General features: G+C 42.2%; 1 protein-coding gene across 1 annotated transcript; it reads left to right on the top strand.

The window, feature by feature from the left end:
* Positions 1 to 43762: 43762 nt before the first annotated feature.
* On the top strand, positions 43763 to 56297 carry AGA (aspartylglucosaminidase). Its single transcript, XM_053402823.1, has 9 exons — positions 43763 to 43967; positions 46014 to 46167; positions 47291 to 47403; positions 48931 to 49043; positions 50960 to 51077; positions 53317 to 53392; positions 54638 to 54745; positions 55337 to 55470; positions 56122 to 56297. The coding sequence occupies exons 1-9, from the start codon at positions 43826 to 43828 to the stop codon at positions 56220 to 56222; spliced, it is 1059 nt and encodes a 352-aa protein (XP_053258798.1). The 5' UTR covers positions 43763 to 43825; the 3' UTR covers positions 56223 to 56297.
* The last annotated feature ends 4651 nt before the right edge of the window (positions 56298 to 60948 follow it).

Here is a 60948-nt window from a genome sequence, read left to right on the forward strand (position 1 = left end):
GGTGTGAGATGTCAAAGCCCAAATATTTGACCTTTTCTAAACATAACTGTGCCTTTTTCTGGGAAACTCGGTAGCCAGCTTCCCAGAGCAAGTGGAGCAGTTCCTCTGTCCCTTCTTTACAGGTATCAAAATCCTTTGCCGCTAGTATAAGGTCATCTACATATTGCAGAACCACCTTTTCTCCAGGTATCGAGGGGTAACTTGTTAAATCTTTCGCCAAGGCAGTACCAAATAAAGTTGGGGAATTTTTGAATCCCTGGGGCAATCTTGTCCAGGTTAGCTGGCCTTTTGTTCCTGTCAAAGGGTCTTCCCACTGGAAGGCAAATATAGGTTGGCTCTGTGGTGCCAGCCGGCAACAGAAGAATGCATCTTTCAAGTCCAATACAGTAAAAAATGTTGCTTCTGGTGGGATCAAACTCAGCAGGGTATATGGGTTTGGTACATTTGGGTGCAAGGTCTCGATAGCCTGGTTTACGAGCCTCAAGTCCTGTACTGGCCTGTATTCATCTGTCCCAGGTTTCCGAACAGGCAAAAGGGGTGTGTTCCATTCTGATTGGCAGGGCTTAAGCAGACCATATTTTAATAGGCGGTCCAAATGTTTCTGGATGCCCTCTGCTGCTCGCCGGGGTAAAGGATATTGTTTTACAGATACAGGGGTAGCCATAGGTTTTAGGGTTACTACAATTGGAGCTATATTCTTAGCCATTCCTGGTGGGCTATTTTCGGCCCATACTCCTGGTGGCACCTGTAGGGTTTGGAGGAGCTTGTTTAATTCTGTATCCAATGTGGGTTGGACTTGCAGGGCTGACATTAGGCACCATGATTGTTCCTTAGGTACTGAGAGGGTAATTATTCCTGCTGCCTTTGATGGCAGTTTCATTTCTGGACCTTGAGGAGTGAAGGTGATTTGGGCCTGCAATTTGGACAGCATATCTCTACCTAAGAGAGGTATTGGACACTCAGGTATATACAAAAACTGATGGGTTAAACGATGTCCCCCAATCTGGCATTCCAAAGGTTGAAGGAAAGACCTCTTAGCTGACTGACCAGTGGCACTTTTAATGACTACACTTTTGGATGCCTTTTTCTGCAATAGTTCTGGGAGTACTGAGTATTCAGCCCCAGTATCAATCATAAAGTCTATTAAATGGCTCCCTAATTGAATCGTGACCGTGGGCTCCTGGAAGCCTAACTTTATGGAGTCCGGTCGTTCCTAGTCTTGGGTAAAAGCCTCCTCTGCCAGTCCAATAAAATTGTCTCTACTCTGTCCTTGTCCAGGTCTCTGATATCTTCCATTTCGGATCATTCCCCGTCCCCGTCCCTGGTTTCTTGGGCCGGAGCCTGGGCCTGGGCCTGGGCGTACTTCTTCCAACCTCAGGGGTTCAGGACACTCCCGCTTCCAATGACCCTCCTTCTTGCAATTCGCACATTGATTCCTTCCCAGTGGTGGATTCCTTCCCCGCCCTCTCCCTCCATTTAAGGGGCGGTAGTCTTGCTTCACTGCTGTGGCTAGCATTACCATCTTTTCCTTCTGCCACTTCTTCTTCTCTTGTTTCTCAGCCTCATCCCTATTCCGATAAACTCGGCGTGCAATGGCCATAATTTGGCTCATCAGCATCCCTTCCCATCCTTCTGATTTCTGAATTTTCTTACGAATATCAGAAGCACACTGGGCCACAAATGTAGCAGTAATCATTCTGCTGTTTTCAGGGGCTTCAGGGTCAAAAGGAGTCCATATACGATAGGCTTCCTGCAGCCTCTCTAAAAAGTCTCCCGGACTCTCATTTGGTTTCTGTTCTACTTCTGAGACTTTAGACATATTAGTGGGCTTCTGGCATGCCCTGCGGATACCTTGCACAAGCGTCTGGCGGTAGGTGGTAAGCCTGGCCAGGTGAATTGCATTGTTTGGATCCCAATTAGGATCTTCCAAAGGAAAGTTATCCTGGAGATGACGGTCAATATTAAAAATATTTCCCACTCTGGCCTGCTCACGCAAATATATCTGTGCCTTTTCAATTATGTCTCTTCTTTCCTCAGTGGTGAACAGAGTATTCAGGAGTTGGCGGCAATCTGTCCAAGTAGGACTATGAGTATTTACTATTGAAGTCACCAAGTCCATCATAGCCTGAGGTTTTTCTGCGAAAGATGGGGTGTGTGTTTTCCAATTCATCAGATCCGTAGTTGTGAATGGAATGTACTGGAGGGTCGAAGTTCGAGGTGGCCGTGGTCCGGGTTGCCCGTTAACCAGCACAGGCTCCTCAAGTGCATCAAATACTCTTCTAAGAGGGGCTACTACGTGACCTTTCTCTTCGCTTTGCTCTAGGGGCCTCAAATCATAGGGGATGGTATCTGTCCCAAGGCGTTCTTTTAGCAGCTTTATACGCCTTGCTGTATTGCTTGCTGACCGATCAAGGTCTCCCTGTAACTCCTGTAATAGTTCTCTAGGATTTGGATGTACAGGGGTTTGGGGTGGGCAATTAGTTGGTCCACTAAAGGAGACTGTAGATGGAGTTCTACTGGGACTCACAGGTGGAATAACCACTTCTGCTTGGGCTTTATTATAGGACTCCAAGGCCTCCTGAAGATATTTATCATAATCTATCAAGGAATCAAGTTCTGTGACTCCACCCCCATTATTCGTTCCACTTTCTTGCCTTGGGGTTACAACTGGTGGAGTATTTGGATTAGGCTCCCTTCGATGTGGAGCATAGGGTGGAGGTGGAAGCACCTCTTCCTCTGGTCCCTCAAAAATGGGTTTGAGTTTATTTGGCAAGATTCCTTTCCTAGCTTCGGCTTTTACAGCCAATAATTTGCATCGTTGGACTTTGCATTCCCTTATCCATGGAGGATTTTTATTTAATGTGCTCAGCCAAGAATCTATATATGAAAATTGTTCTGGGCACCCTCCCGTTTCTTTGGCGATATTAGTCCAAAGTTTGCTTACTAAATTTATATCAAAGGTTCCCTGAGATGGCCATTCAGTATTTTGTTTCGGCCACTCTAATTCACATAACGTTCTCAAGCGCTCTGGCGTCATTTTGACTCCATATGCCCCTGAGAAGGCTTTCTTAAAATTATTTAACATACATTCAAGAGGTGTATTTTCCCCCTTTGAACCCCCAACTCCCATTGTATGGCCCTGTGAAGTATCCACTCAGTCACTCACACACTCGCTTCGTGGGGTTCCTTGCCCAGTGAAGTCGCCTTACTGGGAACCGAAGTACTACCCACTCCACACTCAGGTTGTACTTTCTCACACATACAATGCGCTGGATACTTCACCACACTCTACCTCCCAACCTTTCCCTTTTCCCTACACCAGATCACCATCTGATGTACCCAGCCATGTAGCGTACTCAGTTTCCCCCTTACTGAGACACAGAAGTTTGATCAAGACTTCTCTTCCTCCCAATTAATTTGAGGGCTAAAACCCCTTTGTGCACTTACCCTTAGCGGATCCCTCTTTATTTCTCTGGTTCCCCCCGGTCCGTCGCCGTCGGTGAGCAGGGTATCAGACAGACGAGACTTCTGCGTTCCCCTGGAAAAATGTTCCAGTGCGCGCTGGGTAAGCAGTTAGTGGTCCTCCCTCTTGTACCCTGCCCAGTAAGGCGAAGGGGCTGCGTTCCAGCAGACCACTTATCCGAGTCACAGAGGCACCATAAAATGTAGCACCCTGCTTGTGGTTAACGCTTAGCTGGAATGAAATATTCAACGCAGCAATAGAGAAATTAAAATAATAATTTATTTGTCAGACAAATAAATGAGAGGCACAGTGGTATATGGTTACCAAGCTCTGGCCTGCCTTCCTGCCATTATGGCCAGCACTTATATTCCCTCAGCTCAGCCCCCTTGCTCCTCCTTTGGCTGCCTCTGTCCAATCAGCCTGGTTAAAATTCCTATTGGCTGTTTGCTAGAACCAATCATAAAAGATACACCCATTTCCTATTACCTTTTATGGGAGACAAAGAGCTATATTTCCTTCTATTTATAATTGGCAAATAAATAGCCATTAACCTCTACAAGGCACCTTAATTACCAGATAACCTTTTGCCCTAGACTAGGCGCCTTAACTAACATTTCATCTTTTGCCCTATTGCCCTATTCACTCCAAAACAGATGGTGGCTAATTTTATCTTTGGAGGTCATTAAGCAGAGGCTTGACAACCATATGTCAGGAGTGCTCCGATGGCGTCTCTCTGTCTGGCAGGGGTCCGGACCCAATGGCCCTCGTGGTCTATTCCAACTCTTCTATGATTCTATAATTTCTTACTTTCTAAATCCTTTGCATAATTACATTTAAGCCAATATTTCATACATAACATATATAGATTTTTAGAAGCAAAGATCTTGTCTAAGTAAAAAAGGAACTTAGTAAAAGCTAAGTTCTATAAGTTCTCTAAATTCTCTGAAGCTTCAAAGCAGTTTCAGAGAGAGAGAGAGACCTCTCCCTAGCCAGCTGCTGTTTGTATTAGCTCTTGCCCTTTTAACCTTAGGAAGATGTGGCTCAAGTTTAATGGGAGGCACTATTTGTTTTTGCAACCTTGATTGTATTCTATCATTTGTATGGTCAGTGTGACCTTTTGTTCCCAGCCTGTTTTATGACCGCAATAAACCAAAGGGGCCTCTGACAAAGACCTTGCCTGCTGGTGTCCTGTCTCGAAAGAAACATTTGTGAATTTAAGCTCATTTTTAGAATACAGGAATCTGATCAAAATATAAGCCTTGATTAAAAATGCAGGCTATGATCAGATGCCTCACTCTCACCATTCTTCTTTTCTAGCTAGCAGTGTGCCTTCATTGTCACTTCCAGCATATGCACATATTTTCAGTCGCAGAATGTAGCTGCTAATCTTTAAAAGGGCACACAGAAAGCAGCTCGGAATGCCTTCTGAGAAGGGATTACAGGGCAGTAATGCTGTGGTCCTTATCTGGAGAATGAACCTATTCCAGTTGGTGGATGGGGAGTTGTTCTTTCAAAAGAGCCTGCCTTGTGAAAACCACATCCCATGTGGAAAACATCTTGTAACTGAAAGAGCTTCTAGTTTAGCCTTTCTGCTCCTATGGTATATCTGGTCAAGCATTCAAGGAAGAGGGCAACTGGGGTGCCTGCAGCAACCATGGAAGGTGAAAGGGTGCTTGCAGCAGCCCTGGGCCCACATTTCCCACCCCTGATGGTTCCATCCCCAATTCTCTCACATCAAAGCTGGAGAGAGATTCTTCATGTGTTTGGCTGACCACACTCAGAATCCCCCCCACTGCCAAGAACCCTGCATTAATTTGTAGAATAAAAGTTATGAAGCAAAATGTGCAGGCAGCACAGGCACATATGCAGCTTAAGGGTGCTCTTGGAACCATATTTGTCCATGGAGGCCAAGGTTGCCTCTGTGGTGGAGAGCACCTGGTGTAGCAACTCTGCCCTTGCCTGAACAGGGATAACTTGGCCACTGAGACACATGCATTGGTAAGTGCACAGGAGGCCCTATCCATATTGGCATTCCAATGGCTCTTGAAGACACACCTGTTTAGGAATGCATTCTCCAAACTTGAACATCTTGATCCCACTTTTTTTTACTGCTTTATTTTTGAACCTGTTTAATTCTATTTTCAATAGGTGTGTTTCACTGTATATTTTAAATATGATTGGTTTTAATGTTTTGGTGGAATTGTTTTATTGTGTATTTTATTTTATGATTGCCAACCACTTAGAAGTCATTATGGCATGTAAGTGGCTCAACAACAACAATAACAACTGCTTTCTGAGAGATGAGGCTGCTTGAACATTTCAGAGGTTTTCGCCAGTGAGTGATGTCACAGCTATGATTGATGAGTACCAGAGATCAGTTTAGAGACACATGCATAGCAGAGAAGACACAAAAAGGCCTGTGAAGGGACCAAGTAATTCTGAAGCTATGCACTTCCTGGTGCATATGAGATGCTGTATATTTCTCTAGACTATGACAATGGAGAAGGGACTTCCTGGCTCCATTTGAAGTTGTTTCTTCATCTTCCCTGGTAGAAAAGTAATGATTGCCGAAAGAAAATAACTGAGAAATTCCAGATTTCAGCTGTGACTTCGAGTGTCTACTCAAAGGCAAGATGGAGCAGCAAAGTTCATGCACTAACATAGCTTTTATTTCATGCAAAAATGGCCCACAGCTGCTTGTGTGCAGAAGAAAGTGTCTCTTTGAATCCACTTTACCATTGAAATCAATGGAATTATATTCTGATTGGCTTGCAAGCCATTGATTTAAAGTCCCAGCTACCACATAAGACTTTATTCCAGCTCCTCAACATCTTTACTTTCATGAGTGTTCAGTAATTTCCAAGAAAGACTGGTGCACAAATATCTTTACTGTGCAGCTGCCTTTATTCGAACATCCCAGAGAACCAAACCTATAAACACCTGATCAAATTTTGCCCAGGATTACACTGATACAGGTCTCCAGCGGGAATGCAAGGAATTGAGATAAGCAGAAATATTCAAACATGTGACATTTCAATAGCAAAGGAGGCTCTAACTGAGATTAGCATAATATTCTAATTTTTTCATCATGTCATATCTTTTTTAGTGCTCTGCATTTACAGGTGGATGACAAAGCACATGTCTTATGTGTTTTGAAAACTGGCTCTTAATCTTGAGGAAAGACCTTTTACTAAATCCTTGGCTATCAGCTCTGTAATCTTGCTCAGATAAAGTTTCTGTCCCTCAAGTACTGATGAAAAACCTTTCTTTCCTTTTATCCCCTCTCCCCGTAGTTTAGAAAATTAGATTAGTAAAGGTTCTTGTGTGATCCTGCCATAGGAGCCAATATAGCACCTTAAGAGTCCCAAAGAGACAGGCTTGTGATATTTCACACATCCTTGTGTGCCTTTGTTCTAGGAATGTCTATGATTCTATAAGTAATGCTATATTATTCACAGTGTCTGGATATATGCAGTAAAAAAAACCCACCTTAATAAATGTGGACAAATGCTTATTTTAACAAGTGCCAAGGCAGCCTAATGGGTGCAATAACTTAAAAGAATGATAAATTTGCCTTAGGTTTTCTGTGCTTCTTTATAACAATGAATTTCCCCACCCCCCCAGCTTAAAACTTATTTTTGTTTTGTTTTTTTCTGTATTCTTCCTTTTTTCCTCACAAGAAAAGTGACAGGATCTGTGGAAATGATCTGTAATTAGTGTCAAGAGCTTAGTTTTTCATACTAACATTTCTGCTAAAAGATAATGAAAATGTAATGCAGGATTTTTTTTTTATTTTTAAAAAAATGTTTGTGCCTTCCTCCCTTCCACTTCCAGGGGGGAAAAAACAAAAAACATGTTGGTTTCTTTAGCAAAAAAACTAAACAAAAAAGTCCTGGGAAGAAAATCCCAATTAGTTTGACAAAATATAGGCAATGTACTACTGGGGACTTGTAAGCAATAATGATGGTAAGCGGTGTGGAAGGCTGTTAGGCAGCCTTCCTGGGAATACTCTCCAGCCTGGAAGCCAGCATTTAGGGGCTTAGAGGCCACGATAACAAGGCTGAATGGGTAGTAGATCATGGAATGCAGCTTATTTAACTCAACATGGGATCTATAGCTTCAGCAAAGAAAATAGGAAGCAGAAAGAGTTTGACTCATCTCCGAGACCCAGAGAAGCAGGGCTGGGGGTGGGGGGGATGACAGCCAAAGAGATGAACCTGCTGCTCGTTGTTTACACAATAAAACAAAAGCAGGAAATCAATCAGTACTGTAACAGCTTTAAGATTCTGGGATTTATGTTATGCCTCATTCCAGGCCAATATTGTCCCAGGACCCTTTTGCCCAGTGGAACATGGTCTAGGGGAGCAACAACTGAAGGCAGAAATGTGCCCATACTCCCATGAGAACCCACAATACCAGATTGTGATTATAGGATTATAAACCTCACCTGCCCTGGGGAAGGTAAGAGTCATCAAAGATGTCAGGGTTCTAGTGTAGGTATTGCTTGCAGTTCAGAATCAGGGGCTTCTAACTTAGGAGTGGCAGGGTCATGTAGACAGAGGCTATTTCTAATTAGTGACTTGCTTTGGTCAGCAGATGTGGGGTGGGTCTCATGCAAAGGATCAGGCATGCCGGCTTCCCCCTGTGATGGAGGAGGTGGGTGCCATGCAATGTGCGCATGCCCTGCATGCACACCATGCAACATGCTGAAGTAATTCGCGCATGCCATGCAAAGTGCTCACATCACTCATGCATGCCATGTGATGTGCTGATGTGACGTGAGCAGGCCACAAGGCACGCACAAGAGATGTGCACACATAGCCACGGAATATTGAGGGTGCCCCGCCCCCTCCTGGAAAATTTTGGGGACCTTGGTCCCCCAGCCCCCGCTAGATTGTGCCCCTGCACAGGATGAGCAGGAAACAAAGGGGAAGTTATGGGTGGGTGGATTATATGGCTAAATGGACCCTTTAGAATAGGAACTAGAGATAGGGAAGGCAGGTGCTTAAACTCAACATTTATTTTGTATGACCTATTGCTCTATCCCGAAGTCACTTTCTCTTCCTGCATCAAGAACCTTTGGTTTATCTTTTAGTAATTTTTTAATCTTTGCTTCATTAAAAACTGTGTGATCTGTTTATTTACCACCGCATCTGAAGCCAAATTGCATGCTGCCTTGAGGGCCCTTGGGAAGCTGCAGGGTTTTAGGCTGAATGGTGTAACAGCATTGTAGAAAATAACTTTCACATTTGGTGGCAGTAAGTTCTTAAACAGAGAAGGGTGTGTGATCAGAAGGGGACATTCTGTTTAACTGGATCTCCTTTCTTCACACAGCACAGGCAGCTGAGATGCTGTCACACTATGGTTTGTGGGAAGACATCCCATGGGCTATAGGATATTCTGGGGTTCCCGCTCACAACCACACATGGAGAAAGAGACCTTCCTAGGGAGAGGTAGATTCACTGCTAGAAGTACTCCTCAAAAGCGGCAAAGCTTTCTGCCACCATGGCTGCCCTACTAATGGTACTCCACCAGCAGTGGAGCCCAGAACTGAATGATTGGCTGACAGGTCAGGACAGCTGAGGATTTGCAGAATCCTTAGTTCCCTTGTTCCCCCAACACTCTCCCAAATAGAGCTGGAAACTATGCAGGCCCACAAGCAATGGGATGGGAATGGTCCTACACACACACACCCCTTTAGCCCTGGCTGGTGCAAGCCAGCAGAACTTAAGAAATGCCAGTAAGTTCTGCTGCCGATCTCCCACTGCCACCACCAGCGTGATTCCTCTGCCCCTGTTGAGGATTCATTCATGGGCTGCTTAGTCAACAAGAGACTCCTGCTCCCTTCTTTCTTAGTTGATATCTTGAGCAAAAGGAGTGGACAAAGAAATGAAAGATGGTGAAGCTGAAGCCATAGAAATGTGAGGAGGACCTGAATCAGCAATCCCAGTAGCCATTCAGACCAGAAAGCTTGGGGCAGATTTAAGAGAAGAGATCTGGCTGGGGATGACCAGCAGACCTATTGCAGCTTAGGGAAACCACAGAATCAGAACAGGTTGGATGAAAAGATGATGAGCGCATGGAGGAAGAATAGCATCCTGTTCAGTTGGCCAAGGATGCAAAGGAGAGCGAACATTCTTTCATCTTTCCTCAGAGGGATGTTGATTTGCTATGGGAAAGTCTACAACCAGCCCTCTCATAAATGAAAGAATAAGTAGAAAAACCACCTGAATACAGCTGTCATGACCCTTCAGTGCATTTACTTGTAAATTGTCATATTAAAGGACGACTCCCAGTTCTCACTTGACTTGAAAAAGAGAGACTGTCAAGCTAATATTTTTAATTGGGTGATTAAAACATTTATTTGAAAGATGGTTAAAATAAGTTTTCTTTTTTTAAAAAAAACACCTCAGAACTTTTAGTAGATAGATATTTATATAAGAAGATATTCAGTAAAGAAGCTGAGTGATGGCATCTGTAAAGAAATTAATGAAATGAACTATTAATAAATGTCTTCCAATTATATGATATAATTATACTGTTAAAATAGGTATCTTCCCCCTTCCTTTCCATAACACTTCCCCTTGCAGTAATATTCTATTTTCCTCATATTTATAAGTAGGAATGGTGTTTTCAGTCTCTGGTGTGATTTTGAAGATGGCATCGATCCTTTAAATAAAGCCGTCCTCCAGCTAAATCATCCACTTGTCACAGAGATGGAAAAATTGCTGAAGACCCAACACATACGCTGCTGCTTTCATGTTTGTGAACTTTTCACCCACATTCCCAATGCTATATTTCGATGGGGTGAGGCATGAACATATTCACTAATTCACTGCAGTGCTGTTATTAAATGCAACAGGAATATATATATTTCCTGGGATTTTTTCTGACACGGCAGTTCTAAAGGTCACAGCCATCCCTCTGATACATGGTGATGGAGTTCATTCACTTTATTTGCTAGAGCAGATCGGCGACAAAATCTATGTCTGAAAATAAATATTAAAACGGGGGCAAAGTGGATAGCATGTAACTTAGATAGTGTTCCTGAGACATTATGGGTGCTAATAGTAATTACTCTGCTTTCAACAAACTAAATAGATGGAGATTTTAACATGCCCAAATGTCTTTTCAGAAATAATTTAAATAGCAATACTCTGTGTACGGTGTGGTGTGAAAGTGAGGTCATACAATATACTGAGGAGTAATTGGAAAGAAAAAGAAGCAAACTGAAACTGTAATATAAAAGTGACCCGGACTGGTCAAACTATACATTATGTAGACTCAAACTATATGTTTTATTAATCATCACCATTTGATTGCACAGATGCACTCTAGGTAGACTTCAGAAATGCCATTTCCATTTAGCTTCTCTATCACCAAATGATATCTATTCACACATTCCCACAGCACACAAAAAAGGAATGCAGTCATGTGTTATTATCCCATTTGTTGAGGAAGGTCTTTATGTACACGGCTTACAAATGCTAACCATTAAGCAGTATATAAATGTTTTTAATAAAAAATAAATGTTTATTTGCCTGACCTGCAGGTTCTAGCCATATCTTACTTACTTCTGAGCAAAGCTGTCCAGGGCTGAGGCATAAAGTGCAGGGTGCTCCATTGAGGACAGCGACACAAACCTTGTTCATGACTTCTTAATATGCTTAGATCCACTGGGTAGGAAAATGTTCGGATTGTGCCATTTGTTCATTATTTAAAAGGGACAATCAAGATTTTTAATAGACTTTATGATCAAACACCACTATATGTAATATGTGTGTGTGTGTGTGTGTGTGTGTGTGTGTTTCATTTGCTAGCATTTACAGATATTGAAATGCCCCATAATGAATGCTGCTTTGAACATAAACAGAGATGGCATGGGCTGATACAATTAGTTGAAATTGGTTTTACATGTTCAAGGCAGCCATACCATTTGACTATCGCTCATTCCATTTTCATGAGAATTTGCCAACCACCCGAAATGGCTGAATAAGCCAAAGCTCATCCAGCCATTATATATGGTTGATAAATGGCCATGAAAATGGAATTTATAAAGGTGCAATGTACACATTGTAATCCAACTTGGCATATAAATTAAATCCATTAAATCTTAATGCTTACCTGGACCTTTCTTTAAAAGAAAGAAAGAAGGAAAGAAAGAAAGAAAGAGTAAGTATCTAGCCTTCCTAGAAATAAAGTTATAAAGCAAAATGTGCAGGTGCCCTTCAAAGCGATCGCTGTAAAATGAGCCAGCCTAGCTGCTCCTGCCTTTTGCCAGTGAGTGAAAATCATAACTGTGACTAATCAGTGAGTTGTTTGACACCATGCAGCAGAGGCGCCAAGTTTGAGGAGGCCCAGGCTGTGCCAGTCCTCACAGCATCTCTGGATCCTGTGCAGACCAATGCGACCTTGTGCTAGTGCAGCCTTCCATGATGCATGCAAGACCCCCTCAACTTGGAGGGGACTGGGCCCCCTTCAAACAAATATTGAGGGGGGCCAAAGACACCTCAGTCCCATAGAGTGGGTGCACCTGCCATGCAATATGAATCCCACAAATCCCAAAGAGCTGCTGATTTCTCCTTCCCTTAAGTGCAGTTTTCCTGCTTCTGTCTCATTTTCAAGTCTGTGAAATCTCTGCAGTTTGCCCTTTCTTTTTTCCTAGCAATCAAGGTGCTTTCCCCCTCCCTGTGGTAGATTCTTCTGAGATAGCTACTTCCTCGATGTTATTTTCTTCAAAGACTATGGCTCAGTAAATGCCAGTGGATGTTAAAGAGTCAGTCAGCCTCTCCCAATGGCAAATGCAAAATGGCCAAACTTTGCAAGGAGAATTGGGCATGACTCCTGTTGCGCAAGAGCTAAAAACCAGACACTCTCTAAGAATTTACTGTATAGCTAACTTAAGTACAATGGTATACATGTCTCCTCGGAAGTGTGTCTCTTTGTGTTTAATGGGGCTTACTCCTAAGTAAGTGGGTGCAGGATTGCAGCCTGGGTTTGGCCCTGGGGGAAAGCAGGAGCACACAACTCATTCCTTGCAATTAAGACCCACTAATCTGGGACCTGAAAGTGTGCAAATGTTGTGGAATTAACACTTCAAACTGAAAACAAAATAAAACAAAGGGACCTGAGAATTAATCTGGGCACCTGGATGCTGTGTGCCTGGCCATCTTTAACTCAAAGTGACAAGACCTTTTTCTGTAATAGAGCTCAAGCCAGAAGAGCACTCTAATTTGAAACATTGATTGCAATCAGAGAAGTGGCTACTGTACATAATAGCTGCTCGGTTCCCCTTTGTGCTCCACTGATGTGACCCAATTTATAAAAGGCTCAGCACTGATGCACTGGAAAGTGGTGCATTTAAGGATCAGCTTCTGGGGATGTGGACAGCTACCTATCCTTGCTGCTGCTTTCTCTAGCTGCTTCACAAAACCTGTCTGAACATTTTCCAATTTCGCATGCAGCCTTTGTAATTTTATTTCATTTGCATGTAACTTTTGTGTAAATATAAGGAAAATAAGAATCCTGGGAGGAAAAGGTTATCTTTTAGGTTTCCTCTTCATAACCACAGTTGCAAATCCACATGACCAGGGCACCTACCCACTGAACACCCATTGGAAGAAAAGTACTCTGTTCTGTTGAACTGATTGTGATTTTTAAAAGAAGTCTTTTTTCTTCTTCAGTAAATCTCTTACAAAAATAATCTATGGGAACCTCTGTTTTCTCAGTACAAACTCCCACCCTCATGTTCTCACTTCTCCACAGAGACAACCAGTCTTTAATAAATCCATGGACACACATCCTTCCAGAGTGTCCTCTGTGTGGGAAATGGGGTTGCCACCCACACGTCTTTACTGTGTCTTAGATGAGAACTCTGGAAGTGAACTGTCATCCTGGAGAGCTTCTGCTAGTCAGTGTAACAAATACTAAGCCAAATGGACCAAAGACCTGACTTTGCAGAAAACAGCTTCCTATGTATTGAGATCGATAGATAGATGATAGATAGATAGATGATAGATAGATGATAGATAGATAGATAGATAGATAGATAGATAGATAGATAGATAGATGATAGATAGATAGATGATAGATAGATTGATAGATGATAGATAGATAGATAGATAGATAGATAGATAGATAGATGATAGATAGATAGATAGATAGATAGATAGATAGATAGATAGATAGATAGATGATAGATAGATGATAGATGATAGAAACGGCATCCAAGTGACTTCAAATTTGTCTTTAATTTTTGGACTTCTGATGGACCTGCGATGCTGCCTGGACTTTTCGTCATGCAACGCAAGTTGGCAAAACTGGGCATGCCTTCCCAGAGAAGCCCACTGTTTTCCAGTGGCATGCCAACTTTGCTCAGGCTGTCGCTATTTCACCTTTTTGTATCTCTGGAGATGACAATAAGACCCATGCCAGAATTGCTTATGATAAGCAATAATCATAACTTTCTATTTGGAGCACATTTAACATATATGCAGAGATCAGGATTGGGCAGTGTTATAGTCGGATCTTGTTCAAACATTTACTAGAAGATACAATAATTCAGGTATATTCAGATATAATGCAACTCTTCAGTGATCAAACGTCGGAGGGGGGGAATCTATGTGAATCTGACAAATGTGTTTGATACTGAGGCCAAAATACCATATCTAGTTCTAGTCTATTCATTTTACCCGTTTGCACATTCATAGCCTTCACATAATCTATTTCAGTTTCTTCTCTTTGCATGGTCTTCTGTTTCTAGAATGATTGGAGGTACCATAGCAGCTGAATTGCTTGATTCTGCTGCCTTCTAGTGGACCTCTGAAGCAATTCCTATGTTAAATCTTTGCTCCCACATTTCTTATTTGAAGGAATGCTAAAAATTATATACCTGTCGTTTAATGCTTGAAGTCTTGCTCTTCTTGCTTTACTTACCTGCTCAGGCAATCCTGATTTTGCAACCGCATTGCAATTCTTAGGTTTTTGCTTCTCTTGGGCAAATGTGACATTTGCAGGACAGATGAGTAATCCTTATTTCTCAGATTCTCAGTTTCTCTCTGCCAGTGTCATAAATGTGGCATTAAGGAGCAGCCAGCAATATACTGTATGGGGAGCAAAACAATTCCTCAGTGCACTCATCAGTGGATACAGGGATCTCATATGGAGATAGCAAATGACAAAATAATTCCAGGTGAATTTGGACGTTATCTATTCTGGCAAAGCATGTGAGAAATCATGATGGCAGTCAAAGGACACTCAACGGGCAAATGAAATGTCCCAGAAAGTTATGCAGATTGCTAGGTTTCTATGCTTTTTCTCCTCTGGGTGGAGGTGGGTGTTTTTCCCCAGGTGAAGCATCAAAGGGATTTCAAAGGAATATGAGAGTTTCCACCCTCCCCTGGTGTTCCCTTGCCTTCAGAAAACACCTGGTGAGTTCTTCATTCAGATGAGTTTGCTGCCCTCATCCTCAGAGCCCTTCTTGGATCTATTCATTCAAGCTGTCTTACTTCCCCATGAATCCCTCTCCCTTCCTTCAGTTAACCCTGGCCTTTTCCTCCTTGACTTGCCACCAGAGTGGCTAGCTCCAGCATGCTGCCTTTTCCTTCCTCACACTCTGTGTGCAAGGCTTGTCCAGAGCCTAGTTCTTTACTCTTTTCCTTTTATGCTCCTCCTTCTCCATTTTTGGTCCCTCCCTGCTTGAAACCCCCTCTAAATGTTTCACCCACTACACATTTATCCTCTCCTGGTGGAGCATCTCTCCTTCTCCAGCATGGCTGCCCTGCCCAGCCTCTTGTGGTCTCTGTTTGGCTTCCCTCAGCAGCCGGCCCTCAGGCTGACAACATGAGTTGGGAGGTGTTGCACCAACTACTCCTGACAGGCATCTAAAATAGCTTTGGATAAAAATACAACTTGCAACACAGATGTACTATGCAAGGGGGAAAGGGGAAGTCTATATATTCATAAGCTGATTTGAACTCCACACATCCACTGTTTATGGAGCAGGAAGCCTTGGTGTGCTGGTCTCATGGGCTAACTGAGATGCGAGGTCCGAGTCCAGTCCGAGGTTGAAGGTGCAGTATGGAGGCAGTCCGTAAAAGTTGAAGCTGGATGCAGGGCAGGTAGTCAGGTGAGGTCAAGAGCTCTGGCAGGATAGCAGGACAGGGTTCAGGCAGGAAATGACAACCAAGAAAGTTGCTCCCGCAACTTGGGACTGAGGCTGGCTGGCTTTTATCTGCCCCGAGGCACAGGGCGGCCCCAATCCTCAGGTGACTCGCCTCTCCTGGCCTGGAGGCGAGCACTCTTCCTGTGGGAACTTAGTTCCCTCCACCTCTCTGCCCTGAGCCTCTGCAGCTCAGGAGAAGCTGGAGGGTTACCGGACCCAGAGGCAATCTCAGCTTCCCCTGACAGGGCTGGGAGTGGAGCGCCTGCAGGCAATGGGTCCTCCACCCCCTCAGGAGCCAGAGCAGACTCAGCTGGTGCCTGCACCTGAGGATCCAGCACAGGTGAGGACCCTTCAGGCTCAAGCCCCAGCCCCGGCTCAGCGGGAACTGCTGTGCAGGCTGGGATTCCTCACGTTCAGCATCCAAATCCGAATCCCAGGCCATGACACTTGGCCACTCGGATATAGCTAAACTTCATCTCCTGTCATTCCTGACCATTGGCTATGTCAGCTGAGGTTGATGGGAACTGGAGTTTAACAACATCTGGAAGGTGGCAGACTCCCCTTGATGTGATTGGTGTCTCCATATAACATTGCAGCTTCCCAAAGAGATTTTTTTTCCAGAGATAAGAACAGGAAACATTTATTTTAAACAACAAAAGGGAATCAGATAACTTCTTGTAAATCTGCATGCCAGATGTAGATTGCTTATAAGAAACAGATTGTGACTGTGCTTCTTCGCAATTTACTTTTCAAAATTTATTTAGGGGATATTCACTCATCTCCATGAATGTTCTTATTTAGGTAATAAGAATATGAATGCCACTGTAGGCATATTTGTCTATGATTATATTCTCATTACCTTTGGAGAAATCACGCTTCCATATGCGCAGCCAATCCAGAAGGTCCTTAAAAACATGCAAGAGCTCTGATGTGTAGGCTGGGATCCTTTGTGGACAAGGGCTTTTTCATTTGCTGCAACATTACTATTGGCTACAAATTCTCCATTGAATATATGGAGCTCTCTTGATCTTACCAGGCTTGCTGGGAGATATTTGTGTACATCAGTGCATCCAAAGAGATCTGAACCAGGGGTTGTGATGGGGGCATTGTAGGGGAATGTTATACCTGCAGGAAGGAACAAAGTAGTTGTCCTAAATAAAAATGTAATTGTTAAGCAAAATAGGAAGCTGCCAACTGATCCATTGAGCTCAGTACTGTCCACATTGACAGTCAGTGGCTCTCCAGGATTTCAGACAGAGATTCTTCTCAGTTTTACCTGGAGATGCTGAGTGTTGAACCCGGAGTCTTCTGTATACAAAGCAGATTCTAAGCCACTGAGCTACAGCCTTTCCCCCAATCACAGAATATCTTCTTGCAATGTTACATCCTGGTATCTCACAGGAAATCTAGAGGGTCATCTTTCAATTCTCCTCCCTGAAAGATTTATTCACATATAGAATTCTGAGCAGCAATAATAGGCCCTGCCGTATATGCTGAACAATTTCTCTACAATAGTATCCCAGGATAAAGTTACCAATGCTTCTAAACTGCTCTTAATGTCATCATATCCTTTGGTGAAATAATGCGCTATATGACAGGAATAATCATAACCTCAAGTCAAAGCCACGCTTGATGTAAAACAACTGTGCAGCTTTGTAAAGGCAGCTTGGGGAAATGTTTGCAAAGATTGTTGGTCCATTTGCATTATTTGACTAACATATCATTTTAAATAAATAATCATGTTCATTATTCCAGGCAATTCACTTGAAGGGAAGGACTGCAGAACCATCATTCTCCTTTTATTACACACGTGTACATTTGTTCCTGCAAAGGCAGTCCTAATGTGATGTTTATTCTTGTGTAATAAAAGAGGCTTAAAATATAGATGTTGGAATAAATTATTTAATGGCCCTCCATAACTGGAGTGATTTAAGCAAAACAGCTAAATCAATTGGCAACTGGACTAATGAGTGTCTCTTCTGTCCTATTACTCTGCGTTATAAAATGTTAGGAGTCAACATTTTCAAAGCATTTTTAAAAGCCAGTGGGTAAACCAGCATTTAATCCAATGCATTAGAAGATTGAGGAATTGAAGGAACTGAGTTGTGTGTTCCATGTGTACCAACTGCATGCTGGTCACATATTAAGAGAGTGGTCTGAGAACAGATGTCAGAAGGTGAGAGAAGATGTAAAGCCATTGGGCCAATTCAAGACTAGTTTGTATTGTCTGAAAGTGCTATAAGGCTGGGAGAGACTCCATCTGAAACCCTGGAGAGCTACTACTGGTCAGTTTCCCATGTACCTATGTGGAAGAAGTGGCTGCATAACTTGGGATGCTCTAAGTAAGTGGCAGTAGAGGAACGGAGTTGCCACTTTAGGTCATGCATTTCCCCCAATGGGAAGAGGTGTGCGCTCAAAAGGTCAAGTTGCTCTTTCTTAGGATAATAATGGGTCATTATTACAATTACAACATTCTGAATTATAACAGATATTAATTATTATTTGAACATACCCTGAAAAGGTCAGGCATGCCAACTAGCATAGCAACTCTCCATGAATTTAAGTGTTCAGCTTTCTAATCCTTCCTGGCCTACTGGAACCAGGTTGTTGTACCAGTCTTTGTTAAGAAGTGCTGTCTTGGTGAGAAACCGTTTCTGTTTCTTGAGAAATAAAGACAGCCATGTGGTGTTCTCAATTTAACCATTCAGAAGATGCCATCATTTGGAATAATTGGTCGTTCCCCTATGCAACCCATGTTCAAAACAACCTAAGGGGGAAATCTGAAATACACCATACTTCAGTGGGAAAGAATTCGGGATGGAGCAAGACATAACAAGAGACAGGGAGAAGTTACGCCTCTGTATCTCTTTTGCCTTTATTTCTGGGAACACTTAGAGTAACGCAACTTTGACATTGTATCAGCAGGCTGCATAGTGGACCGGCTGGAGGCAGACGAGTGGTGGGAGGCACCAGCTAGGAAACCCCAAATAACATAATCTGATCTGCTGTCAGATACAGATAATACAGTTTATCAAATAGACAAGAATGCATAACAGTAATTATAATATGTATACGAACAGGTTTGTAGAGTTTTGATAGCTTAACTGAATTAATCTAATATGCACAAACACTTTGCTTTTCCAAGAGAGCTATGTAAAATCCTGATCCATTGCCTACACCACTTTGGCGACTCCTGAATTTCACCAATTTGGGTTTAAATGGTGGGAAATCTATGTATTTTTGAGATGGGAATTTCTACGATGACTAAATTCTAAAAGGTCAAAGAGGGAGGAATCCCTTCTTTTATCTCATCCCCAAATGCTTGGTTTCCTTGGAAAAGCCTGGATTTAGGAGGCTGTTACAGTGCTGTTACAGTTGACAAATCACTCAAGTTCTGCAGAAAAGTATTTACCCAATAAGAGCAGTGATAGTGGCAATAGTGGAACTCAGGAGCCGGCAGAAAAATTACACGTTGCAGAGAGACTTAAATGAGATGTGTTGAGGAAAATTAGGCATGGTGTAAACATACATTAACCTCCTAGCTGAACCTAGGGAGTGATATGCCATGACATCAGTTGAGTGTAAAAATGTCAGATCCCATTAAGTTACCAATCATAGTACCTACAAGGTGTTATTTCTGAGGGAATGGAGAAATTGGAGCGGGAGGGCGGAAGGCTAGTTCTACTGAAATGTTGATAAACTCCCAGGCACTGCCTGAACAGACAGCTTCTGGTGAAAAGATTGTAAAGGCCAAAATACGTTTCTGCCTCAGACTTCAAGTCTGTTCTGTTTTGTGTTTTCAACCAGTCTAGCCATTAAAAATTACATACAGTGATAATGCATGAGGAAGACGCCAACCCAGCGGCATTTTTTTAGCATTGTGATTAATGTTCTGAAGACTTTGTAACCAAAATAGTTGTAACTCTCTGAACTTTCTAACACACAGTTGGTAAGTCTTGGATGACAGGAGCTGTTTTTCACATCACATGGACCATATATACCACATGAGGTGCATTTTGTTTTGACTTGTGCCCCTGAAGAGTGGTTTCTTCTGCTGGTGGTATCATGTGTAAATTACATGCCATGCTCTCCCTCCCAATTTTTGTTTCCTTTGTGCATTAACATGATGGTACTATGCACAGCTGTCTGCATGAATTTAGTCTTCTCCTTCTTTAATTAAGGCAGTCCTATGAGCAGCTCACAAAATGTGAAGTCCAGCTCTTAAGAACTGCAACGAGGAGTGTGGGTGCAGGTGTACCTTCATGATCACAGTCCCACATAAAAGATACCTTACATATTCTCTGCCAACGTTTGACATTAATATGCAAACGAGAAAAGACAGCATTCCTAATCTACAAAATGCTAGACTCGTGGAGGCTGTGTTGATGGCACACAGGAACTCGATTACGACAGAATCCCAAGGACAATGCTGAACAGAACAGTACTCTGGGATTTGATGAGCAATGGTGAATAATCTTAAGATTTGAATAATAGTCAATGTGTGGGTTGCCTTATTACAGGGATGGGCAGTCCCCATTGGCAGATAATGGACGCCGGGGATCTTGGAGGTTGGTCTGCTTCATTCCATGATTAATTTTGCGCCTGAGGGCAGGTGCCAGCAGTGCTCATTTCTTGTCTCAGTTCCTCTTGCCACTTCGACTGTCAGAGAGACAGCGGGAGTGAAAAAAAAATATATGAAAGGAGCCACCTTAAAGAAACGCTGTGCCACTCTGTCATTTTTAAATTGACAGCTTTTTGCAGTCCAATTTCCCGGAGAAAGAGAAAAGGACTTTCATTCTCACCTCCCACTGCTGCCTTGACAGGGAAAGACATTCACCTGTATTTGAATGCCTGTGGGAAGCAAAAAATGTAAAAACGGTGTCACCGTGTTTTATAAGTGGGCTTGGCCTACCCCAGGAAGTTTGAAAATGGTTTGGGACAGGAGGAATTCTAACCTCTACTGACAGCGAGGAAACAAAAGGGAACTGCCTCAGCCCTGCCTTGGTGCAGCAGAAGCCTGTTATGGGTTGAAAGGTCGACAAAACCAGAACAATGCAAAAGGACACAGAAAAGTAGTGTGTTTGCTCACCTACATAGCAGGAAAAGCTCGTGGGGTAGGCTTTCACCTCAAGCTTGTAGTTAACCTGAGATTTCACTGAGGGCATACAAATTCACAGTGACTGAAAGAATAATGATAGGAAAACTAGCTTGCTCTGCTGAATGCAGAACACCCCCCCCCTCCATAAAAGCTACAAAAACAGGATGCCAGGTGCATAATATTCAGAACAATGCAAGCAAAGGTATTCTGATCTCAAGGCACCAGCTGAGATTCCAGAGAGCCTATTTATGGATGAACAACTCAGGAGAAAGATTCAAAGACAGCTTGCAAAGCAGTCTGAGGTGGGGTGAGGGGAGAAGAGGAGGATGAGGAGAGCTGCTGAACATGCAGATGTGATCCATATCCAGCCCTGGATCACAGGCAGTGCTGACATATCTACGTGTACCTGTGTGTCCCCCCACACACACACACACCCATGTGTGCATTCATGGGACACTATGATTCCTACTGCCATTGTAAAAAATCATGCTGACATTGTCGTTCAAAGCCATGAAGTCCATTTCAAGACAGTTTTTACTGATTCATTTCTGTTTTCCTGCAAACCCATTCCTATAATTCATGCAGGGAAATGGGTATGCCAAGATATTTGTATAAAATGTCCCTAGTTGAGTTCTTTGGGGTATTTTTTTTAATCCTGTGTTCTCAGGAAAGAAACTAATATATTCCTTGGAGCAATTCTGGAGTAAAAAAAATGGTGATGCCTTGTCCCTTTTAGACAGCAGATGTTCAAACATGAATGTACACAAAGAATGTAGAGGGTTTTATTATTTCACCACAGTTAGGAAGCCTCTGTGGAAGACGCTGATGGTTTGGATACCTCTGATGAAAATCTTAAGAGCAATTTGGACTGCAATCCTATGCACACTTACATGGAAGTTAGTCCCATTGAACTGCATGGAGATGAGTAGACGTGGCTAGGATTTCACTGTTGTTAGTCATCTAATGTTTGATTTCATTGCATTTCAATCACAAGTAATATAGACTTTGAAAACTCTCTACCTAGAGGGCTTTGAACTACTATTGTTAGAGTAAACCTTCTGCATTTGGAGATAACGGAGATTAACTTTTCAAAGATCCAATGGTCTAGAAACCAAAAGTTATTTAAGAGGTTTAACTCTAAGAATACACCGGGACCTCCAGTCCTTAATTACTGGGCACAATCTTTAGTTGCTTATCAGCATCATAGGTGCAGTTCTGTTAATTAACTTTCTACACATAATTTATCAGAGTCATTTAAAAATTGATAAGTTTTGTATTTGTTTTCATATGCCTAATCGGTGATTTGATGCTTGCTTTGAACACCAGTGGTGGAAGCTATAAGGCTTTTACAGTATTTGCTTGATTTGCTTATCCCTGTGGATTTTTTTCCTGATAACAGCACAGAAGTAGCTGCATGGTGTGCTCATCCTTTCCATTTTAGTCATTTTAGAAGCAAAAATGAATTATTTTGCTTTGCAAATTATATGCTTGGAAGGTAGGGAGTATCCTCTACTCTTATTGAACTCGGCGGGGATTTGGGGTGCTTAGCAACTTGCAGGAGGCAAGATATACCTGTTACAAATTCTCTTCTCTTTTAAACTGTTTTCTTGCATGCATGTAGAACTCCTTTCCTTTCGTTGGAGCTCTCTTTGATTTATATAAATATAATTTAAAGAATTAGGCATATATCAGTCTAATTCATCCTGCCATGAAAATTATAATCCTAGCAAATGTAGCAACATGTATAGGTGCTACTTTCTTCAGTCAAATGGGAAGTAATAAATGATTTGCATGATCTAGTCCAGGTGAATGAGGGCAGTAAAGCAAAGGCAACTAATGCTACAGGTACTATAAAGAGAGAGGTGGACCATTCACACAGGCTCTGTAAGCTCTAGATAACTTATTCATCTTCAGTAATTATGTAAAGGCTGGTAAAGTAATTAGATGGCAGGGGAGTGGCACTCACTTGACCGCTGATCAGTCACATTACTGCTGTTTTCGAGGAAGGAGAGGGGGTGGTAGCAGTGCGAGCAGCATGGTGCAAACGAAGTATCAGAGCCAATCCGGTCCCTCTCCCAGTGCATTTGTGCCTAGCTGACGCCTCCCAGTAAGCAGCAGGGGTGCTAAGAAAATATTTTAGTTTGTCAAGTTAATCTAGACACACAGACGTTGATCTGTTTTAATCTTTCTTCCTGGTAATTTTATCTTTATCTTTAAATGTTTTCAATTCTTTGAATGGATAATGTTTCCTGTAAACTGTGCAGAGGTTTTACTACTATCAAGCAGTATGTATGGTAGATTTTGTTCCATAAATTATTTAGCATAACTGGCCAGAGGTCAGCATCACTGCCCCACTCCATCTTCTGCTGCTGGCTGGATAGAGGGAGCACCGGGAAAATGACATGGGGTAGAGTGAGGTGAGAGGAGATTTAAAATAGAAACCATTTAGGCTGCGCTGGGTGGGGGGGATGCTCCCATTTCAATTTTTGTGCCTAAAATAGCAATGATGGAAAAGGAGCAGAGGGTTAGAAACATTTTCTGAAAATGCCTTGTGAGACCATTCAACTTTTTTATTGTGTTTGATTGTATTGTTTCCCCTGTTTCAGGACTAGAAAACTTTTTCCTGTTGTGATCTGCATTCCCTTGAGAGTCATCTGTCAGATATTGCATGCTGGCAGTGGGCTGTCATGATCCACAGGGATACCCACCACCAAGGAGGAGTGATGCATAATCCCTGGTTTCCCAGGCAGGCAGAATGGCGAGGCAAAGTCAGCACCTTGGAGAGTAACGAAAGGGGCAGATTCAGGACCAGAGCTAATGCTCCTTCAGCTGAGACCAAACATCCAAGTTGTCTCAGCAAAGACCTGCAGAAACAGGCTGAGTTTTTGCAGCAGAGGATAGATAGCCATTGAAACAATCTTGAAACATTATTCATCCTGTGCAAAACTTCAAGCTATTAGCCATAATGGTTATGTTCTCCCGCCACTGTCAGAGGAAGGAAGCTGGGAATCACAGGAGTGTTGTTGTGCTCAAGTTCTCCTTGCTGGCTTCTCATGGGCATCTGGTTGGCTATTGCGAGAACAGAGTGCTGGACTTGATGGGCCTTTGGCACATCTGTGGGTTCATCATGTTTCTCTGTCTTTCTTTCTTTCTTGGCATAGCTGCCCCCTCATTCCTCTGTGGCATATTGCCAGCTCCTTTTCAGTCGTACATGCTTAAATGGGCTCTTTGGATTGCAGCTGGTGTCATTTAGATTTTGTTCAAGACGGAAAAGGAACAAAACAGTGATTTGCATATATGCATATTGATATCACATAGTATTGTCCCATGCGATATAAATATAAAACAACATTCCATTTTGTGTTATGACTTAAATTTGCATTGTCAGGCTCTGAACACAGAGGACAATAGTTTTGGTCTTTACAGTTCTCATCTTCCCCGAAATACTTCATCCCAGGATCAAAGTGTGCATTACACAAGCAAACACAGCCAGGGTTAAATGCAGGAGGGATGTTTCAAGACAGGGGAGTGCTTAATCCATTCCATTTTCTGCCACTATCCCCATGCAATCCCTTCCCCCTGGTCATTTTGCCTCTCAATTTTTCACAGCTGTAACTCTAAATAAGTTTGGCCATACAAAATGACTTGGGGAAGGGATTACACTAAGGAAAGTGGTGGGTTAGGGAAGAGTTAAGTACCTCGCCCCATCTGTCTGCCCTGTAAATTCTTTCCTGTCTGACCTCTCATTCCAATTATTCAACAAACATGGGATTGCGACCCCCTCTTTGCTGATGTACTACAGAGGGTGTCACCTTCACTCTGATCAAGCATAATTAAGCTGCAACCCTAACCATCCTTACTCAGAAGTAAGTAGCACTGAATTTAATAGGCCTTACTCCCAGGTATGTAGAGTTGGGACTGCAGCCTTAGTTAGTATTATGGATAAAATCTCACCAAGCTTTTAAATTGTGTCACTACTGGTCATTAACTATAATAAAGAGACTGATTGACTGATAAATTGTGCCGGTGTGGAAATTACCTGTGACACATTCTCAAGTCAGAGGCAAATGGCATAAAAAAAGAGAGAGAGATGGGCACAGCAAAGGTTCTTTAAAACAAACCACAATCAGCAAATTTGGGGATGCTTTTTCTCTCCTGATCTTCTGAGAGCATTGGCCAGGCTGCTAACAAGCACAGTTTGCAGAGTGCAGATGCCTTTAAAACCAAAAGGTTGGCGAAGCAATCAAAAGGGGTCAATGCGTTTTATGAGAACCATGCTAACTCAGACAGCCTGGAGCAGATTTCCTAAAGCATTGGGGATTCTCGGTCACTTTAAGACTGCTTTTAGAGTTTCAACCAGAGGACAGCACCAGCAATGCTAGGTATTTATCGGCTGCACGCTGTGAACAGTTGCAGTTCTACTAATGATAGATTATTAAACATATACCTGTATGTATACCTAAAGTTTTCTCTAACTATAGCTGCCGAGGTAAAATGACAGACAATAACAACTTTTTTTTGTCATGATTTCAGTGCAAGTTCAACGTTACAGCTGCCCTCGAATAACCCAAGAACAAGATAAATGACAGTGAACCACAGAATCGCCTCTGCCTAAGAAAAGGACATTACATATATTTAATTGGATATCAGAATGCTTCCAAATGCCAACAGCCATATATCCTGAATGAAATGGCAAGGAACAACAGCAAGGGAATTCATTATGTCCCTGGAAAGACTAAGGGAGCATATGCAATCGTGAGCACACAAATGTGCTCATATCAGATAAATGAAATGGTATTTTTATTTTAAAAGGAACAGAAATATACATTGGAGTGTGTGAAAGGAAAACTCGTATGCCCTTTCTCCACATGCATGTCCTAAGTCAGCTTCCTACACCCACACAATCTGCAAGCTGCAATCGATGCTCAAGTCACACAAGTAAAGCTTGGTGGCATTTGATGTTTCAATGAATTGTTAGGTTCAGCTTAACAATGAATCCCCGCTTAGAGGAGCACATATCCTAACCAGGGTCAGGCATGGCAAAAGCCAGCTTATGAGTAACCTGGGAAACAGCCAGTGCTGCTTGGCACTGACTCGGTGAGAGCTGTTTCCTCAGCTTCATGCTGAAGCCTCCTGAGGCCTCTTGAAGGCTGGCTAGCCCAAACCTCCTGTTAGTTCCATCCCCTCTGGACCATTGCCTTGTTCTGTAACCACTAGCTCCAGCAGCATGGTGATAATGAGGGATGAATTGGAGGGGTGTCTGTGAGCTGGAAGAGTCTGATAAGGGCACATCCTCTGGTCTAGATGTTCTGGGGCTAGAGGTGTTCCAGGTGAAGCCTCCTCTCTCTCCAAGTCTGTCTGTGAACCAAATGGAAGATTGTGACCAGAGAACATGGTGGTCATTCAGACACACATGACTGAGTAGAGAATGTCTCCCATGGACTGGTGGTGCATGGACACACTTTTGCCTGGCAATATTTTGGTGCCTCCATGACACTCTGCCCAAGTGTACTTGGGCATTTCTGATTCACAGTCTCCTCTGTCAAAATAAAAATAAAAATCATATATCCAGGGAAGTTTCATATGAAGGGGGGGTGGAACATGCAAGAGCTCATATGAAGCAGCCTATGATGCCCCTCCTGTTATGGCATCTTTGGACCAGTTGCTTGAACCATACATGACTGGAGTGGAGGTGATCCATGAGTACAGTTTGGTATCCTGTCATTGCAGCAGCATTGGGAGTTAGCCATAACGTGTAGGCTGTTTCATTTTCCATATGATAATTTAATGCACAACCTGGACCAAATGTAATAACAGAAAAAAGACAGATGGTGTGCCTGGCAGCAGTCGCTCTTCTTCACTGTGGAAGAAGATCAAGACAATTTTAATGCCCTCGGAGGGACTCGGCTTGATTCCCACCCTGACAGAGTGCAACTCTGATTTGCATTGGATACCTTGGGAATCTGACCTCTGGCCCAATCAAGGAACCCATTGAGAGGGATATGGGAGAAGCAATGAGCTTCCATTCATAACTGTGCGCTCTCGCTCTCGTTCTCTTGCTCACTCTCTCTCTCTCTCTCTCTCTCTCTCTCTCACACACACACACACACACACGGTCTTTGAGTTCGTCTCACCTTGATAACTAGTGCTCTGTAATGCACATCTGGCTTTTCCCACTAGTTATATATCTTCTCCTTACATGCCCGACGTGTTAGCAGCTGTTCTTATTAGGTATGAGCTGTTCTTATAAATAGGTCTGTTTGCATACAGTGCCATATTGCTCCAACACCCCACAAAATGCAGAAAAGTGACTTGCAAATCCTTTCTAAGGGAGCAATGGGTTATGGCATTGGAAAGGTTCCAAAGCACATGCTTGTACATGCCTCCCCTCCCCTACACAAAGAGGAGTGATACAATATTACATTAAATATATCCTGACACAGCTTGAACAAAAGCAAAGTTAAACAATGACCTGCTTTAGCCCTGACCTCGAGTCAATGACAGCCCTGACATTCTGCATCTCTGCTGCCAAAGGGCATCCCACAGCTGCAGGGGAAAGCTAAGCAGTGCAGAGATTTATAATCATAGCTCTGAACAAATGAAAAGCCCACCATTTTACACACTTGAGTACAAATTGGGCTTGGCAATAGGGAACCAAAAACTCATTTGGATACATGTGGAGTTTTAAAACGCATCCCCCCGGGTCTTAAAATCGATCTGATATCTAATTGGTAGCCAGTGCAGCAATCTCAGTGCTGAACCATATGATGACCAGCTATTGTGCATGTTTAAAATCACAGTGGTGGAATTATTTCAGATGTTATTGTTTTCTGAAGAGAGGGCTGAACGAGACCTGCAAGCAGAGAATTACAGTAATCCAAGCCTGGTGTCACAAAAGCACAAATTAACATTTTGGTATCTCTGCAAGATGAAAGTCTCAAACTTGCTATATCTCTAAGCTGATAATAGGAGTTTTTCTCCTCGAATGCACATGATCCCCAAAGAAAAGCCCTCAATTAAAGTTTGCCCCTGTATTCAACACAGATACAGAATCCAGCATTTCACTGAGATACGGAAAAGGCAAAAACAAGAAGAAAGAACAGAAAAACCTTCAGGTACCATGTTAACAAAATTATTAAGCACCGAGGTTCATCTTTTCCACAACTGATGTAATTTTGAGGCCTCACAAGCTAGTCTGCACAAGATAAAGCGGAACCAGATGCCCCTATTGAATCTGTAGTGAAATAATTTTAAAGGATCATTTCTAATATCTGTGCCAACTTTTCAATTGTGCTGTCTCTATCTTTTCCTTCTGATCTGTTTTGTCCACAATGCTAAGTCAAATATACAGCAATTTGAGATTCTAAGAAGCCTGCAACGAAGGCTTCATTACCCACAATTGTATACAACAAAAGATAGCAGCAACTAAATTACCCAATCAAGTCTAGACAGCAATGTCAGCGGGACGTTATCAATTCTTAATCAATCTCCCTAGGGGAAATCACAAATGTGCTCACTCTCTCTGTCTGTCTGTCTATCTCTCTCTTACACAAACTCATAGAGCAAAGGGTGAAAAATAGAGATTTGTTGAAACCAAAAAAGCTGGTTTTTAAACATGAATGGTCATATGCTAACTGTTTATGGGCAGGGGCATCCTATAGATTTTTTTATCTGGCAACACAATATATTTTTCTTCACTTTAATCAAGGTGTGGTAAAATCGCCAGTTTCATTCACAAGCAAAATAAAATTGTTTTGCAAAGGAAAGTTATTCAACATTTGAAGACTCTTTTTTCTCTCACACAAAGCCCAGTTACATGTGTGTATGAGACCCATTTATATGTGTGCAGCCAACTTTATCACCCATGAAGCTGTTGATTTCTGTCGTAAATACACACCTGCTCCCTGGACCAATAACAGGAAAATAGGACCTATATTGTGTCTGTGCTTTTGAGCTTGTTCATAAATGATCTGGAGTGAGGGGTAAGCATTGAGATTATTCTGAGTGGTAAAAACAAAAGCGGGGATTGTGAGAAGTTCCAAAAGGATCTCTCCAAACTGGGTGAAAGGGCATTAAAATGACAAATGTAAAGTGATGCACATCGATGCAAAAATAATAAGAAGAATCTTAACTTCACATATACACTGGTGGTATCTGAGCAGGAAAAGGAATCTTTGGCTCATAGTGGATAACTCAATGAAAATGTCAAGCCAGTGTGCAGCAGCTGTGAACAGGTGAAATTCAATGCTAAGGATCATTAGGAAAGGAATTGAAAATAAAACTGCCAATATCATAATACATTTATACAAATCTATAGTGTAGCACAACTGACATACTTATAAAGTTTTGGTTACTGCATCTCACAAACCATGTTGTGGAAAGTACAGAGAAGACCAAATAAAACTGTGTACATACTCCCATACCACATCCTGCACCTTCCAGCCAGTGTTTGGGGGCATGATATACACAGGACATTAGCCAAAATCCATATCTATCCAGCTTTTTCTCATGAAATATGGTGTTTTGGTTTGTTTTTCTCCCTCTCTCATAATATTTGTGGAGGGATTCAATGAAGCTGAATGAAGGAGATTCGAGACAGACAAAAGGAATCGCTTCTTCACACAACACACAGATAAACGATGAAATTCACTAACACAAGACATGGTGCTGGTGGCCACTAAGTTAGATGGGTTTAAAGGACAACGGGAGAAATTCATGGAGGACAAGGCTGCCAATGGCCAATAGTCATGATGGCTACATACTACCTATAGGATCAGAGATTGCATAGCTCTGAGTGACATTTGATAGGGAACAACAGCAGGAAAGGGTTATTGGCCTCATGTCCTGCTTGTGGGCTTCCCATAAGTACCTTTTTGGCTTTGGCCTGATCTAGGAGGGGGTCTTTTAAAAACAGAGAAGCTACCAGTAATACAGAAGTATGCCAGTCATCTCTAGAAAGAACACCGTATTTTGAGAAAATCTAGTCCATAGAGCCATGCTTCAACAATGATCTCGCACAGACAGAAAGTGTGGTTGCTGCTGACAGAGAGGAATGGACTAGTTATAGCTTTGCAAATGCTCTGTATAAGTTATTCTGCTTTAAACACATGGGTTTACAGTGCATGTGTGTTATTTTTGTTGTAGAATGAAAGTGCTGCCTTGAGACCTTCTAGAAATCAATTAGGATTGTGACAACACACAGTCTGGACAATAGCTGATGAGGTAACTGTTGCTCATTCTTCTCAGCATTCCAGTTTTAAGAACAGACTCGTTTCTACATGGGGGAGGAAAACAGCAGTCAAATGACTTCATGCAAATCGAATCATCAAGTCTCGTTCAAATCTTACTTCAGCCAGATGAAACAGCAATGAACACCTGTGCAGAAAAGAAAACTGCTAAATTCTGAGGTGCTTTGATCACCCCATTAAGTATCATCTATTTAACAGGATTTTCTGCCTCATTTCTTTCACAGACTTATAAGGCTAGTGAAATGTATGAACGAGATCAATGCAGTTCAATAAATATAGATCAGGCTGAAAAGAAAAACAAGCCATAGGGATTGCTTGTTGCTATCACCTGCATGCACCATCCACAATGCCTATTTTTGGTGAACCAACAAAGACATATCTCAAAAGAGATCTAAAGCTGCTCACCATGCTTTGGACCTCATGGAGCACTTCCTGGGACCTGGAGCCCCAAACCAAGAGCTTTATCTCAGACAGGAAGGACAATATTAAGGACAGACATCCAACATGTTGTCAAGTGCAAGCCACAGGTCTTATGGTTTGGGATGAGAGCTTGAAACAAGGTGAGCATATTTAGAAAAAAATGATTTCTTTTCCTTCATCAAATTTACTTTTAATTTATGCTATAAGTTTATATAATCCTATAGCCCTTCCAATGCAATGTAGCGATACTTTAAATCAGAGTCCTGCACTGTGCCAAACTGTTGCCCAGATGCCATGATGATGTGATGTTGCTGTAAGGCTGCTCTGCAGTGCAGGCTGTCAGTTCCCCTTCTCCTTCCATCTTTCCTATCTCTCATATCCAGAATGTACCATTCAGCCTTTAGTCGAAATTCAGTCGCCAGTTTTGAACATCAGGAAGGCAACTCCTGTCTCAATAAATCCACTCTAAAGAACCCCAGCAATGCTCAGATTCCCCCTTTCCCAGTTTAAAAAGGGTCAGAAAAACATTTTGGCCCAGCAGGCCTGTTCATTACCTGTTTCCACCCGTCAGGCTAACTTTAACTGGTGGGCACAACATGGGTGAGACAACCCATCTGATGTCATAATGACACCAGGTGGCTGACAGGTTGTCAAAGCACAACACAAACTTTAAAGGCTACATCTATTTCTTACAGTAATCCAGTCTCTTTGGCAATTTTTGTCTCCTTTCCTTAACCTTCTGCCACAGATATATTAGGGCCCGCTTTAAAGGATGACAAGATCAGGCATTTGCTGCTGCCCCAAGACTAGCAAAGGGCCGTATGGGCAAATGGTTGAGTTTTAGGTCATCACTCAAATCTGTATATCCAGGCTAATTCTCACCATGGCTTCTTGCTCCTGCCACGAACCTGTGGCTCTTTAACAAATAGTGAACCACATTCAAACCTTGTCTAATCTCATATAATACAAAATGCTACTGAAATCTAAAGGGTGGCCTTCTTTCCCCATTTCCATGATAGGGAGATGGAATGCTTAGGATGACAATGATTTTTTAGCTGCCTTTTCAATTACCATGAAGATAAAGCATTGCATTACTGAATAGCAGTTGAAATGTCTGGTACAGTGGTACCTCGGGTTAAGAACTTAATTCGTTCTGGAGGTCTGTTCTTAACCTGAAACTGTTCTTAACCTGAGGTACCACTTTAGCTAATGGGGCCTTCCGCTGCCACGCTCCACTGCCATGCAATTTCTGTTCTCATCCTGAAGCAAAGTTCTTAACCCAAGGTGCTATTTATGGGTGAGCGGAGTCTGTAACCTGAAGCATCTGTAACCCGAGGTACCACTGTACTTTACATAAGATCTGTAACAGTTACATGGGGTTTTCTTAGGATACAGTGTTTTTATATGTTGATGTTCGTTTTTTGTTACTTTGGTCATGCATTGAACTTCTTCCCTCCTATTATGTTTGGCAAAACGAATTTGCGGCTCCAGGAAATGGCTGTGTTGGTGCATTGAAAGTGTTCTCTTGTTGCATGAGCTTGCACATTTTGAGCCATTTTCAGCTTTCAGGATCTTCTGATATGTGTAATTAACCAGATGCAGAGTGGAGGTGCCAAGGACTGTGCCACTATACATCTTTGCATTACTGCTTCTACACAATTGGGGGATGGAAATGTTCTGGGGAATTGAAATATGGAATGCTCAGCAACTGTACAACTTTAACAAAAAACACTTATACAGGTAGCTTTAAACCTTGATTTTTCCAAAAGAACAAATCAATAACCACTGTAAAGTTGAAAATGTACTACAGGCCTAGCCTAATCATAATTAATGGGCAGATATATCAGGACCACCAAGGAATTAAAAGTTCACCTAACAATTGCAGTAGGGGCTCAATCCACCAATGTAATATTGCACTAATGGAGACATTTCGACAAACTGTTCATTCCAAACCGACACTGGGTCAAGCTGAATGGAAAAACAATGTTATAAAGTACAAAAATTGCTTCAGAACAGAAGCGCTGTTGCTTTTGAATCAAAAGATGCACAATTTTCTACACAACCAGTTTAATAACATTTAGGAAAGCAGAAATCTAGCTTCAGAAGCATGAGCAGCCATCTAACTTTCCATGAGTTTGGTACACACACACACACACAGAGAGAGAGAGAGAGAGAGAGAGAGAGAGAGAGAAGCAAATCAATTTCATGTAAATTATTTCATTAAATTATAAAATATCATATTATGTTATTATAAATTATTGCAAGTTTTATAAAGATCCTTGAACTTTAAATGTTATAGTACTATAGTATAGAACACCTTTAATGTTATAGTATCCTGGTGTGTGGGTGTGCATGCATATATAGGAATCCAATTCATTTTATATAGAGCTGAGCAAAATGTTATATTTTGCTACAACATGAATAAATTTAATATTCTTAGTTATATACTTACTTGGTTTCAACTTCAATTGAAGGCATTTTTATTTAGACAAGCCTTCCCAGCAGTGTAATCCCAAGTACGCCTCCTGCCAGTTTTATGAAACAGCAAGGTAATATTTTGTATTGTTTTTCATATGCTCTTACTATTATCTTATATGCTTTGATTTGATAAAACTCCTGATAAAACACCACTTAGATATTCTTAAAATATCGGTATTGGTGCATTTTGTAAATAAATACATTAAATACATTGTGGCTTATTTATTTGTTTCTAAATATATGTATAAACTGCCCATGCCTACAAAATTTCATGGCAGCATACAGCAATATATACAGGTACAATGAAACAATGCAGAAGAATCACTAAAATGCAAACAACCAAATAAGGTCTGTTGGCATAAAAGGGTCTTTAAGCAGCACTGGACAGTGTGATTGTGCTGTGCCACTAATCTGACTGAGTCACTGCAAAATATTGGGATGGAGGGATGCAGAGGTGGCAAGGTTGATATGGTGCAAATGTGTCTCACAGTCGCTGTGCTTGTCCCCCTCTCCATCCTGGTGTACTGCCATGACTCAGCTACACAGAGGTCAGCTGAGTGGCACAGCCGCATCACACCATTTGCCACTGACTTCGAGAGATGTCTGAAAATTAGAAGCAAAGACGCCTGCCAAATCTCAGGCTTCTGAGACATGGGGGACAACCAACAACATTCTTCTGGGTGATCGCAGTGATTGAGCTGGAATTTCAGGGCTTGGGTGATCCTTAGGGACCCAAGTTGTGCAGAACTTTGCATATTAATGCAAGAACGCTGAATCTGGTCTGGTACCATATAGGCAGCCAGTGCAGATGTTTTAGCAGAGGTGTGACATGCGGTCAACTGTCTGTCCCCATCAGTCTAGCCATTGCATTCTGCACTAGCTGCAGCAAACAGCACATTTTCTAATGTTGGTACATTAGAAAAAAAACTCAGCCCATTTCCATTTCATCTACAAGTAATGCTGAGAAATGGTCACATCCTCCACAGTCATTATAGTGAATTTTCACCACATTCTGGGAAATCAGCCCTCCAATGTATGAAGTGTCATAGGATGCCACAGAGGGATATGTGGCTAACCAGCACATCTCAGCTCTCCCTATGCAATTCTAATTTTGTGGGGAAATTGACCACCTGAATAGGGCTAGTTCATGTCAACAGTTCTAAGGATATTCATTCAGGAGCAGTACTAGTCAGCAGGATAAGGCAGCACCACTTACATGATTTCCCATTACTGGCACCCCTGTGAGGGAGAGGGTTTGGTTGGTCCAGTAGAAATGCAACAGTGGAGTCAACCCAGCACTCCCAACAGTGTTTTTGCATTGCACTAGCCTTGCTGCTGACCTTGCCCTCCCAGTAAGCCCAAGTGACACTGGTGGTGGGAGGCCAGGTGAGCGCCACTGCCCTGCCTTGTCCTGCTGACTGCTGTATTTCAGGAGTCATTTCCACTGAGTGCAGTGGGCTTATTCCCAAGAAAGTGTGCACAGGGTTGCAACCTTAGTCCTTCTCCTATTCCTCATATCCGGCTTCAGATGCCTGGTTTTCTCCAATATAGGGAGATAGATAGATATATCCCTATATTGGAGCAAACCAGGCATCTGAAGCCGGATATAAGGAATACACACACACAAATATATATATATAAAATATATGAACTAATTACTCACCTAGGATCCTATGGTTATCCTTTACTGAGTACCAGCTCCCAAACCTTCCTGGATAACTGCTCTTGGTCATCTACACTAGGCATAGGCAAACTTGGCCCTCCAGATGTTTTGGGACTACAACTTCCATCATCCCTAGCTAACAGGACCAGTGGTCAGGGATGATGGGAGTTGTAGTCCCAAAACATCTGGAGGGCCGAGTTTGCCTATGCCTCTTCTGCTTCAATAAAGACCAAAGAATTATGTGTTGTCCTTCAGGTCAAAATACTATGGGTTGGATCCAGTGGAGTCATCTTGTCCTCAGGACTGTGGGTGCCCAACGCCTCAGTGCAGACATGCAGGTGTGTAACGTCACACATCCGTGTTGCGGTGGCCAGCAGCGACTCCTCTTCCTCCTCCTCTCCACAGTCAGCAAGGCATCCTTCTCCAGGGGGAGAGGCTTGGACTCAGAGGCAGAGAGACTCTGCCTCCATATCAAGCACCACCATCCCCGGAAAAGGATGCCTCGCTGGCTGGCTGTGGAAGGTGTAGCTGAACTGCTTGCCTCTTGGGGGCAGCACCACTGCCGCCTGCCGGGTTTTTTCATTGACTTTGTGGGTGCCCAGCCCCCACGGCCCCCTGGAGGTGGCTCCTGTGGTTGGATCCATGGGAGTCTCCTTCAATGAAAAAAAAACGAGTTCCTAGAGAGCCAACAAACACTATGCACTGCATCCTTTTTCTACAGGCAAATATTTTTCACGTAGTGGCTTGGACAAACCCACCAAGTTTTAGATAAGTTTCCAGTGTTGTACAATGATATCCAACCTGTGAAGCTGCACAGTAGCATAATCACTCCCTTTCAGTAGTACAATGAGCTCATACAAGATGCTACTATGCCCATGTTGGTGTACACCACTCAGGGTGCCTTCGGAGCTAGATATATGTGTAGCTTTTGGGTGCAAATCAGGCTTATATCTCACTATTGGGATATAATTGAGCTATAGATGCCATTAGCCTTTATGAAAACGGATAGCTTTGGTACATGTCATCGTTTTTACAGTTTTTGTGGTGCTTTCGTTTCACTGTGATTTATTGCCATTGAGTTTAAAATACATTTTGGCTGATGCTTAATCTCAGATTCATTCCCAATACACAGAAGTCACCAAAATGGATGTCATTTTCCCCCATCAGCAAAAAATTCTAGAGCATTTTTGATTACTGCGCTTTTTATTCCTGTTGGTTTATCAACTATAAGTGAAAATATTCATCCAAGCAGAGATGCGCTTTCTGTTCGCATTAAAATGCCTCTCAATGAAAAAAACAACCCAGTGGGGGTGATTCCAGTGGAATAATATGTACCCCCTCTATTTCAGTTGTCGTGGGTGGATATGAATTTTAAATCTCCAGCTGGAATTCAATCAAGCAGAACCAAGCACCAGATGGTTATCGGTGCAATAGCCTGACAGATGTGTCCCTGGCTCCACAGCTGCTCTTGATACTCAAATGGCAATATTTAAATTACATAAATATACAATATTTTTTTAAAATGTAACTGAAGAGAAAGAGTAGCAATGGCTGCCCTACTGGTCCTCCTCAAAAATAAATATAAACTGTAAGTCACTGATTCAAAACACTAATATTTGTTTGTTAGTTTTGGCTGGGAGGCTGTTTTCTATGCAAGCACATCCCAGTGTCAGTCATATGCTACATCTTCCTGTTTCTAATGGTCCTTCTGGGTAATCATCATGCACTATTTTTCTCCATAGAAAAATAAGAATTCAGTTTCTATTTTAAAGCTAGAGTGTTTGGGAAATGAGTCATAATGAATAGATATGTAGCAGACCAGCAGGAAATGAAGAGCTATTTGGAAAGAAGAATCTAAGATATCGTCAACAATTCCGATGCTAGGAGTCCTTTTTCCCGTCCCTCTTGCTGAGTCTCGAAACCTACCTACTGTTATGTTTAACAAACAATGTTTAATAAGTAGCCTACTTTTCTTTACCCAAACCTCAAAGACATAAAAAGCATATTCTACAAGGAAAAATCTGTGTTTTCCTTCAGACACAGATAAAATGTGCCATATTCCTAGTAGCAGATGGTAAACGGTGTTATGTATACAGCACCATAACTGGTATAATAGTAAATAAGCATATATTTTCTATATATACACCATTTTTATGAAGCAAATGAACCTTTGTTTCACATCCCTTAGAGTTTAGAGACTATGCGAACATTCCTTTGTGCAACCCTGCAACGCCGATTTTAGCACGCACATATGCAAACTACTACTGCAATGTAATTAATTCTCAAACTGCAAATCTGTGTGGGCTTACTTAGAAATGAACACCACTGAACTCAGTGATCCTTACTTGTAAGTAAATATGAACTGAGCTGCATTACATTATTATAATCCACAAACAAGGCTAGTCAAGATAGTTGAACTCAATCATCGCCTCTTACTGAGCCATTCATTCTGAGAGATCTCATATTTCTCAACAGCAGTGCGGCTGGCCATCCACTAAGAACTGGAACAAAGAGGTTCTCCTTCCTTTTTGAGGCCTGCTGAGGTACTGTAAAAGTGCAAGTGTCTGTATTTGTGCCACAACACGGCTGGGATGATGGCTTAGAAACAGCACACCTAGTCACCATGTTGGTGGAGGGTGTTCTGCCACATCCATATACAGCCATTTTGGGACTAGGAATGCAAACTGTGATTTCTGTAGAGGAAGCAAAATATAGCAAAAGCAGGAAAGAAATTCTCTCAGGACATGGTGTTGAAGCAACCTTATAGTCAACATCAACTTCGTTGGACTGGTCATGTTGTGCGGATGCCTGATGATCGTCTTCCAAAGCAACTACTCTATTCCGAACTTAAAAATGGAAAGCATAATGTTGGTCGTCAACAAAAGAGATTTAAAGACTGTCTCAAGGCAAATCTTAAAAAATGTAGTATAAACACTGACAGCTGGGAAACACTGGCCTGCGAGTGCTCCAGTTGGAGAACAACCTTTACCAAAGGTGTCATGGGCTTTGAAGACACCCGAACTCAGGACGCAGGGGAGAAATGTGCTAAGAGGAAGGCACGCTTGGCAAATCCACACTACCACATCAACTCCCACCCAGAAACCAATGTCCCCACTGTGGAAGGATGTGTGGATCCAGAACTGGCCTCCACATTCACTTACGGACTCATTGTTAAAACCGTGTTTATGGAAGACAATCTTACTCAACTACGAGTGATCGCCAAAGAAGAAGAAGAAGATATTTAAGCACTAGTCTAGTAGCCATAGGTGAGGAGGATTTGCATGAAGGCAAATGAACAAGCTGGTATTGAATGGATTGAGGGATCCCCCAGGGGACATAGCTAATGAGCATCCCTCTTGAGTTGCCAGCCCAAAGTGCGGAGGCGAGATTATATCCCGTCTGCATTATTTGTTCTGATTTGCTTACAGCGCCATTATATGACAATGATCATTTGTTCTGCATTCATCCTGATTTGCTTGTGGGGTGTTCGTATGCATACCATTTAACCATATTCCAATACATATGGTTGTCTTGCTCATTTCAATAGAATAAAAGATCCATTTGCTCCACTGAAATGAATGGGAAATCGCTGCAAGCAGGAACCTTAAGAGCTCCTAGGCATGCTATATCACTGAATCAGGTCAAAGGATACATTAATCACTACAGCAGGCTTCCTCAACCTTGGCCCTACAGATGTTTTTGGCCTACAACTCCCATGATCCCTAGCTAGCAGGACCAGTGGTCAGGGATGATGGATACTGTAGTCTCAAAACATCTGGAGGGCCGAGGTTGAGGAAGCCTGCACTACAGCATCATGTAAAAAAATGGACAACCTTTTCATTAGGAGCATTATGTTTATAATATGTTGCATACCAAATGGACTTCATATTTGTTTTGGTGGGGCCATAAATCCTAGCAAATACTTATAGATTTGTATAAAATTGATTCTGATTGGTTATCTTAGCTGTATGGTATCCTACCCGTAGCAATACATTTGATTGCCTGAAATTCTATTGTTGAAGAGTCTTAATTATCAATGTCACAGTATCTTTCAAGGTTGGGGTTAGGAAACAGCGAGTTGTAGCAGCTGTTCAAAAGCTTTATTATTGCAATGGATCACATTTATTAAAGCCTCATAAAGTTACAAACAGTTGTAATAAAAGAACAGTTCCAACAATGTGAAGTGGTCCATTACACGTTGAGTATGACAACTTTATTATTACTATTACAATTATTAAAGAGAAATATATTGCACACGAAACCAGGACCATAACAGACCAACATATCATTGCAGCAACATAATCTTCCCTAAAATGCAAATAATTACATAGGACAATTCCATAAACGAGACAGTGAGTCACAATTACCAGGTAATATCTAGGAACGTGCTTTTCAATGAAACAAACTATTATTAGAGTAAAATAAGGAAACATACAGAAATTTGGGTTTTAAACTTCATTTGTACTGGACCCCAACGTCTGGCATGTATCAGGCCCTCAGAGGCAGCTATCATTCGAAACCATAAAGCAGTAACATTATAAACACAATAATAAAACAATTGCTGCTGCAGTATTAGATTGTAAGGGCCTTTGAAATAGCTATAAATAAAGGCCCTCTTCAAAACACTTAAAAGCCATCAGTGAATGTCGCTGACTTTCCACCTGATGGAAGAGGTTCCCCAGAGTGGATGTCACAACTGAGAAGGTCCTGCCTCTCATAGCTTTCAGCTTTGCTTTCAAAGGCTGAGGCCCTTGGAGAAGGGTCTCATAAATTTACCCAAGCACACCAGACGACTCATATGGGAGGAGATGACCTTTGAAATATCTGGTCCTGGGACATACAGTGGTACCTCAGGTTACAGACGCTTCAGGTTACAGACTCCGCTAACCCAGAAATAGTACCTCGGGTTAAGAACTTTGCTTCAGGATGAGAACAGAAATTGTGTGGCGGCAGCGGGAGGCCCCATTAGCTAAAGTGGTGCTTCAGGTTAAGAACGGACCTCCGGAACAAATTAAGTACTTAACCTGAGGTACCACTGTAGAAGGAATAGCTAACCATCAGGGGGTTTTGAGGGCTGCATTGAACCATAGTCAACCCTCCAGGGGACATGTATTAAAAATAAGTGGGACCAAACTGTAAAAAATGGTATGTTGAGAATTCAAAGCTGCCTTCCAAAACTCTCTCCCATCATCTATTATATGCTATATTAAATCCTTTTTAATCATTCATTATTAAATTCACTTAAGACAAGCATGACCAAACTTGGCCCTCCAGCTGTTTTGGGACTACAACTCCCATCATCCCTAGCTGACAGGACCAGTGGTCAGGGATGGTGGGAATTGTAGTCCCAAAACAGCTGGAGGGCCAAGTTTGGCCATGCCTGATTAAGATAATAATAATATAAATTTAGAAAAATTAAAGGACGGATTTGGGGGAGGTGTCTTGGGGGTACAAAAGCAGTTAGAGATCACAGCTGGGAACCTATGGAACCAATAAATAATGTTATTTTCTTAAAAATGTAAAATGTTTTTAATTTGTTAAAAAATGAACAAAAGCCGAGGTCCTTGAGAAGACAAAAAACAACAAATTGAATTGCATTGGAAAACGCAATGTCTTTTGATGGCCTAGTGTCCCTCAGGTTGTTTGATGCAAAACAATGCACTTCCTTCTTTATGGAAGCATTCAAACACTGGCAAAACTAGTGATAGAGATTTCAGATGTTATCAATAGACTTGATAGATTATTCCGGGCAGCCTTCATCCAGAGAACAGGATATTCAATTTTAAAAATTCAGCTATTTCTTATAGACATGGTTCACAATGACACACATAAATGAAACTTCAAGTTACATATTATACCGTATTTTTCACTCTATAAGATGCACCAGACCACAAGACGCACCTAGTTTTTGGAGGAGGGAAACAAGAAAAAAAATATTCTGAATCTCAGAAGCCGGAACAGCAAGAGGGATCGCTGAGCAGTGAAAGCAGCAATCCATCTTGCTGTTCTGGCTTCTGGGATAGCTGCGCAGCCTGCAATCGCTCCATAAGACGCACACACATTTCCCCTTACTTTTTAGGAGGGGAAAAATGAGTCTTATAGAGCAAAAAATACGGTAATTGCATACATGGTCTTGCAAGAAAGCCACTTTCATATTTCACAGAAATTGAAGTTGTTTTTTTAAAACCTAATAAACAAAACGTTCCCACTGGTCATAACAATCTCTCCAGCCCTGCAATTTTAAAAAGATCTGGAAACAAAACTGATTACTACACATTAAGCATCTACTATATTTTTTTGGAAATGATTTGTCTGTCTGTCCAACTGTTCTCTGTTGGTTTGGATGCTTATCATTGCCAAACTCAGCACAAGGTTTCCTGAGATGGGGCTAGCAATCATCAACATTTGGAAACTGGACACCATTTTGAATCAAGATGGAGGACTGAAATATAATTCAAACATGACTGACTTTTTGCCTTGGGTTTGATTGTTTCTCTAGCTATTGTCACCAAACTTGGCATGAAAGGTGTGGGCAGTAGTCTCCATCAATGTTTGGTGCCAGGCAACATATTAAATCAAAATGGTGGACCAAAACATGACTTTGGCATAACATCACCATTTTGAGGGGTGCGGTCCAAACTCACAAATTACACTAGTCACTTAAAAATCACAATTTTGGGGTACTACAAATTCCCAGTGATAGGTACTCCCCACTAGCAGCATATAATTTAGCCTGAGTGAGTAGAACATGTATATGATTGCTACTTTTTATCCTCCTACTTAAGTCTGCATGTGGAGGCTGCATACATCAAAATTATTATTCCCTTAAGAACAGCATGTATATATTATCTAGGTATTTACCACAGCATAATTGTCTATGCTTTTTTTTTTCTTGCTACAATTGAGAATTGGGGTGTGTGTGTGTGTAATGGAGCTCACTGAAAAATAACTGTTGTTTTTGTCTGCTTGTTTGAGAACAGATATTCATTGTGTCGCTTTTTAACTTTTCTCTCCATTTAACCACTTACATGTTTCACTCCCCCCCATGAAAGTCTATAAAAAAAGAATAGGGTAGGAATACAAAGTTTCATACCAGAAATGAACTAACATCAGTATGTTGGCTAAATTATATGTTGTTGTTTTTTCTGGACTTCCTGTAATATCATCCTTATGGAACTTCTGAGGCAAAGGTCAAGTTATTGCAACTCTCAAGCCTTTATGGGTTTTATTATTTTTTGCAGACTTTTATAATAATAGGCTGTGAGGTAACTAGTCTTCAAAAGCCTCCAGCACCTTTTGTCTCTTTTTGTTGTTCTAATAATAATAACATAGCCTCAGGCTTTTTAAAATAGCTTGAACGCTCTAAAAATATGCATGCATCTTCAAAACTTATCTTGTCTTACATGAGGTCCTGCCAAGTTGTCTTCCCATTTTTAAGAAATATGAACTATACATATGGAACCAAATTAACCTCTGGCACTTCTCCACTATGTAGGAGTATATTCTGCAAGTGAAATAATATTATAAACGAAGTGCATTTTCAGGACAGTTATTCCGAAACCTGAAGTAACACCTGTACCTAAAAAACAAATACAGCTCTAAATTATGCGTTAATTTAGTATTCATATTCATGTGTAGAATTGTGTTTGCCACTATTGTATAAGCATCTCTGTGACGACTTTCTGTGCTCTCGTGTTGAAAATAATAATAATAAAAGGGGGTGTGTGTGAGAAACGAAAGTGTTTTTTCCTCAGTAGTTATTCTATAACCTCCCTGCCACTGAAAAGTAGCATCAGCACCTGATTTATCCTAGGTGACTGACTGGGAGTTACTGCTCATATGAGGCTACTCCTGTTATAACTCCTGTGAAAACAGGACATTCAATCCAACTAACGGCCAAACTGCATGTTATGATAGTCACACAGTTTGCCCTTAAGTGGAGGATTTTCCTCCCCCAACTTGTATCTGCAATGGGTCTGATCTGGACTAGCAATCCTCCCCCTTCCCACTTGCTAACACACACATGCAAACGCAAGTGCAGTTATTCTGTGGTGTTTAAAATATTTTATTTTGTCACTGTCATCATGTATTTGAAGTGGACAATCTCAGGTCTAGGGACCCAATGCGGCCCTCCAGACTTCTCTTACTGGCCCTTGGGATGCTTCCTTAGCCATACACACATCCTTTCTTCCCAGGACACAATCCTCACCGGTTTGCTTTACACCTTCCTTGAGTGTTTTGTCTGGCTAGAATATGACCTTCAATGACTCTTAAGTGGCCTGGATGGAGGATAAACAGCCGTTTTAGAATGTGAACAATCAGATTATTCCTTAGGGTGGGAATGATCATATATGCAAATATAGGGTGGGGGACACCTGTCTTGACAGCAAGTACATGTGAAAAGGATCTAGGGATCTTAGTAGACCAAAACTAGTATGAGGGCAAACTTAACATGCATCAATAGTATGATGCAGCGGCAGAAAAAGCTAATGCTATTCTAGTGTCCAGAGTAAGGGAAGTAATATTTTGCCTTGGTCACACTTCACCTGGAGTCCTGCGTCCAGTTCTGGACACCACAGTTCAAGAAGGATATTGACAAGCATGCCAATGAGGGTGACCAAGACAATAAAGGGTTTGGAAACCAAGCCTTATGGGGAGGCATGAACAGGTAACCCGAGGCTGTAACTCTCTCTAGGCAGCACCAGGTGCCTAATCCTTGCTTGCCTGTCTCTGGCATGCTGGGGAGACGTGCTGAGTGGAGGAGGGACCCTTCAACAAACACACACACACACACACACACACACACACACCATCTGAAATATACTCGGAGTCGAGTGTGAATTTCATGCTCTTTATTCAGCTCGTAGTAACGGACGTTTCTCTCCTTCGTGGCGTGCAAAAGATGAAACATAAATGCAAACAAGCGCTTAGTCAGGCACCAACTCTGCGAAGCAACAGGAGCGGCCTATTAAGGCGACTAAGATGGTCTCACCAACACCCCTCGTGGAACTCTCGACGATGGTTCCCCCTCTAGCTCTCCAGTGCTGTTCTGATGAGAGGACGGAGAGGCCCCGCAACTGCCGCTCGGAGAGTAAGGGCGTCTGGAGTGAGAAAGAGGAACCGCGCGGCGCACCCAGAAGGCGGAACTTGCCACCAGAGGCCGCTCCGCGCAAGACTTTTACGGGCGCCACAGTCTCCGCCCTTCGCGGGCTACTGCGCGTGCGGCCGCTCCGCCGGGTGGTCACGGGATGTGGGGCTGACAGGGGAGCGACTCAGTGGGGCTGGCGGAGCCATGGGGCGCGGGAGCCGCCCGCGGGGACCTTTCTTGCTGCCTCTGCTGCTGCTGCTGCTGCTGGCGGCGGTGGCGAGCGGCGACGCGCCCTCGCTGCCTCTGGTCCTCAACACCTGGCCCTTTAGGAAAGCCGCCGAAGCAGGTGCTGTCTCGCTTCCTCCAGGGCTTCCGTGGTTGCGCAGAGGAGAGGCTCGAGCGGGCGGGGAGGAACCCCTCGCCCCGTCCTAGGTTTGCCCCAAACTTTGTTTGGGCTCCCCCACCCCGCACCCCGTTTTCTAGATTCATGATCCAGCCCGGGTCTCAGCGCCACATCTGCAAAGATCCTTGCAGGCGGTTGTGTGCGTGCTGCATGCTGGCATCTGTGGGCTGGGAGAACATCGCACGCTGGCATTAGATGCCTCGTGCAGGATGTGTTGAGCCTTCCTAAAGTCAGGCGTTGAGGAGAAACAGAAGAGCAAAGCAGTCGCTTTTTCGGAGCCCAGGCCCTCAGATCACTTGGGGCTAGTGAAGCAGTAAGGAGGACCCCCTGCTTGGAGGGTGGGCGAGGAATTCAAGCTAACCAGATTTGGGCTGGTTGGAGAGGGAGACTTCACCTTCAGCAGTGTCCTGCCGGACCCTGGGACCCAGTTGTTCTCTCCTCCCACTCCCCCTTTTTCTTATTTACTGGAGCCACTATCTCAGTCCCAAAAATCTGGTTGGGCTTGTCTTTGGGGAGAGGAGGGGAAAGGCATTATGTGCATGTTCAACAGTGCTCTTTTTTTAACCAAGACTTAATGTTTGCAGTGAAATACGAGAAAGGGTGGTGACAGTTTAAGCCTGGTCAGATGAACTAGCCGTCCACACTGCTGCTGTTAAACTTCCTTGGCTTTTCTCTGCTACTTTCCTCTTCCTTGTTTGGTGTGGGACATTTTATGTTCTGGTTTAGCAAGAAATAATCTACATTACTTAGTGCACGTTGGTCACCTTCTTAGTGTAGCACTGTTACAGGCAGGGCACGTCCCCCCTCCATTTCAGTGTAGGTCTTTTGGGGAAGGGGTTCTGATCCACAGTAATGTGGCAGAAGGGCTCTTAGCGTGGCATTTTATTAACACTGGAAACACTGGTGTGCTGCTGTGTCTGCAGAAGTTCAGCTTGTGCTGTGTTCTGTATTAGCTACATAATTTGGTCTACTAGGCCACAGCAACATCTTGTGGCCAGTTGTGCAACATAGATTTCTGCTGTCAGTTCTTGTTGTGGGTGTCTTCACTGGATTCATAACAGCAACATCAGACAGTGCACAGATATGATTTTACACAGTGTGTAAAAAGCGTACTCACTTCCTTCTAGTGAGTGTGCATGCATCTGGGAAAAGATGAATGAGTCCTCTCCCTTGCCCAATATATCCATAAAGTTTGTGCTAAAGTCCATCTTGAGGAAATTCTTGCACCATAAGTGACATGCCTGGCTTGTGAAGGAAGCATATGGAGCAACATTAAAAGGTTTTAAACCCCTCAGTGAAATGCCATACAAATGGTTTTTTAAAAAAAAATTCCCCTTTAACTAGCACATTGTTGCCATATAGTAAGGGTTATCCCATCTCCACCCAGCCCTCCACCCCCAGTCCATTCCTGTTTTGCTGCAACTTGATACAGACATGTAGCCAGGAAAACTTTCCCCGCCATTTATCACCATGCCAGAAAAAGCTTCCCCACTTAAAAGAGCAGGGCCAGGTTTTTTTATTATAAAAAATGGAAGTTATCTACCCTTGTGCTGCTTTGCTTTTACTTCTAAACATAATTGGCTCATTGGAGACTCTGGGCTTGAAGAGAAAGAAATTAGAATGGACTCAACATTTGTCACATCAGACAAACAGGCCATTTTTAATCTATAGCTTGCTTGCCAACTGTGGCTGATGCCAGATTGGCAGGGCAGGGGGAGAATACAATGAGAAGCAGACAGTTGACAATTAATGTCTAGGAATCCCTGGTTTACGGGTTTTGCCACTGATGCTGCATTCCCTGAACATGATGGATTTAGTTTTCTTGTATTATTGACCAGCCTCCATAAAATCAGGACAATGAACACTTACACATTTGCTCTGTACTCTGTATTCTAGGGATGGGAATTGGGGGTGTGCTTTTTAAGAATATGACTTCTACGTACTTTACATGTGGAGTGTGTGGGATTTTGTTGTTGTTGTTCCTTTCAGCTTGGAGTACCTTACAGTCTGGTGGTTCTGAACTGGATGCAGTAGAAAAAGGCTGTGGTCAGTGTGAAGTTGAACAGTGTGATGGAAGTGTGGGTTATGGAGGACACCCAGATGAACATGGAGAAACAACATTGGATGCTATGATTATGGATGGGTAAGGAATCCCACATCATTCCTAACAGGCATAGGGGTTCTGCTATCAATTGCACGCAGCTCCTCCATGTTCAGAATCTTCCCCATTCACTTCAAAGAGTAGACAGTTTTGTTCTTGCTGCCCTCTCCATTGAAAAGCTGATGGGAACCTATGAGCCCAGAAGGGCGTGCGTGCATCTGAGACTGACTGGGCTGTTACTAGGGATGGGGTTTTTCTTCTAAATCTTTATGTCAGTCTTATCCACACATATATATTTTTTTCTAGTTTCTGTTTCACTCCTTGATCTCAAGAAGTACAGTTTCTTTACTGGCTTATTGCATTATTATGCACATTATTTCATACACACTCCAGGGTCTCTAAAGTAACTAGCAGATAAACAAACATATGGCAATGTATGTAACTGGCCCTGCTCTCATGAGAAGCTGTGCACTAGTAGCAATAGAGTGTATGCATTTGGTTTAGCAAGTCAGGTTTAGCTCTATTTTTTCCTATCACTAAATATGCTTTAAAATGTCAGTTTAAAGAGAGCACATGCCCATCTGAACTGTAGTCTATAGCAGTGGTCCCCAAACTTTTTTACCCACAGACCACTTGCAAATTGTTGAGGCTGACCACTTAAATGGTTTTTTCTGCCTACTGTAGCAATCGTACTGTGCTAGATGCTGTATGAATTTTAATTGTGTCTTTATTGCTGCTTTAATTTCCTGCATATTGCATTTTATTCTATTACAATGTGAATTCCATAGAATTCACATTATAATACATTAAAATGCAATATGAGAAATTAAAAGCAATTAGACTGCAGTTAAAGTCAGAATGAATATTTAAAACAATAGATGTGTTATATTCAACTACAAATCCACAGACATGCCACAAACCACCTGAATAAACCACTCATGTTCTGTGGACAGTCATTTGGGAATTCCCCATCTACAGGTTCAACCCATTTAGTCTAATGGGATTGCAAGTAACGTTTGGACACCAATCTTCATTTTTACACTTATCTCATGCTTGTCCTTTAGATGTGGCATACATTATTCTTATACTCTGTGTTTCTTGATTTAAACTTAAGACTCTGTTTGTCTGTTTTGCTTTTGGGTACATTTGTCTGTCTTTGGTCCAGTAATACCATGGAAGTTGGGGCAGTAGCTGATCTCAGACGTGTAAAAAATGCTATTGGCGTGGCACGGAAAGTGATAGAGCATACTCAGCACACCTTACTGGTTGGAGAGTCAGGTAACTTCCTTCATTTTGCTCCCTTGAAATTTTGGCTCCGCCATGCAGTGGTGGAAGGCAGCTGCTTCTGTCCAAATGAAGTTAAGTTGCCTTGCTGGTGTCAAGAACTTTGTCACGAGTTGGTTGTGACAAGTTACTTGATTTCATTAAGATACAGTGCAATGCTTTAGCGCAGGTGTGGGGAACCTCTGGCCCTCCAGATGTTGCTGAATGACCACTCCCATCATGCTCGCTGGGGCTGGTGGGAACTGTCGTTCAGTAACATCTGGCAGGCCAAAGGTTCCTCACACCTGCTTTAAATGGATAGGGGCCACTGTGCTCTGGTTTGACTTGATAGTTTATTTCTGCCCTCTTCAACATGCACTCCAGTCTCATTAAGTTCACTGTTTTGTTTTGTTTGTTTATTAAATTTCTATACTGCCCTTCATCCGAGGATCACAGGGTGGTTTACAGTATAAACACACACACACATACACACATTGGCAGCCGGTGCAGTTGAGCCAGGATTGGTGTTATATGCTCAAACCATCTTTCTACGGTTTTTATCGTAAATTTCGAGGCATCTTCAGAGGCAGGCCCATGTATAACACATTGCAGTAATCGAACCTAGAGGTGTGGTGTTTACTCCCAGTTTAGAAAGGTTCCTTCTCCTCAAGGTGGGCAGTTGAGGCATTTTTGTTCTGCCAAATTTTTGATGTGTTAATTTTATCAAATTATGGTTTGTTTGTGTATTTATTATTACTGAATTCTCTTGTGTGTAGAAGAGGGTTTTTGGTTTTTTGTATACTTGGTTGGGGAACTCTTTTTGGAGACCAAAGGTAAATGTTTTTTATAGATTAAAATAATAAATTTGTATTGAATCGCAGACTTCAGTGAAAAAACTCATCACTGATTTTTGGAATTTTAGCATTAGAAATTATTCTTTAAAAAGTATAGCTGCAACAGATAGCTCAGAAAGGATTCTGTGAAAACACAAGCTGTGACAGTTATAAATATGATGTCCCCAAAAGCACTTTTCTCTTTTAAAAATTTATGGTAACAGGAAAAAAATAGAAACATACTTCAGATATATTAGATAAAAGCAACAGGATTTTTTAAAAAAAATTATTAATACAGTCTAAAACATTCTACTTTTAATTCTTAAAGTTTCTATCTGACAGTGTAGTGGAACTTTGCTGTTTCTTATCACAAGTCTTTCATTTATGGATTCCATGTTGCAAATTCATATACTTCCTCTTAGTTTGCTATCAGTCTTCAGCATTCTGAAGCCCCCTGATATATGTTCTTGTTCTAGAAAATGAGAAAGGCATGTCTGTTGAGGACATAATCATAATAACGTATACACTTGTATAGGGCAGTGACTTGGGCTCTGACTGTTGTAATACTATATGAAAATGGTTTACAAGTGCCATGCCGTGTTTTCATAGGGATCTCGATGAGCTGAAAAGTGTCCTCTTGCACGCTTGTTGAATTGCAAATACAGTTACATAGAAAAAGAAATTACTCATTATTTTCTGTTCCATAAAGCCTCACTATTTGCGGAAAGCATGGGGTTTCCAAGTGAAGACCTGACTACACAGAGCTCTCTTTCAATGTACTTACAGTGGCTTAATCGAAACTGTCAGCCAAACTTCTGGAAGGTAAAGCACAACTTCCACCCCTGTTTTTTCTTGTTTTATAAACTTGGTGGCTACATTGTATTAAATATTGTTCTGCCACCACTCTTGGAGGCAGTATGTCTCTGAGTGCCAGCTGCAGGGAATTGTAAGCGAGGAGAGTGTTGTTGCACTCAGGTCCTGCTTACAGGCTTCCCATGGGCATCTGGCTGGCCACTGAGAACAGAATGGTGGACCAGATTGGCCTTGGGCCTGATCCAGCAGGGCTCTTCTTATGTCTGCAACATTCCCAGCACCCCACTCCATCATTGGAGCAAGCTGCAAGGGAAGAGGAATGTGCTGTGTACCAAAGAACAAATGTATGTGAATGTGTACAAGAGAGTTCTCCGATGGAGCTAGGCCTATGGAGCCAAAAGGTCCTGTTGATCAGCTTTGAGGGTCCTGCTCTTCGGTTCTCTTTGGCCTCCAATCGAGCTAGAATTGGTCACTGCTGATACCAGCTTCTGCTAACCAGTTCAACTTGAATCCTTCCACTGCATCTGATGCTTGCTGTTTCATATTGTCTGCCTTGTAAGTGTTGGGCACCTGATAATCCTATCTGTGTCCCCCTGCCATCAGTGGACAGTTGCTTTTAATGAGTTTTATGTACCCAGGGACTTCCCCATGTTCTTCTATTCACCAGATCCTCTGTGGGAGCTAGGTTTAAGCTTCTTGGTTATCTTTCTCATATGTTTTCAGCTCTTCCCCCACCTTGGAACTTTTAAGCTTTGTGCCATGATTAGAATCCACACATTGTTATTTCATATAAACAATCCCAAGTTCTGCCTGCTGTTTGCCTTATTTTTAAAATCCTAAACTATTTTTATGTTCTGCTTAAGATTTTTTTTAATTGCCTCTAGGCATGCATCTGGAATGCAAGTTCATTTTAAGATCTGCTCTGAGCCTGCTGTGATCCTGATAAGTGTGTAACCATTAAATCTATGTGGACCCGTTCAGCATGGGCATTTTTTGTTTTTATGCTATGTCACTCAGATGTATAACTATGGGCACACTTTAAAAAAAAATCCTATTAGATATTTACTGTTAAGAAATATAATATGGAACTCCAGTACTATTCGTTTATCATTGAATCGGAAGCCTATTGTGATTTGTGTAAAATGTTTTCTTCCTTCATTCTGCATGCAGATCCCATCCTCTTGACTATCTATACCCTTCAAGTTATCCCTGCAGAAAACACAGGCTATGTAGAAACCTGTAGAGGGACCTCTGCACCCAAGATCATAGGAAGAAAGTTGAAAGATAACAATCTTTAAGGCTAGCAGGAGAAGTCTGTGTGGCTGAAGCAAAGTCTTTCTTAATTATTTTAACTTGAGCCACCAGCAAAAGGGGAAAAAATAGGGTGTGTTAGATTGTAAAGGGTTTAGCAGGGTATGTGGATTGGAAGTAGAGCAAGTTGAATTATCCGGCTTCAGCGCCTTTAGCCGTATGGTTTGTCTATAAAGTTGTCTCATCACAATCAGCATGGATGCTCATGAGGATTGAGAAAAACTGATCTTGAATTATAGCGGTAGGTGGTAAGACAAATTATCATGCTGGGTTTTTTGCACATAGAATGTTGATGTATTATTTCTCTACTGGCTGTTCATTGTAGGAAACATTTGCAAATCACATAACGTGGAATCTGAGCGGGGCTGCGATAACTAGAGTGTTTTGAGTATTGAGTTACTCTAAATTGAGGGAGATGCTTTTGTCTGTTCATTGTTTAAAGCATCTGAGCTACAGTAATTTGCCTTCGATGAAACTTCTTCATCCTTGGCATATACAGAAATCTTACACTATTCTTTTAGGATGACGGGGGGGAGGGAGAGAAGACAGGTTTGTTTGAAATGCCAGTTTGTTTTTCTTCCAAGATTTTAATGTGAATGAAACTTTGATTGCAGAGTGTGACGCCAGATGCTTCAAAATCATGTGGCCCATACAAGCAGGCTGCAAAGTTCACCAAAGAAGAGCGGAGTGTATCAAAGAAAAGAATAGATGTTCATAACCATGACACTATTGGTATGCCTTCTTGACAGCAGCTTATTTCATGCTGCAATCCCTCTGCTTGTTTTAAATGAGTCACCAAAGAAACTGAATGTGAATAATTTTAAGCGGGATATAAGGACACAATCCACTTAAGAACAAAGTCTGCCTGATGCAGAGATAACATCAGTGATTCAGCAAGACATTTCCCAAGCGTGAAGCCCTAGCACCCCATAATGTTGAATGCTGTGCTGTCAGATTACGCATAGTTGCCTCTCTGCTGGTTGTGGGGCTCTGCCCAGGAGGGTGAAACGCTACTGCGTGGAGGAGCCTTGAAATGGGGAGTCTTGAGGCTGATCATCAACAGCCTTGGATCCACTTGATCCAAAAGTTCCTCAGGCTTCTCATCTATGTCAATATGTTGCTGGCGTAGTGAAAAATTTCACGGAAGCCACCTTCCACCTTGGCCAGCATGAGTTGGCAGGACTTGGGATGTGGAATGACACCTGCCATGTTACCCCTCACCCCATTCTGTAAATCTCCCTACTTACTGTAGGAACCTGGCCTGTGCTTCTCTGTTTAGTTCTAGAATCAGGAATGTGACATTCTATTCCACTTTCACCCTTCCTTCCCAGTCCCCGTACATTCATACATTAATTCTACAGATATATGATGAGCATTTTTTAAAAAATATGCACATGGTCTGATGAGGCGGAACTTGTGTTAGTAGAACATGATTATCATCCAAAATCGAAGCACCACTTTGTTTTCAAGCAGGAACAACTTAATTTACTCTTTTTGCTTGCTAGTTTGCTGAACGTGCATCAAGAGTGCTCCTTCTTGAAGAAGTAATTTCAAAATGAGCTTATATATTCCAGTGAATTGATCATCCTAGTGGATATTCCAGAACTACATAGGTCTGGAAGTTTTTTTTTTTCAAATAAGCTCAAGTTTCAACTTTACATTTTGCAAAATTAGCTGAAGATGGGATGGGGCGGGGGATGACGACTTTGTTTGGATCCAGCCTCTTCCATCTGCGTAGTAATTAAATTTGGAATTTACAGAAGCACCTAAGTGACTTGGGAGCACAAGCCTCATTCCCAGACACTTAAGAGGCACTTCTAGTGTGATGATTAAATTCGTCACCACCAAGTAATTAGCATTTTAAAAATGTCAAATGCCAAGGTTCTTGCTAATCTAAAGGTGTGTCCTTATGAACTTTTGCACCTTGGCAGTTTGCCCAAGCCAGTGATTTATTCTTTGCTTCCCTTCTTTGGGAGGCAAAGAAAGAGCAAAACTGAACTAGGCTACTGTAGGCAGTTGCATTCTGTAGGCAAATTGCCTACTTGGCAAATAATTGAATGCAAACTTTGAACAATTGCTTCATGCTGTGTCAGTTAACACTATGTTTATGGCACTCGCTGCCTTCCAGTAGCCAGTGTGTGAATTATCTGGATGTGGGTCTATAAATTAACAATTAAGTGTCCTAAAATATGTATTTCCACACTTGAAGTGAATGATTATAATGCCTCCCATCTGAAGCCAGGAGCCAAAGCCCATGTTTCTGACTTAATCTGCAGAATTATGGGGCAGACTGTGATCCTGGTGATCATCTGTCTTCGCAGATGGAAGATTTTCTTTCTTTAAACAAAATAGATGGACTCTAGGGTGGAGTTACTCCAAACGTAAAAGAGGCCTAAGGAAGGCAAACAGTTCCCAGGTGAAGTGGATCCCATCACCATCTAGTTGTGATAAGAAAAGATTGTGGCGACTGTCGTATATTACCGGGAACTCTTAAAATAGGTGTGAGGGACCCCCAGCTTCCAAACCTGATTGCACCTGTCAGGCCTCCCATTTGGCCTTCAAGACCATTTTGGCCCAACTTCACACAGCTGCTGTCATATATGTTGTCAGTAGGGGCCAGGTCAAAACGTGGCTTAGCTGAAAAGGGGTTTGCAGGACCGGCTGATCAGCAGTGCCTACAAAGCACTATGTAAAACAATGGGCAAAATCGTGCTTTGTCCAAGGGTTACATTGCCCAGAATTTAGAAAGGGATTTCCTGAGCTCCACGCACCTGTCAAATTTTGCCTATGAGGGGATGGGGACATAAACATTGTAACTCACTGGTCAAACTCAGTTCCCCACTTCTGTCTGAAGGACAGCAGGAGTCTGGTCTGTTTTAAAGGGTGGTCGCCTAACATTACCCCTATTCAATTAACAAAATAATTAACCCATAATGCTGCTTCTAAATTCTCCACCTGTTTTCATTTGTAGGCATGATTGTGATTGGTCAGAATGGAAGCATTGCTGTGGGGACGTCAACAAATGGTGCAGACCACAAAATTCAGGGGTTAGTGTCACAATAAAATCAAGATTCCTTATTGGTGAGATTTGTTTTCCTTTCTTGAGTGCAGCTTATAGTAAGCATGAGTGTGTATGTGAACTGCTGCTGTAGTGGTAATGATTTTTATATCACTTGAAAGAAGGATTTTGTGGAAAAGTGGATATGTCAAGAATGCATGAATTTGTTTTCTGTCTTCTTCCTCTTCAATTCTATCCGTTTTAGAGCTGTGCTTGATTATATTGGATGTTTAAGTTAAGTGTTGCCTTGATATTTCAGCCCAGTTCAGCAAATATAATAATAAATATTGCTGTCCAAAAAGAATGGAATTGATGCCTGGGAAAACAAAATCTGCTATTATATACAGTGGTACCTTAGGTTACATACGCTTCAGGTTACATACGCTTCAGGTTACAGACTCCGCTAACCCAGAAATAGTGCTTCAGGTTAAGAACTTTGCTTCAGGATGAGAACAGAAATCGTGCAGTGGTGGCACGGCGGCAGCAGGAGGCCCCATTAGCTAAAGTGGTGCTTCAGGTTAAGAACAGTTTCAGGTTAAGTACGGACCTCTGGAACGAATTAAGTACTTAACCTGAGGTACCACTGTACTGAGACTAACCACTACATCTTCTTGAGGTGGTAAGCTTGTGTCTGGGCTGTACTGACTATAGTCAGAGACTCCCATGACTGAACTATCCTCTGCACAGAAAACTAAATGTTGGGGAGAAGCAATTCTGAGTTTTGTGGTTTTTGGTTTGGGGGGGTGTGTCTTATTTTTTAATGGACAAGCATTCTGTCATCTATTTTGCAAGGGAAATTCGAGCTCATAGTAGGAAACTTAGATATGCGCAATGAAAGTGCTCTGTATAGAAAAGTATGGAATGGACAAATGATTGGTGGGAAGACACCCCAAAAGCAGATCAGGATGAATGGCCTTTTGTCCTCATAAGCTGTCCTCCTAAAAAAACAGAAACAAATCTGAACGAACGCTCAGTAAATACCAGACATGGTGTAACCTCTGCCGAAGCTTTGTACGAGGAAATCTGGACGAATGCTTTGTCTGGCAGAGTCCTGACATTGTACATATAGCTCCGAGAAGTTTACTCGAGGCAGGCACAGGTTTACTACCTCAATGAGAAACACGCCTCAGCGTGTCTTTGTTGCTAGCTTGTTTGTGACTCTGTTGAAACTATCAGAATCTTTGCCCATCGCCCGGCTGTTTAATTGGATTAACATCACCTTTATCTTTCTTAGACGTGTGGGAGACTCTCCAATTGCTGGAGCTGGAGCATATGCAGATAGTACAGCTGGAGCTGCAGCTGCCACTGGAGATGGGGATTTGATGATGCGCTTCTTGCCCAGGTTTTTATATTCTGTGAACTCTTTGGGTCTTTTTGATACTGGGTTTAATTGTGAGACCACCCTGGGGTAAAAGATGGGCTTTGTATAGGCAAGCTCGGAAGCTGCGCTGCACTGCTTCAAGCCTTGGGGGTATCACTAGGCATGCCCATAGGTCCTTCGTGATGTAGAAAAACAACATCATCTTGGGGATGTTGCTTAGCCTTGTCCAAACAGTAGGATTTTGAACTAATAATAGCTATTTCACATTTCGTTTAAATATGCAGACTCTCTTTCTACAATCCTAGCCATAGAAGAATTTTGAAGGGAACTACCAAACCAGTCAATTATGAGTTTTTGATAACAGTTAGACCCAGAGGATTTGATCACAGTGGATCACTAGGGCCAAATCAAACCATTCCAGAGATAGGGAACCACCACTAAAAAGGCCCTGTCTTGGTTTTTTATCCTGTGTCAACGTTGGGGCAAGTTCGTGCAAGATTCCCTTTTTGTTATCAGCGGAGGAGGGTTTCCTCCTCCTTGGCGTACTATGCATACTATGACACTTGGAGAACCTTTGTGTTAATATCTGTTTGTTTATTTTTCTTAAATCAGCTATCAAGCCGTGGAGTATATGCGAACAGGAATGGATCCCACCATAGCCTGCCAGAAAGTTATTTCTAGAATTCAGAAATATGAGCCATACTTCTTTGGTGCCGTTATCTGTGCCAACGCGAGTGGAAGTTATGGTACGTCTGCCTCAGAAGTTTGTTTCATGCAAATTTATAGGTTGGAATAAGTTCGCAACACTCGGATTCTATGTTCGTTGCCCATTTGTCACATCAGCATGCAGGAAAGGGCTCAAAACAAAATATTCACTTTTTCGGGGGGAAACAGAGTCTGAGACTCTGCTTCAAAGCAATCCAAGATCAGTCATGCTGGGTATCTCATTATTGAGCCCTTGGATCACCATGCAGAATCATTTTGCTAATCGATATGACGTATTGGGTTAGGCTGCTCAGTGCACTTCTTTTATCTTTGATTTCCCACAGTTCTCCATTTGAAAGATTAGAGACCCGTGGACTCATTACATTTGCCAGTATTAAGATGTAAATTGAAACAAAATATACTAAACTTGGAATTATATTTTAGGTTGTGAGGGCTATAGTGCTAGCTGGAGGCTCTCTCGTCTTCAAGAGTTTAAAACAAGTGAAGGAAAGATGACTTTTTTTAAAGAAAGCGCAATGCTGGGTTAATTAAGGCTATAAAAGAACAATTGCACAATTGTAGTTGAATTAATAGTGGGATCCTTAGATGTTAAAAGCACAAGGAGACAGATTAATGCGCCTCTCATAGTTTGTTCTCTCTTTATTCTCTTATCTCTCCCTTTCCTGACACAGGTGCTGCCTGCAATAAAGTTTCAGGATTCACACAGTTTCACTTTATGGCTTCTAATCCCACTTTGAAGCAACCATCTGAGCAAATAATAGACTGCATTTAACACCCCCCACCCCCCCTAAACTTAAAGAGTTCACTGGAAGAAACGAAGAAGACAAAATTAAACTTTTGCCATTGCCGTTTTTTACAAAAATTTGTTGTGCACACAACTTCCCCATAAATTATAGCGCAGAGGGGTTACTGATTTGCGCCAAGGAGCCTATATTCTCTGTCTTAAGACTGTAATCTTTTGGCCCTTGGGAGGAGAGGGGGGCAGAGAAAGAGAGTGCCAGATCTCCACCCCCTAGGCTTTCCTGCTGCCCTACTGACATCAAAGAGAGAGCAGGAGCCATCGTCGTCTCATCCTCCTGACATGCTCCCAGAATGGGAAGATTTCCCCTCAAGATTTCTCATTAATTTCCTCCTTGTTATTTTCTATAGGGGGGCTAAATGTTCCAAACTAAATAAGGTAAAAGGATAGAGGAGGGTTTGCGTGTGTCTAGCAGGAAACTGAATTTTAGGTGGCCTTCATTCTCCGCCCATACAATTTAAGATTGTAGCCTTAATTTTGCTTTCCCGTATTGCTGACCCTTAAGTAAATTTAAACAGAATAAGCTGAGTAAAGAAATTCACTCAAATATATGCCGAGATATTTCTCAACTTCAACCAAAGCAGTCTACCGTCTGTGGGAGAGAAGAAATGAATGTGTCAAGCCCATGTACTTTGAACAAACCCTACCACAAAGCCTTCCTCTCAGCTGACTTCTGTTTTGAAAGATCCACCGGAGTTCTCTTTCCTATCTCTGAATGAGGAATAGCCCTGCTAGGACACTCTGAATATGTCCCTTCTCCCAGTAACAGCTGGAAATGCATCTTCAAGAATGGAGGAGAAATGCGACAGGACAGGGTTTCAATACTAGCTATTGTGGGAGGCGGGGCGGAAATGCTTTCCCCCGCTACGTACTGCTACATTCCACCTGATGTAAAAGAAACCACCTATGAAATATACAGCATGGGCTATATGAGTCCTGGAAGGACTGTTGGTTATGTTAATTGAGTATTGACATTTTCCCCATAAACACGTTCATTTTTAAGAACAATTTTTAAAATGTACAAATCCAGTCATTCCTTCTAGCAATTTACAAAATAATATTCCCCTTTTTACATGCTGGAGCTGCCGAGCCGCCACCCTGCTCTTGAATTTGTAGTGCCGTATTTTTTGCTCTATAAGACTCACTTTTTCCCTCCTAAAAAGTAAGGGGAAATGTGTGTGCGTCTTATGGAGCGAATGCAGGCTGTGCAGCTATCCCAGAAGCCAGAACAGCAAGAGGGATTGCTGCTTTCACTGCGTAGTGATCTCGCTGTTCTGGCTTCTGAGATTCAGAATATTTTTTTCCTTGTTTTCCTCCTCCGAAACCCCCCCCCCAAAAGATGGATACAAATAGCTGCTAATAAAGTCCTTCCTTGGACCCCTGTAAATTCCTTCCTAATTTACAATATCTCTGCAAAATGCTTCCCACCAGATCTGTTTCCAGACCATTTCAGCCCATAGGGCCAAAATCAAGAGCTTAGTTTCCAAAACCATGTCCTAGACCTGCTGTGTTTGGGTTACAACCAAGATCAGTATTAATGCCATCTTTGCCCTGGTGCAAGATGAACTTGCTGGACCCAAGTGCCATGCTTCTCATTTCACACCTTTCATAAGTAGTCTCTGGAACCTACAACCTGTTTTACTCAACCAGACCAGGTAAGAGATTTTGCCAATGACGATACTTTGAATAGCACTGATAAGGCTTCTACTTCTCCATCTTGATTTGCTCTTGAAGGACAGACCCACAGGTGCTGTGCTAAACATAGGAAGCTACTTTGTACTGAGACTGTTGGTCCATCTTCACATGCTGGCTGGCAGCAGCTTGCCAGGGTTTCAGACAGGAATATTCCCCAGCCCTATATGGAGATGTCTAGGATGATCCTGGGACCTTCTGCATGCAAAGCAGATGCCCTTCCACTGAGCCATGGACCTTCCCAAAGCACCATTAATCCCAACCTCCTTTTGGACCACTTTCCAGTACAGGTCCAGTTTCTGGAACCTAGTCTTCTTTGCAGAAACCTATTAAAAGGCATTTAAGGTATACATCCACTCTCAAGCCAGGATGCAGCTGCCTCTGTCAGCTCATTCCCTGTTACTTATCCCCATGACTCTGGAATACTGTATGTCTTTGTGTTGGTTTTGCTGGAAGCAGACTTTGCTCACACAGGGTTTCTAAGTGTAGGTCAAGTCCCTAAATGTATGGCGGTCAGAAATATTTGTTCATGTTTGTGTTGTTTAAGAGAATATTTCAGGTGACTTTCCTTTTTCCTTTTTTATTACCAGTGTTAACTAAATTGTTTCGGTGACGCCCATTAAGCTATTGCATCTGTATTTTGGAGATGTTTTCCTTAGGTGCGGCTTTGTGGAACATAACATTTGATTGGGAACATGCTTTTAAAACAACAACTGTCTCCTGAAGCAGGTCTTCAGACAAAATAAAACATTCTCTTTTTGTGTGTTTTGCAAGAGTAGGTCTTACCTGTTTGTTGTTATTTAGGTTGATCAGGACATACTAGTCCGAGGACATACTATTCATGAGACTGAATTTGGATTGTCTCATTGGATTCTAATGTTTCTAAAGGCATTTTTAAAATAAAAATAAATATGTGTTTCTTTGGGGCCATACACTCTTCTCACTGGAAGCAAAAGGTGTATTCTCTGGAGGCTAGGACCCGAACCAATGGCTTCAAGTTACAAGAAAGGAGATTCTGACGAAACATTAGGAAGAACTTTCTAACAGTAAGAGCTGTTCAACAATGGAACAGACTCCCATGAGAGGTGGCAGATTCTTCTTCCTTGGAAGTTTTTAAACAGAGGTTGGGTGGCCCTCTCTCATGTATGCTCTTGTTGAGATTCCTGCATTGCAGAGGGCTGGACTAGCGTCTCTTCCAGCTCTATTAATTATAAGGATGGGCCTTAATAGGCTTTAGCCTTTTCTTATGATTTTCCCCCTACAGCAGTCTTAACAATCCTGTAGCGTGCATATCTTCTTAGAAGTAAGCCTCATTAAGTTCAACTGACTACCAGCTAACTGATTATAGGATTGCAGCCTAAGTAAAATTTGCAGAGACAATCATTTTAATGATTCCGAATTTCATTTTATCTTGTGTGGAATGGCAGGGAGAGGGTTTCTTTGCAACATTAAAGGGGGGGGGGAATGGAAGCTGTCCTTTGTATTTGGATGAATTATTCTTCATGTATGTTTTGAGGATGAGAATCTCCTTTTAAGATTGCTCAAATAAGTACTTCTGAAGATCCCAGAGTCGGTGAATCTAAAACATTCCATATACCCCCTGCTTTGGAACAACCCAAATTATGATATTCCTTAATAGACTCTGTCCTAATAGCTTTGACATACTGTACCCAATGAAGATAATTTCTCCTTATCACCATTATTAATTAGAACGTGAGACATTAGCTGCAGTGTGGTTTAGGGAACCAATTAAAGGACAATAAGGATGGCAAGTGAAGTTGTAATTTTATTTGACTACTAAAGTATTAGCAACTGTATTGACTGAATTAGCTAGAACTAGTAATTTTGTCCTTCCGAATGGGGTAAAATAAACTTTGGGTACCCAGCTTACATTGTAGACTGCTATGCAGAAGTAGACTGCCTAGGGACAATCTCACTTCTGTGATAGTAAACAGTGACCCCATGTGAAATAGTCATGCCAGGCAGGGAATTGAACCCCAGGTTCCACCGGTTTTCATTTGACACTCTCATGCGGAATAGTCTGGTTGCCTGGATGAGCCTGCTTCACATATTATTGACATGAAGAGGCCTCCACACAATCGAGGGGCAGCAAGACCACACTGCTGGCATTGCCTCTGAGGTTTCATGGCTTTCTAAGTGTAGACATCTGCTTAGGAAGAGCTGCCCTATGTAGATCTCTCTGTGTGTAGGATTCCCCTGGAAGCTGGAATCCTCAGCATTCAGGATTCCAACTCCAAAGAAAGTCTCTGCAGATTGGCTTGTGCAGATGCCACAGCTAGTTCATGGATGATGAGGACAATTGTTCATCCTATACTTTTTCGTGCACTCCCCCATCAATTTACTAACCACAAGATGTCTGGGTCTGGATTTTTAAAGTGGATTTATGCTAGGGTGACGAGTGCTTTAATCTTTAATTCTGCAAACCTAAACCTAAAAAGCAGAGACATCACCTTGCCAACAAAGGTCCGTATAGTAAAAGCTATGGTTTTCCCAGTAGTGATGTATGGAAGTGAGAGCTGGACCATCAAGAAGGCTGATCGCCGAAGAATTGATGCTTTTGAATTATGGTGCTGGAGGAGACTCTTGAGAGTCCCATGGACTGCAAGAAGATCAAACCTATCCATTCTTAAGGAAATCAGCCCTGATTGCTCACTGGAAGGACAGATCCTGAAACTGAGGCTCCAATACTTTGGCCACCTCATGAGAAGAGAAGACTCCCTGGAAAAGACCCTGATGTTGGGAAAGATGGAGGGCACAAGGAGAAGGGGACGACAGAGGACGAGATGGTTGGATAGTGTTCTCGAAGCTGCCAGCATGAGTTTGACCAAACTGCGGGAGGCAGTGGAAGACAGAAGTGCCTGGCGTGCTCTGGTCCATGGGGTCATGAAGAGTCGGACATGACTAAATGACTAAACAACAACAACAAAGTTCTGGTATACACTTGAATCTCTCCTGCAAAATAGTGAAAGTCCGAAGGCATCCTTCG

Source organism: Podarcis raffonei, chromosome 9, assembly GCF_027172205.1.
Source record: "Podarcis raffonei isolate rPodRaf1 chromosome 9, rPodRaf1.pri, whole genome shotgun sequence".
NCBI lineage: Eukaryota > Metazoa > Chordata > Lepidosauria > Squamata > Lacertidae > Podarcis > Podarcis raffonei.

Excerpts from the sequence above, each read along its gene's own strand:
- AGA (XM_053402823.1), top strand. The coding sequence starts at position 43,826 with ATGGGGCGCGGGAGCCGCCCGCGGGGACCTTTCTTGCTGCCTCTGCTG. Across the intron at positions 49,044-50,959 it reads GTCAGCCAAACTTCTGGAAG|AGTGTGACGCCAGATGCTTC; the intron begins GTAAAGCACAAC and ends CTTTGATTGCAG. Across the intron at positions 53,393-54,637 it reads GCAGACCACAAAATTCAGGG|ACGTGTGGGAGACTCTCCAA; the intron begins GTTAGTGTCACA and ends TATCTTTCTTAG.